Consider the following 68,235-nt stretch of genomic DNA (forward strand, 5'->3'; position numbering starts at 1 on the left):
TAAACTCAAACCGCCAATCACACAATCACACTCCTCATATGGGCAAACACCTATTGCTTTTCAATTAGCAATCATAGCTTTAGCAATAAAAGGGCCAAAGGTGAGCTCTCGTGTTGAAATATATCTGAAGTATGTCAGGGCTGGATTCGTCATGCCAGGCGATACTTTCCCCTCTGCTTGACCAGGGAGAACCTGTGATATCGACGAGGTCTTGTGGCCTTTTTGTAGATTATAAGCAGAAGGCTTATTGTCTTTTTTCTATTGTTTGTTCTGTATGAAGAACACTTTACGAATCCAACTGTCATTGCTGAGACACTGAAAAAGCAAAAGGCCTACTGATAATCTCATCATAGTACTGTTTTCCACTGATCATAGTGTTTTCCATTGTGCACATCAGTGTTCAATTGGTTCTTACAAGTGTCTATTCATTTGATGGTGTGTGTGTCATTTGATGACAAAATTACATTTTGAGAATACATAACATTATTTTGAATGCAGTGTTTGCTTTTGCAAGAGATTTAGTTTATGGTTTTATGTGTACGTTTGGATTTGGAAATGAGCTATGCTTTGAGAAAACGTGTTAAAACGATAAAGCAAAACTGTAAGAAGTATTCCACAGCTATTTATCTGGTAGACACCAATGTGTGAAAGTGTGGAGAGCCCGGTCAGAATTATTACCCATTAGAAAAGGTGTTCCACAAGGGTTGATCCTGGGCCCTGTTTTATTCACTATTTATATGAATGACTGTCAAGTGGCTCATCTATACGCAGATGACACAATTATCTACTGCATTGCGGACTCTGTAGAATCAACTATTGACAATCTACAACTCTCATTTAATGTTCTGCAAGATGAGCTCATTGGCCTTAAGCTTGTACTCAATGTAAGCAAAACTAAATGTATGGTGTTCTCTAGGGCCAGAGATATTGCTCAACATAGTTTGCATATTTTCACTAGAAATGGATCTGTCATAGAATTTAATATTAAATAAATATAAAATTATAGATTATATATTATTATTATATTATTATATTATATATTATATTATTATATTATATATTATAGGTTATAGAATATAAATATCTTGGAATCTGGCTAGATTTAAAAAAAAATCATTTAAATGTCACAATCTTGCTTGTAAATTGAGGCAAAAAAATATTTCTTATACAGAAACAGAACCAGTTTTCCAATGACATGCAGCAAGAGGGTTGTCGAAGCAGTCTTTCTATCGGTCCTAGATTATGGAGATGTGGTTTATAGAGGTGCTGCTTCTACAACTCTTAAACCTTTGGATTCTGTTTATCATTCTGCTCTTAGATTTATCAGTGGTGACAGATATGATACACACCACTGCATCTTATGAGAAAGTGGATTGGTCTTCTCTGGCAGATTAAACATTGGTATCTACCGGAAAAGTACCTCCTTATCTTACATCATTACTAGATTGGAACTATGGACCCCATTTGACACGCTCAAATGACTGGCTTACACTAGAGGTTCCCCGCATACTGACAGAACTTGGAAAGTCAGCATTTCATTATAATGCCCCTGCTGCTTGGAATGATCTTCAGTTCATGCTGAAGATTAAAGCACTTATATCCTATGGGAGATTTAGAAAATTAATTACTGATCTGCCTGCAACAGTTTGCAATTGTTTTTAGTCTTTTCTCCATTATTCTGTACTTTATCTATGTCTTTATATTTTTATTATGTCCCGTGTGAACTGATTCTTTGATTTATTAATGTTTATTATCAACTTTACATTGGACATTGGAAATTAGGGTGACCTCAATTGTCCTTTTGAGAATAAATAAAGGTTTGGATTGAATTGAATTGAACTGAATTGAAAGTGTTACATTTGAACTGGAATCTAACTTCTTCATGTTTTTTTTGTTTTTTTCTTAAAAACTATATTGATTCAAAATCAATGGAGGTATAGACACACATCCACAAACTAGGAGTATAGGAATAGATAGACAGATGACACAGAAGGGCATCGATCAAAGTCAACTTACCTTTTCAATCTCGTGAATGATCGTTTCATTGCTTAGTCTTCCTATAGAGGATATCTTAATTTGTGCATGGGCAAATGTTGTGAGAGCTGTGGATGAGAGTGATATCAGCAATCAGGGAAAGATTCATTGACTCGTCAAGGAAAGATTCAAGACTAGTCTAGCTAAAAGTGGGTTTCTCCACCTGTTAGGTGTGGATACAGGACACTATTCACAAATATCAATTGACTAACAAGGATGAGTCAACTTATGAGGTTGTAAGAAAACGTGCATGTTATTGACATTGGTCAGGTTATCCACATAGTTAAATGAATTGCTTATTAAGTGAGAATTGGCAATATCCAATATTTATAGTATGAACATTATTAAGCTGTTGTGTACTGTAGGATGATCTAGGTACGTTATATAATGCTCAAAGCATAATATACAACATACCTTCATATGGGGTAGTGAATATTGTAGGAGTTGTAGGAGCCTCCGTTATAGTAGTTGGAGCTGCAGTTGTAGTAGTTGGAGCTGCAGTTGTAGTAGTTGGAGCTGCAGGTGTTGTAGTTGTAGTTGTAGCTGCAGTTGTTGTAGTTGTAGTTGTAGTTGTTGGAGCTGCAGTTGTTGTAGTTGGAGTTATAGTAGTTGGAGCTGCAGTTGTTGTAGTTGTAGTAGTTGTAGCTGCAGTTGTTGTAGTTGGAGTTATAGTAGTTGGAGCTGCAGTTGTTGTAGTTGTAGTAGTTGGAGCTGCAGTTGTAGTAGTTGGAGCTGCAGTTGTAGTAGTTGGAGCTGCAGTTGTAGTAGTTGGAGCTGCAGTTGTAGTAGTTGGAGCTGCAGTTGTTGTAGTTGGAGCTGCAGTTGTAGTAGTTGGAGCTGCAGTTGTACTAGTTGGTGCTGCAGTTGTAGTAGTTGGAGCTGCTGTTGTAGTTTGAGCTGCAGTTGTAGTAGTTGGAGCTGCAGTTGTTGTAGTTGGAGCTGCAGTTGTAGTAGTTGGAGCTGCAGGTGTTGTAGTTGGAACTTTAGTTGTAGTAGTTGGAGCTGCAGTTGTAGTAGTTGGAGCTGCAGTTGTAGTTTGAGCTGCAGTTGTAGTAGTTGGAGCTGCAGTTGTAGTAGTTGGAGCTGCATTTGCATTAGTTGGAGCTGCATTTGCATTAGTTGGAGCTGCATTTGCATTAGTTGGAGCTGCATTTGCATTAGTTGGAGCTGCATTTGCATTAGTTGGAGCTACATCTGCATTAGTTGGAGCTGCATTTGCATTAGTTGGAGCTGCATTTGCATTAGTTGGAGCTGCATTTGCATTAGTTAGAGCTGCATTTGCATTAGTTGGAGCTACATTTGCATTAGTTGGAGCTGCATTTGCATTAGTTGGAGCTACATTTGCATTAGTTAGAGCTGCATTTGCATTAGTTGGAGCTCTAGTTGCATTAGTTGGAGCTGCAGTTGTTGTAGTTGGAGCTGCATTTGTAGTAGTTGGAGCTGCAGTTGTAGTAGTTGGAGCTGCAGTTAAAGTAGTTGGAGCTGCAGTTGCATTAGTTGGAGCTGCAGTTAAAGTAGTTGGAGCTGCAGTTGCATTAGTTGGAGCTGCATTTGCATTAGTTGGAGCTGCATTTGCATTAGTTGGAGCTGCATTTGCATTAGTTGGAGCTGCAGTTGCATTAGTTGGAGCTGCAGTTGTTGTAGTTGGAGCTGCAGTTGTAGTAGTTGGAGCTGCATTTGCATTAGTTGGAGCTACATTTGCATTAGTTGGAGCTACATTTGCATTAGTTAGAGCTGCATTTGCATTAGTTGGAGCTACATTTGCATTAGTTGGAGCTGCAGTTGTAGTAGTTGGAGCTGCAGTTGCATTAGTTGGAGCTACATTTGCATTAGTTGGAGCTGCAGTTGCATTTGTTGGAGCTGCAGTTGCATTAGTTGGAGCTGCAGTTGCATTAGTTAGAGCTACATTTGCATTAGTTGGAGCTGCAGTTGCATTTGTTGGAGCTGCAGTTGCATTAGTTGGAGCTGCAGTTGTATTAGTTAGAGCTACATTTGCATTAGTTGGAGCTACATTTGCATTAGTTAGAGCTACATTTGCATTAGTTGGAGCTGCAGTTGTAGTAGTTGGAGCTGCAGTTGTTGTAGTTGGAGCTACATTTGCATTAGTTGGAGCTACATTTGCATTAGTTGGAGCTACATTTGCATTAGTTAGAGCTACATTTGCATTAGTTGGAGCTGCAGTTGCATTAGTTGGAGCTGCAGTTGCATTAGTTGGAGCTGCAGTTGTAGTAGTTGGAGCTGCAGTTGCATTAGTTGGAGCTGCAGTTGCATTAGTTGGAGCTGCAGTCGTAGTAGTTGGAGCTGCAGTTGCATTAATTGGAGCCGCAGTTGTATTTGTTGGAGCTGCAGTTGCATTAGTTGGAGCTGCAGTTGTAGTAGTTGGAGCTGCAGTTGCATTAGTTGGAGCTGCAGTTGCATTAGTTGGAGCTACATTTGCATTAGTTAGAGCTACATTTGCATTAGTTGGAGCTGCAGTTGCATTAGTTGGAGCTGCAGTTGCATTAGTTGGAGCTGCAGTTGTAGTAGTTGGAGCTGCAGTTGCATTAGTTGGAGGTGCAGTTGCATTAGTTGGAGCTGCAGTTGCATTAGTTGGAGCTGCAGTTGTAGTAGTTGGAGCTGCAGTTGTAGTAGTTGGAGCTGCAGTTGCATTAGTTGGAGGTGCAGTTGCATTAGTTGGAGCTGCAGTTGCATTAGTTGGAGCTGCAGTCGTAGTAGTTGGAGCTGCAGTTGCATTAGTTGGAGCTGCAGTTGCATTAGTTGGAGCTGCAGTTGTAGTAGTTGGAGCTGCAGTTGCATTAGTTGGAGCTGCAGTTGCATTAGTTGGAGCTGCAGTTGTAGTAGTTGGAGCTGCAGTTGTAACAGTTGCCATTGTTGTAGTAGTTGGAGCTGCAGTTGTAGTAGTTGGAGCTGCAGTTGTTTTAGTTGGAGCTCTAGTTGCATTAGTTGGAGCTGCAGTTGTAACAGTTGCCATTGTTGTTGTAGTTGGAACTGCAGTTGTAGTAGTTGGAGCTGCAGTTGTACTAGTTGGAACTGCTGTTGGAACTACTGTTGTAGCTGCTGTTGTAAGTGGTGTTGGTTGTACTACTATAGTAGTAAGTGGAGCTGCAGTAGTTGAGGTTCTCGTAGTTGATGTTGCAGTATTTGGCGTTGTAGCAGTAGTAGCTATGGCTGATAAGTAAACAATGGTATTGTGCATTATGTTAGCAAGATATGGTATTATTTATAACATGATCTATGAGTTATTCACATACAGTATATCATATGTGTCCAGCCATGCTGTATTGAAAACAAAAACATATTTTGGTATAAAGCCAGTTTTCCTGACCTTGTGCTTTTCATTAACCATTTAATTGCAATTATTGGCACACCTGGTAAAGATGAGTAAAAATGATTATAATGTCACACTGACAAACATTTGAATAACCACGAATGAATGACCACGTGTGCCACAATTATTGGCAGAAATTAAAAATTAGAAAATCTTATGAACAAAATGTAACTGAAGCATTTTTCCCATTTATGTCTTACTTTTTTAAAGTACATCATAGTGTTTAGGAACTTTCAGGCAGTAATCCATGACTTCCTGTTTCACTGGAATATAAATATGAGGTGACACAGAGGCCATAATCCCTTAGAATTACAGAGGAGAGTAGAATCTTGGGGTCACCAAGTCTCCAAAACTACCATTATACGCCACCTCCATGCCAACACATTATTTGGAAGGCATGCCAGAACAAAGTATTTCCTGTCATTTCACCACCAGAGAGGCGGTAATGTTGACAGGAGGTTATGCCAGAGAGAGCTTTTTGGGGTCCACACCCTAGAAAGTCTACAGCCCCTAGGTTTGAATGAGGATTTCGACATGAGTGTTATGCTATGAATAAATTACTATAGACCATATATGTTCTATGCTATATGATGGCTACTGCCAGATGTCTGCATGTTGTAGCATTTCTCTATAGTTTTTTTGTCCTGTTATGTGTATATTGTGTTGTATGCATAAATATTTGATGTATTTTAGTGTTTCTTGTCTCACTGAACACTTGTGTATGTGGCTTTTCAAGCCTGCAAACTGTGACACTTTAAATAACGTGAAACAATACTATTGTGCAATATGACCATTAGTCTATCTGTACAGTATAGTACAGTGGATTGTGTACATAGCCTTTATTTATGTAAACCAGCTCCTTCCCTTCTTGTGAAGTTTTTTTTTCTTCCCTTTCCTAACACCAGGGGAGCCACCCCTCCTAAATTTCGTTGTTTGGTACCTGTACTGTAGCAATGACAATAAAGTCCATTCATTCATTCATTTTGTAGTAATTCTAGGACTACAATTCCCTTGATGTCTAGCCACTAGGTGAAATATTTGACACAGTGATTTTGTTTGAACACTTTCTACTACTACATTCACTTGTCACTGTTTTATGCCTGAAGAAGGTCTATGACCGAAAGCTTGCAATAAACGAATGATTTGAGTGTGCGGATGCTGCTTTTTGGTCAGATGAAACAACTATTTCGCTTTTTGGCAACAAGCACTCCAAACACCTTTGTAGAGGCTTCTTAATAATCTAAATTGTCTCTACATGGGTGAGTCGTACGTTCCAACAAACAATTCCCAAAAAAGTGACGCGTGTATAAAAATAAACACATTCTTTTATTTCCTCAAAAGTGAATATGTATCCATCAGCATTATCCATACTACCGACTCCTGTTGGCTACAGTCTATCATTGTCATTGAAACTTATTTGCACCCACCAACATTCCCTTTCCTGTTCCCTTATATCCCTAATTAATCCCAACCACAGGGGGGAAATGACCACAAGGAAAAATCTAAAAAACATACAATAGGGAATATAAACTTAGAAGCAAATATTAGCATAATTAAATTAAAGCAATCAATATCATAAGTCAATAATTCAAAATGAATAATAGATAATTAACATAAATAACATGTAGGACTAAATGGCTCCTACAACCTTTTACGCCAACACCACACAAAGGTGGATGTGGCACAAAAAGAAGGATGGCTATACCGAAAAGAACCTGATCCCCACTGTTAAGTATGGTGGAGTTTCTGTGATGTTGTGATGCTGTTTTTCCTCCAAAGGCCCTGGAAACCTTGCTAGGGTGCATGGCATCATGAACTCCATGAAATACCAGGACATTTTAAATCTGAATCTGGCTGCCTCTGCCAGGAAACTGGACCGTCAGATCCTTGCTCTGTATTCTCCAACCGTATTAGATGTTACAGGAGAAGTAACAGTAAAAATATCTACGTCTATTGCAATACTGCATAAAACAAAAGACATACTCAATCCAAATTCATTACACATATTGTACCATTCTCTAATAGTTCCATACATAACTTACTGTGTGGAAGTGTGGGGAAACACATACAAAACAATCACAAATCCAATGTATTTACTACAGAAAAGAGCTATACGAATTATAAACAGAGCTGCCTATCAAGAACCAACAAACAAATTATTCATAAACACCTATGATCTCAAATTTAAAGAATTGGTGGACTTCAAAATGCCACAAGTAATGTATATAGTAAAAAAATAAGATGCTTCCAGACTGTATCCAGAGACTGTTTCAAGTTAGACAGAGTAATTACGAACTCAGAGGAATATGTATGTTTATGAAAACAAAGATTAGAACAAATGCAAAGCAAAGATGTATAACAGTTAAGGGAGTTAACTTATGGAATACCTTTGAAGAGGAAATGAAAATGTGTAGTACACTAAAAGGATTTTAAAAATTACTAAAAAGTAGGATGATTGACAAGTATAGAACAGAGGTATAGATATAGTTTTTGTTTGGTATTTTTGAACTTTTTGTTAACATGCGTAAGTAAAATGTTGTTTATAAATGTCTTGATTATGCACTTATAAGGGGAAAACCACTAATGTAAAAAGGGTAGGCGCATTAATATAGTTTTTTGTTTGGTACTTTTGAGTTTTCTGTTATGATGCGCAAGTGAAATTTTGTTGTTGTTGTTTTTGATTATGCACTCATGGGGAAAGAAAAAAAGAAAAGAAAACATGCATGTAACAAGGGTAGGCGCAATAAGCCACGGCTTCAGCCTACACCTTTTTGGTCCTGGTATGCATTGTGACTGTGTAAATGTTTTTATATACAGTATGTATTGTGAATTGTATAAGGGACCAAAATAAACATTCTCAATCAACCAAGTAAATACATTTACTTCAGTTAAGTCTTTCAGTGTGACATTAAGGGTTAGGGCTAACCCGCTGTAACCCTTTTTACTCATCTTTACCAAAAGCTTTTCCCAATAATTGTGGAGGGCACTGTAATAACACTTTTATTTTCAAAGATTAGGCTACCACATACAATTATCAATAACATAGTGTGTTCTAAGAACATACAACACACTTGCACATTAATTCAAACTATTGTAACAGATCCCTTTACAGTTAACCTTACTTCCCAAAAGAATATAGATTGATTATCAAACCAATAAAGCGATAGTGATATTAAACTTCCTTACTTGTGCTAAATCCTGTAGACATGCTGATAAATCCTGTCAAAAGTATAAGACAAAACATCTTGCTTTTCATGATGATGATGATGATGATGATGGAGTGGCTTAGAACAATGTTTCTTTTCTTTTACCGAAGGAGAGACATGAAATGACAAACCACCAACAGAAATTCTGCTTAACACATTGCAAGTATTTCCTGTAGAGACAAGAATGTCACAAAACTGGTTCCCAAACCATTTTTGAGAATCATAATTCATTCATTCTGAAGTGCAGCAAACCCTTTTAGACCTAATTATATATTCATATTTTCATATTTTCATATTCCGGAATATGACATTCCGATACAAGAACATTTGTGGTGTTTTCATATTACATCACAGAGCCAAAATGATATGACCATTTTAAAGAGAAGACCGAAGGCTTTTAAATGGTATCAATATTTATTTTATTATTTGAGAAAAACTATCCTTTATCCAGCAGATTTCACACAGCAATCTTTACAAAAATCTTCTCCGGCTGCCATACTCCATCAGAAAACAGCATTTTAAACCATTTTACTTACAAGCTTGAAGGAAAGTTAGAGGGTATGAGACATGCACAATTCTGTTGGCAATTCAGAATAGAAGACAAGTTAGAAATATCTTATATTGTTCAAGAGTTATGACCATTCTCACTGGCGGACTCAAGGAGGGGGCAGGGGGGGCGATCGCCCCTCCTGGTGCCCCCACGGTTGAAAAACGTCTCTCTTAAGTGCCCTTTTGAGTGGCAAAAATGCCCTTTTGAGTGGCGAAAATGAGAGGACGTACCCTATTGGTGCCCCTCCAATGGTCTAAACTTGACCATGTGCCCCCACAGTTGAAAAACGTCGCACTAAAGTGCCCTTTTGAGTGTCAAAATTAGAGGATGTGCCCTATTGGCTGCCCTTCCAATGGTCTAAACCTGACCATGTGCACTGATGGGGTCCCATGTTGTGCAGTAGGTGCCCTTTTTTTCTTTTCGCCCCGGCCCTTCAAACAGCCTGAGTCCGCCACTGACCATTCTAGTGATTAGTGACATGGAGGAAAAAGAAAATCGGAATTGGGTTTTATAGGTTTTTGTCAAGAATAAAGTATTTTGTAATGTTTTGGCTGTAAAAATGTCAGATAATGTCCTGTGAGTAAATGCCTTTGCTCCTTTTGTCAGGATTACTTCAGCTTTCAATATCTGACATCACTGAAATGTTTTGAGGGAAGAAAAACACAAAAACGGAATTGATTTTAGAGGGTTTTTAGTGAAATATTAAATTGACTATATACAAATAGTTTAGAACAGACTATATACAAATGATTTAGAACAGACTATATACAAATGATTTAGAACAGACTATATACAAATGATTTAGAACAGACTATATACAAATGATTTAGAACAGACTATATACAAATGATTTAGAACAGACTATATACAAATGATTTAGAACAGACTATATACAAATGATTTAGAACAGACTATATACAAATGATTTAGAACAGACTATATTCAAATAATAACCAACTTACAGTATATCAGACCGGTTGAATTGTCTTGCTTTAATCGAACGAATGCAATAAGTAATTTGTAAATGGAACGTCGCCATAAGTTCGTTGATGAATACAATTTCTGTGGTCGAACAGACAAAGACAATCTTTCTCATTAAATCTGTTGTTTCCCACGGTGGCGAGCATGATCTCCCAGTTCACGGAGGGTCTGAACAGCTGTGGGGGCTTGTGGGACTTGATGAAGGCCCACTCTGCTGCCTTCCTGCCTGTCATGACAGACTCTCAGCCGCCCCTATCCCTGGACCAGTTCAGAGGCCTGCTAGAGGTGGCCTGGAGCCCACAGGAGTCACGCCTCAGACCAGCCGAGGAGATCACCGTCCACTCCTGGGAGAGTGTTCTCGTCATGGTCAATGGTAGGTCGAGGCTGGCTAGCTTCTGCTCCAGATCACGTGTATATTTCGAACTAATTCTTATCTTCTTCACATGCGACTGTAATGAGCGTTGGTGTGTCATGTTTCTGCCTCAAGTCTCAGATCTGTTGTTGAAAATAGATCAAATATAAACTAGACATAGTTTGAATTATAGTTTGAAGAAATATATGAATGAATGAATGAATGAATGAATGAATGAATGAATGAATGAATGAATGAATGAATGAATGAATGGTCTTTATTGTCATTGCTATAGTACAGGTACCAAACAACGAAATTTAGGAGGGGTGGCTCCCCTGGTGTTAGGAAAGAAAAAAAACGTTTAAAAAAAACACAAGAAGGGAAGGAGCTGGTTTACATAAATAAAGGCTATGTACACTATCCACTATACTATACTGTACAGATAGACGACTAGGGTTGTCATATTGCACATAGTGTTATTGCACATTCATTTAAAGTGTCGCAGTTTGCAGGCTTGAAATGTACATATTTGTGCCTCAGCACTACACCTGATTTTTTTTCATATGCGTTTGAAGAGAAGTATGAATGACAATTATGCTTGTACTATTCTCATTGAAACCTATGTTTTTATCAAATTTCAGAGAACCAAACTGCCTTGTCATTTGAGGACCTGTTGGCCTTCATCACAGGAGCAGAACATCTTCCACCTCTGGGGTTTCCCCGTCATCTCTGCATGCGCTTCTACAGCCAGGACCCGGGCACAGCCAGTGTCCGTCTGCCACATGCCTCCACGTGTGCTCTGGAACTCCTCCTCCCCCGAGACGTGGCCAGTCCTGTGGCACTCAGAGATATGCTTGCTAGAGCAGTACAGGAATCACTCGGGTTCGGACTAGACCTTCATACAGACTGCTATTCTCTCAACCAGTGAACAGTCAAGCCATAACTATTGTTTTGCTGCATCCCATTTGTCCATCCTCATCCTGGAGTGTGTACTTGTGAAGCGCCCACCACCACCACCGCCACCACCACCAATCATATGCCTTTACTGTCAGTGAAGGTAGAAATTGGAGGACGGTCTCATTGTAATACAATGAATGGAATGAGTAAAGGTATCAAACACTATTCCATTCAATGCATTACAATGAGGCCGTCGTCCGATTTCGAACTCCACCAATCACCCCTGCTGAAGACCTTTCTGGCGAAACGTAGGTGCATACTTAGTGAAAAAGGTGGAGAGTTGGCACACAGTATTTGATGGAATTCAGGCATGAATAGTTTTCTAATGGTAGCTCATTGGCGTTTTGTTTTACAAATTACTTTCTTCTACTAACATTGTCAACCATAACAATTGATGGAAACAGACTGCATTTAATTTGTGCTCAGTGTACTGTAATGTGATATTGCTGTTCAAATGTGATGATATACCAGTAGATCCATTGTATATTAACATACTTATCCATCTAAACCATGCAGAAGATAGAAAGGTTATTTTAACATTCAATCTATGTATTTAGAATTATAATACTCAATAAATATGTTTTTTTTATTAATTCAAGAATGTTAAACATTGTGATTATAGTAAAAATCAATAATACTGTGAAAATAAAGAACAAAATACCTACAGCATTTAGGCATTTACGTACGATAAGGTGATATAATGCTTAATTTCAATTAGACAAAACACATAAAATAGTAGTTGGAGTTCATAATAATAATCCATGCCATTTAGCTGAGGCCTTGAGCCAAAGGGAAAGTGATCCATGGGGGTGGAGTTGTAGTAGTAGTAGATGTAGTAGTAGATTTAGGACTTGTTGAGGTTGTAGTTGTGCTTTCTTGTATTCTTCTCACCGTGACCCTAATGGTTCCATTCAATTGAATGTTCCTGAAATACTGAAACAAAATAAGTATTACAGTTTTTCTTTATCGCTTTAACACTAACATCGGAACCTCAAACACAATGACCAAAACCTGAAACTGGTGTATTTTATCTCACACTAATTCTTCACAATGACGAACACATTTCTTGCTTATCATTCATTTTGCAGCTCTAAACCACACAGTTAACAAAACACAAAATACAATTCTCTACGTTTGGCACAATCTTCCGTGATAAAATCTCTTGTGTTCACATAGAAAACACTACCATTCAGAATGCTAAACTCAAACCGCCAATCACACAATCACACTCCTCATATGGGCAAACACCTATGGCTTTTCAATTAGCAATCATAGTTTTAGCAATAAAAGGGCCAAAGGTGAGCTCTCATGTGTTGAAATATATCTGAAGTATATCAGGGCTGGATTCGTCATGCCAGGCGATACTTTCCCCTCTGCTTGACCAGGGAGAACCTGTGATATCGACGAGGTCTTGTGGCCTTTTTGTAGATTATAAGCAGAAGGCTTATTGTCTTTTTTCTATTGTTTGTTCTGTATGAAGAACACTTTACAAATCCAACTGTCATTGCTGAGATGTGTACAGTATTTCAGAATTTAAAAAAAAGTTATATTCTTGTATTTGTGTGTTGAGTATGAAAACATAACAGTTTATAACAGGCTACTGTATGTATGTAGTGTAACACTGAAAATGCAAAAGGTCTACTGATAATCTTATCATGTTTTCCGCTGATCATAGTGTTTTCCATTGTGCACATCAGTGTTCAATTGGTTCTTACAAGTGTCTATTCATTTGATGGTGTGTGTGTCATTTGATGACAAAATTACATTTTGAGAATACATAACATTATTTTGAATGCAGTGTTTGCTTATGCAAGAGATTTAGTTTATGGTTTTGTGTGTGAGTTTTTGGATTTGGAAATGAGCTATGCTTTGAGAAAACGTGTTAAAACGATAAAGCAAAACTGTAAGAAGTATTCCACAGCTATTTATCTGGTAGACACCAATGTAAGAAAGTGGGGAGAGCCCGGTCGGAATTATTACCCATTAGAAAAGGTGTTCCACAAGGGTTGATCCTGGGCCCTGTTTTATTCACTATTTATATGAATGACCTTATTTTATGAGTGGCTGTCAAGCTCATCTATACGCAGATGACACAATTATCTACTGCATTGCGGACTCTGTAGAATCAGCTATTGACAATCTACAACTCTCATTTAATGTTCTGCAAGATGAGCTCATTGGCCTTAAGCTTGTACTCAATGTAAGCAAAACTAAATGTATGGTGTTCTCTAGGGCCAGAGATATTGCTCAACATAGTTTGCATATTTTCACTAGAAATGGATCTGTCATAGAGAAGGTTATAGAATATAAATATCTTGGAATCTGGCTAGATTTTTAAAAAATCATTTAAATGTCACAATCTTGCTTGTAAATTGAGGCAAAAAAATATTTCTTATACAGAAACAGAACCAGTTTTCCAATGACATGCAGCAAGAGGGTTGTCGAAGCAGTCTTTCTATCGGTCCTAGATTATGGCGATGTGGTTTATAGAGGTGCTGCTTCTTCAACTCTTAAACCTTTGGATTCTGTTCATCATTCTGCTCTTAGATTTATCACTGGTGACAGATATGATACACACCACTGCATCTTATATGAGAAAGTGGATTGGTCTTCTCTGGCAGATTAAACATTGGTATCTACCGGAAAATTACCTCCTTATCTTACATCATTACTAGATTGGAACTATGGACCCCATTTGACACGCTCAAATGACTGGCTTACACTAGAGGTTCCCCGCATACAGACAGAACTTGGAAAGTCAGCATGTCATTATAATGCCACTGCTGCTTGGAATGATCTTCAGTTCATGCTAAAGATTAAAGCACCTATATCCTATGGGAGATTTAGAAAATTAATTACTGATCTGCCTGCAACAGTTTGCAATTGTTTTTAGTCTTTTCACCATTATTCTGTACTTTATGTCTTTATTATTATTATTATTTTATTTTTTTATGTCTTATATTTACCGTGTGAACTGATTCTTTGATTTATTAATGTTTATTATCAACTTTACATTGGACATTGGAAATTAGGGTGACCTCAATTTGAGAATAAATAAAGGTTTGGATTGAATTTAATTGAACTGAATTGAAAGTGTTACATTTGAACTGGAATCTCACTTCTTCATGTTTTTGTTTTGTTTTGTTTTTTCTTAAAAACTATATTGATTCAAAATCAATGGAGGTATAGACACACATCCACAAACTAGGAGTATAGGAATAGATAGACAGATGACACAGAAGGGCATCGATCAAAGTCAACTTACCTTTTCAATCTCGTGAATGATCGTTTCATTGCTTAGTCTTCCTATAGAGGATATCTTAATTTGTGCATGGGCAAATGTTGTGAGAGCTGTGGATGAGAGTGATATCAGCAATCAGGGAAAGATTCATTGACTCGTCAAGGAAAGATTCAAGACTAGTCTAGCTAAAAGTGGGTTTCTCCACCTGTTAGGCACTATTCACAAATATCAATTGACTAACAAGGATGAGTCAACTTATGAGGTTGTAAGAACACGTGCATGTTATTGACATTGGTCAGGTTATCCACATAGTTAAATAAATTGCTTATTAAGTGAGAATTGGCAATATCCAATATATATAGTATTTTTTTTTTTTTTATGAACATTATTAAGCTGTTGTGTACTGTAGGATGATCTAGGTACGTTATATAATGCTCAAAGCATAATATACAACATACCTTCATATGGGGTAGTGAATATTGTAGGAGTTGTAGGAGCCTCCGTTGTAGTACTTGGAGCTGCTGTTGTAGTCGTTGGAGCTGCAGTTGTAGTAGTTGGATCTGCAGTTGTAGTAGTTGGAGCTGCAGTTGTAGTAGTTGGAGCTGCAGGTGTAGTAGTTGGAACTGCAGTTGTAGTAGTTGGAGCTGCTGTTGTTGTAGTTGGAACTGCACTTGTAGTAGTTGGAGCTGCAGGTGTAGTAGTTGGAGCTGCAGTTGTTGTAGTTGGAGCTGCAGTTGTTGTAGCTGGAACTGCAGTTGTAGTAGTTGGAGCTGCAGTTGTTGTGATGATGGCAGCTGTGGTTGTGGGAGAGGATGTGGTTGTTGTTGTTGGAGATGCTGTTGTGGTTGTTGGAGCTGCTGTTGTTGTAGTTGGAACTGCACTTGTAGTAGTTGGAGCTGCTGGTGTAGTAGTTGGAGCTGCAGTTGTTGTAGTTGGAGCTGCAGTTGTTGTAGTTGGAGCTGCAGTTGTAGTAGTTGGAACTGCAGTTGTAGTAGTTGGAACTGCAGTTGTTGTGGTGATGGCAGCTGTGGTTGTAGGAGAGGATGTGGTTGTTGTTGGAGATGTTGTTGTAGTTGGAGCTACAGTTATAGTAGTTGGAGCTACAGTTGTTGTAGTTGGAGCTGCAGTTGTTGTAGTTGGAGCTGCAGTTGTAGTAGTTGGAGCTGTAGTTGTTGTAGTTGGAGCTGCAGTTGTTGTAGTTGGAACTGCAGTTGTTGTGCTGATGGCAGCTGTGGTTGTTGGAGAAGCTGTTGTTGTTGGAGAAGATGTTGCTGTCGTGGAAGCCACTACTGTTGTTGAGACAGTTGTTGGTCTCTGAGTTGTCACCAATTGACCTTAGCAGAGAATAAAGTGCATTCAATATTTAGCCATGATAAGAGTCCTATTTATTTGGTAAATTATTTTAAATACTGTGCACTGAGGACGAGGATTCTGCAATGATGATAATTCAACAGCTGCAGAAGATATACAAATAGAATAAGAAATAATTTGACTCACTGGCAGTGATGGAGGCTGTGTCAATGCTGAGTGCATTCCCATTTTGCAGAGACTTCACCAGTCCCTGCACTGCAGTCGTTGTATCCGGAACAACAGATTGACCACTGAAGATGAGGGTCATGTCGACGTTCACTGAACCACTCCTGTAGATAAAGATAAAATACATTTCTATCTATTACACACTTAATTTTTATTTTAAATAAAAGTTCTTCCTCAAGTATTTGACTGGGAAATTAGTGAATTAGTAAATTAAGGTTCAGAGAGATCGTGTTGCAAAATACTTAAATGTATATTAATGAATGCTTCCATTATTGTAGCCTTTAATAGTATTTTTTAAGAAAGACATTGATCAAGATCTAGATCGAATGTTAGTTGCCACTTACGAGAATCCGTGGACAATACACCGTAGATAGGTCGAAGGGAATTGTATTCGGTATCCACGATTCACCTGAGAAAGTAAAACAAAGATATTTAACAAGTTAAATTGTTAATAATTCTGATCCATGATTTGAACAATAAAGTCACTGCCACCTCAATATTCACAAGAATTGACAAAAATGTTTGCTCACCTCAGTTATTACAGTTGCTGCCAGTTCCTGATATGCTGTTGTGCTAGCGTCCAAATAGTCATTTATGAAATTCTGCTGTAATTTGAAACTTAATCCCAGTGTCCCTTCGTTTGCTGTCGGTGGTGCTGTTGAGTCTGTTGTTGTGGTCAGTAAAGTAGTTGTTCGGGTAGCACTGGTAGTTGTTGGAGAAGCTGTTGTTGGAGTACTTGGAGCTGTAGTTGTAGTAGTTGGAGCTGCAGTTGTTGTAGTTGGAGCTGCAGTTGTAGTTGTTCGAGCTGCAGTTGTAGCTGGAACTGCAGTTGTAGTAGTTGGAGCTGCAGGTGTAGTAGTTGGAACTGCAGTTGTTGTGATGATGGCAGCTGTGGTTGTTGGAGAGGATGTTGTGGTAGTTGGAGCTGCAGTTGTAGTAGTTGGAGCTGCTGTTTTTGTAGTTGGAGCTGCAGTTGTTGTAGTTGGAACTGCTGTTTTTGTAGTTTGCGCTACAGTTGTCGTAGTTGGAACTGCAGTTGTTGTGGTGGTGATGATAGCTGTGGTTGTTGGAGAGGATGTGGTTGTTGTTGGAGATGCTGTTGTGGTTGTTGGCGCTGCACTTGTTGTAGTTGGAGCTGCAGTTGTAGTAGTTGGAGCTGCTGTTGTTGTAGTTGGAGCTGCAGTTGTAGTAGTTGGAGCTGCAGTTGTAGTAGTTGGAGCTGCAGTTGTAGTAGTTGGAGCTGCAGTTGTAGTAGTTGGTGCTGCAGTTGTAGTAGTTGGTGCTGCAGTTGTAGTAGTTGGAGTTGCAGTTGTAGTAGTTGGAGCTGCAGTTGTAGTAGTTGGAGCTGCAGTTGTAGTAGTTGGAGCTGCAGTTGTAGTAGTTGGAGCTGCAGTTGTAGTAGTTGGTGCTGCAGTTGTAGTAGTTGGAGCTGCAGTTGTTGTAGTTGGAGCTGCAGTTGTAGTAGTTGGAGCTGCAGTTGTAGTAGTTGGAGCTGCAGTTGTTGTAGTTGGAGCTGCAGTTGTACTAGTTGGAGCTGCAGTTGTTGTAGTTGGAGCTGCAGTTGTAGTAGTTGGAGCTGCAGTTGTAGTAGTTGGAGCTGCAGTTGTAGTAGTTGGAGCTGCAGTTGTTGTAGTTGGAGCTGCAGTTGTACTAGTTGGAGCTGCAGTTGTACTAGTTGGTGCTGCAGTTGTAGTAGTTGGAGCTGCAGTTGTAGTTTGAGCTGCAGTTGTAGTAGTTGGTGCTGCAGTTGTAGTTTGAGCTGCAGTTGTAGTTTGAGCTGCAGTTGTAGTAGTTGGAGCTGCAGTTGTTGTAGTTGGAGCTGCAGTTGTACTAGTTGGAGCTGCAGTTGTACTAGTTGGTGCTGCAGTTGTAGTAGTTGGAGCTGCAGTTGTAGTTTGAGCTGCAGTTGTAGTAGTTGGTGCTGCAGTTGTAGTTTGAGCTGCAGTTGTAGTTTGAGCTGCAGTTGTAGTAGTTGGAGCTGCAGTTGTTGTAGTTGGAGCTGCAGTTGTAGTAGTTGGAGCTGCAGTTGTACTAGTTGGAGCTGCAGTTGTAGTTTGAGCTGCAATTGTAGTAGTTGGAGCTGCAGTTGTAGTTGGAGCTGCAGTTGTAGTAGTTGGAGCTGCAGTTGTACTAGTTGGAGCTGCAGTTGTAGTTTGAGCTGCAGTTGTAGTAGTTTGAGCTGCAGTTGTTGTAGTTGGAGCTGCAATTGTAGTAGTTGGAGCTGCAGTTGTAGTTTGAGCTGCAGTTGTAGTAGTTGGAGCTGCAGTTGTTGTAGTTGGAGCTGCAGTTGTAGTTTGAGCTGCAGTTGTAGTAGTTGGAGCTGCAGTTGTAGTAGTTGGAGCTGCAGTTGTTGTAGTTGGAGCTGCAGTTGTAGTAGTTGGAGCTGCAGTTGTACTAGTTGGAGCTGCAGTTGTAGTTTGAGCTGCAGTTGTAGTAGTTGGAGCTGCAGTTGTAGTAGTTGGAGCTGCAATTGTAGTAGTTGGAGCTGCAGTTGTACTAGTTGGAGCTGCAGTTGTAGTTTGAGCTGCAATTGTAGTAGTTGGAGCTGCAGTTGTAGTTTGAGCTGCAGTTGTAGTAGTTGGAGCTGCATTTGTTGTAGTTGGAGCTGCAATTGTAGTAGTTGGAGCTGCAGTTGTAGTTTGAGCTGCAGTTGTAGTAGTTGGAGCTGCAGTTGTTGTAGTTGGAGCTGCAGTTGTAGTTTGAGCTGCAGTTGTAGTAGTTTGAGCTGCAGTTGTAGTTTGAGCTGCAGTTGTAGTTGGAGCTGCAGTTGTAGTAGTTGGAGCTGCAGTTGTAGTAGTTGGAGCTGCAGTTGTAGTAGTTGGAGCTGCAGTTGTAGTAGTTGGAGCTGCAGTTGTAGTTTGAGCTGCAGTTGTAGTAGTTGGAGCTGCAGTTGTAGTAGTTGGAGCTGCAGTTGTTGTAGTTGGAGCTGTTGTAGTAGTTGGAGCTGCAGGTGTTGTAGTTGGAGTTATTGTAGTTGAAGCTGCAGTTGTAGTAGTTGGAGCTGCAGTTGTAGTAGTTGGAGCTGTTGTAGTTGAAGTTGCAGTTGTCGTAGTTGGAGCTGCAGTTGTAGTAGTTGGAGCTGCAGGTGTTGTAGTTGTAGTTGTTGTAGTTGAAGCTGCAGTTATAGTAGTTGGAGCTGCAGTTGTTGTAGTTGGAGCTGCAGTTGTTGTAGTTGAAGCTGCAGTTGTAGTAGTTGGAGCTGCAGGTGTACTAGTTGGAGTTGTTGGAGTTGAAGCTGCAGTTGTTGTAGTAGTTGGAGTTGTTGTAGTTGGAGCTGCAGTTGTAATAGTTGGAGCTGCAATTGTAGTAGTTGGAGCTGCAGTTGTTGTAGTTGTAGTTGTAGTAGTTTGAGCTGCAGTTGTGGTAGTTGGAGCTGCAGTTGTAGTAGTTGGAGCTGCAGTTGTTGTAGTTGGAGCTGCAGTTGTAACAGTTGCCGTTGTTGTAGTAGTTGGAGCTGCAGTTGTATTAGTTGGAACTGCTGTTGTAACTACTGTTGTTGCTGCAGTTGTTATAACTGCTGTTGTAGCTGCCATTGTAGCTGCTGTTGTAAGTGGTGTTGGTTGTACTACTATAGTAGTAAGTGGAGCTGCAGTAGTTGAGGTTCTCGTAGTTGATGTTGCAGTATTTGGCGTTGTAGCAGTAGTAGCTATGGCTGATAAGTAAACAATGGTATTGTGCATTATGTAAGCAAGATATGGTATTATTTATAACGTGATCTATGAGTTATTCACATACAGTATGTGTCCAGCCATGCTGTATTGAAAATGAACTCCACCAACCTTGGTTGTGTAGCAAGTTTTCACAACAAAAACATATTATGGTATAAAGACAGTTTTCCTGACCTTGTGCATTAACCATTTAATTGCAATTATTGGCACACCTGGTAAAGATGAGTAAAAAGGTTTATATTGTCACACTGACAAAAATGAGAATAACCACGAATGAATGACCACGTGTGCCACAATTATTGGCAGAAATTTAAAATTAGAAAATGTTATGAACAAAATGTAACTGAAGCATTTTTCCCATGTATGTCTTACTTTTTTAAGTAGATCAGAGTGTTTAGGAACTTTCAGGCAGTAATCCATGACTTCCTGTTTCACTGGAATATAAATATGAGGTGACACAGAGGCCATAATCCCTTAGAATTACAGAGGAGTAGCATCTTGGGGTCACCAAGTCTCCAAAACTACCATTATACGCCACCTCCATGCCAACAAATTATTTGGAAGGCATGCCAGAACAAAGTATTTCCTGTCATTTCACCACCAGAGAGGGGGTAATGTTGACAGGAGGTTATGCCAGAGAGAGCTTTTTTGGGTCCACACCCTAGAAAGTCTAGGTTTGAATGAGGATTTCGACATGAGTGTTATGCTATGAATAAATTACTATAGACTACTATGTTCTATGCTATATGATGGCTACTGCCAGATGTCTGCATGTTGTAGCATTTCTCTATAGTTTTTTTGTTCTGTTATGTGTATATATTATATTATATGCGCAAATATGATCACATCACCCCCATCCTCAAATCACTTCACTGGCTCCCCGTCTCCCTCAGAATTGAATTCAAGGTCTCCCTCCTCACCCACCAGTGCATCCATGGAACTGCCCCCCCCTACCTCAAGGAACTCCTCCATACCCCTCAGACCTCCTCACGCACCCTCCGTTCTACTGCCACCAACCTCCTCAAGACCCCCAGGACCAAGCTCCGCACGATGGGAGATTGGGCCTTCTGCTCGGCTGCTCCCAGGCTGTGGAATGCTCTCCCTGACCACCTAAGGGGCCTTAAAACCCAGCCTTTTTTTTAGCCTTTTAATTGAATGTTTTTTGCTTTATCTTACTGTGTTGTAGCACTCTGAGATTTTATATGTAAAGTGCTTTTATAAATAAAATGCATTATTATTATTATTATTATATATTGTGTTGTATATGCATAAATATTTGATGTATTTTAGTGTTTCTTGTGTATGTGGCTTTTGTTATCCACTAATTCTAGGACTACAATTCCCTTGATGTCTAGCCACTAGGTTTTTTTTTTTTTTTGTTTTTTTTTTTTTTTTCCTGGCTACATAGTATACAGGTTTTTACTTTTGCCTGCTCGCGGCTCTGTCAGTATTGATTGATTGACTGATTGACTGAACATTTTCATTGTGTGAAGCGCATTGAGTTGCATCTTGTAAGAAATGCGCTATACAAATAAAATTTGATTTGATTTTGATTTAGGTGAAATATTTGACACAGTGATTTTGTTTGAACACTTTATACTACTGCATTCACTTGTCACTGTTTTATGCCTGAAGAAGGTCTATGACCGAAAGCTTGCAATAAACTAATGATTTGAGTGTGCGGATGCTGCTTTTTGGTCAGATGAAACAACTATTTCGCTTTTTGGCAACAAACACTCCAAACACCTTTGTAGAGGCTTCTTAACAATCTAAATAGTCTCTACATGGGTGAGTCGTACGTTCCACAAACAATTCCCAAAAAGTGACGCGTGTATAAAAATAAACACATTCTTTTATTTCCTCAAAAGTGAATGTCTCCATCAGCATTATCCATACTACCGACTCCTGTTGGCTACAGTCTATCACTGTCATTGAACCTTATTTGCACCCACCAACATTCCCTTTCCTGTTCCCTTATATCCCAAATATTCATTCATCCCAACCACAAGGGGGAAATGACCACAAGGAAAAATCTAAATAACATACAATAGGGAATATCACCAGTACTGGCCTCCCTTCATTGGCTCCCTGTCCATGTTAGAGCAGACTTCAAGATGCTGCTACTAATACAATATATAAAGCTATAAATGGCACTGCGCCTTCTTATTTAAAGGACCTTCTCGACCCATATGTGCCCTCAAGGGCCCTGCGCTCACAAGGCTCTGCCCTGCTCATTGTTCCTCGAGTCAGAAAAAATACAATCGGTGAGCGTTCGTTTTCCTTCCGTGCACCAACTCTCTGGAACCGTCTTACATTGAACATCAGACAGGCAGAATAAAGTTAAAGACCCACCTGTTTTCTGTTGTCTACATGTCATAGGCTGTGTATTTGTTTGTTTTTAATTGAAATAGTTGTTTTTAAATTGTTTAAAATTGTTGTTTTTACCTATTGTATTTGTGCTGCGAAATTGTGTGTTTTTAAATTGAAATAGTTGTTTTAAATTGTTTTAAACTGCTGCTTACCTATTGTAAAGCACTTTGATGTAAAGTGCTATACAAATAAAGTTATTATTATTATTAATATACATTTAGATGCAAATATTAGCATAATTAAATTAAAGCAATCAATATCATAAGTCAATAGTTCAAAATGAATATTAGATAATTAACATAAATAACATGTAGGACTAAATGGCTCCTACAACCTTTTACACCAACACCACACAAAGGTGGATGTGGCAAAAAAAGAAGGATGGCTATACCGAAAAGAACCTGATCCCCACTGTTAAGTATGGTTGTTTGGCTAATCCATGGGAGGGTTCATTTGGGGGTTATTTTATTTGTTGATTGAGGAGTTTCTGTGATGTTGTGATGCTGTTTTTCCTCCAAAGGCCCCGGAAACCTTGCTAGGGTGCATGGCATCATGAACTCCATGACATACCAGGACATTTTAAATCTGAATATGGCTGCCTCTGCCAGGAAACTGGACCGTCAGATCCTTGCTCTGTATTCTCCAACCTTATTAGATGTTACAGTTAAAGGTAAGTATGTTTCACATTTTTTCAGTGTGACATTAAGCTAATTAAGCTTTTTTGTAACCCTTTTTACTCATCTTTACCAAAAGCTTTTCCCAATAATTGTGGAGGGCACTGTAATAACACTTTTATTTTCAAAGATTAGGCTACCACATACAATTATCAATAACATATTGTGTTCTAAGAACATACAACACACTTGCACATTAATTCAAACTATTGTAACAGATCCCTTTACAGTTAACCTTACTTCCCAAAAGAATATAGATTGATTATCAAACCAATAAAGCGATAGTGATATTAAACTTCCTTACTTGTGCTAAATCCTGTAGACATGCTGATAAATCCTGTCAAAAGTATAAGACAAAACATCTTGCTTTTCATGATGATGATGATGATGATGATGATGGAGTGGCTTAGAACAATGTTTCTTTTCAACAGGGTACAGGTTAATATAGATATTGATCACAGGCTTTCTCTTTTTCTGAAGGAGGGACATGAAATGACGAACCACCAACAGAAATTCTGCTTAACACATTGTAAGTATTTCCTGGTACTGTAGAGACAAGAATGTCACAAAACTGGTTCCCAAACCATTTTTGAGAATCATAATTCATACACTGCAAATTGGACTGTATGACTTTCACCACTGAAGTGCAGCTTAACAATGTATTTCTCATTATAATAGATCCCAACGTTATTGTTGGGCCAAACTCAACATGACAATGAAAAATAAAGTAGTAGTCGTAGTTCAACCATCAACTTCAGGGTGATCATTAGATCAGCATTATTGTCATTATTGTCATTTCATATATTATCTACAATAACCTAATAATCACATTTATATTGACAATATTGAGTCTGTTTCAGGATATTGTCTGAGCTTGATGGTTGGGGTCAGGAAAACTGTTAAGGAAGGACAATGATAGGGTGTAAATGATGAATTATTATAATTATAACCTTATTATTACAATGACACATACACAAGTGTTTTAATTATTTCAGATTTTTAGGACATGTTTAATAATGTAACAAGTGTTTAATGAATTATTGTTGCACAGGCTGTATTACTCAGATTTGTGTCAAGAATTTTGCCATAGGTTCCCAATTGTAACAGTACCTTGTTTCTCATGGGACAATAATAATTGTAACACACTACAATTGAAGTTCCGTTTCCAGACTTGTTAGCATGCTTGCAGAGCTACGTCAAACAAAATCATATTTCTGAAAATATTGCTCGGGTTATGAATTACGGAGCAGATGGAGTTGAATCATCGGGGTTGAGCGGTGAGTATTGTACTGTAACCCCTGTCTGCGGTGCCGACTTTGTGCAGCAGCAGTTTAGCTATGGTTGCTGGCTAGCTAACATTGGCTAGGTAGCTAACGTTTCCAGCATCGTGAAACCCTCAAAGCAACAAGGGTTCAAGCGTCTTCAAAGTCTAGCCAAATAGCTCCTATTTTTTTACTTACTGGACAATTGGTTAAATACATAACGTATTTCCAAGCTTAGCTAGTTAGTTGTCTTCCAACTGGTGCGTTTGCTCGTTTTCTTTCTAGCTGTGTGTCATGTGAGAGGTGTGGTGACTCTGTTGTTCTATCAGAATCTGAATTGTTTTTATTGCATCCAATGTACAAGTACACGAGTACAATTCTTTGGCTTAGGTTCTTCAACATTGTTCAATTCAATTCAATTCAATTCAATTATACTTTATTTATCGCCGTGGGGAAATTCATTTTGCCACGCCACTCTCTAAAAACAACACATGACAACACAACATAAAGGACAGACAATAATACTGGGCCAGCCATGTATAGTATATAAAAAACTGTGAGATCATGATAGAAAAGTGGATAAAAAGATGGCTATAGTTATTATATTAAAATACTAAAAAGTGATGATGATGATTAAAATAAATAATAAATACAAATTCAGGAGCCTTGACTGTCATTGCAGCAAGATACAAAATCACAAGAGACTTATTAATTCATAATAACTATAGAATAATAAAGTGATAAACTGATGGTTGTCGTACTACAGTGGAATCAATAGTGCAAAGTAAAGATGAACTCCAATATGATACAGTACAAGTAGTGAAGTGGTCATATCATCTATAGTATTTTAGTCGCGTGAGTGTAGCTGGCTTGGGGGAGACAGTCTTTTGTTTTCTTCCAGTGCGTTTCTCCAGGAGCCTGATTGCATGAGGGAAATAGGCTGTTTGCCATCCTCTGGGTTTTAGCTTCGAAGCTTCGGTACCGTTTCCCACGTCGACAGTAGCTTGAACAGTTTCTGATTGGGGTGGCTCGGGTCCCTAATAATCCTGAGGGCCTTTCTGAGACACCGGTCACCGTGTAGGTGTCCTGGATGGAGGGAACCTCACATCCACTGATCCTCTCAGCTGTCCGCACTACACTTTGCATTTCACTTTGCTAACTTTGTTTTCCTCTCTTTACAGATTGCTGTGTTCATTAGAATTCAACTTTAAGGGTCGAGACTTGAACATGGATAGAGATTTACTGAGGCAGTGTCTGTCATACCACGGACAGTCTCTGTTGTCCCGTCTGAAATGTGAACAGAGTGAAAATCCAGATTTCAAGGATATTGTTTTTGATTTGTCCAAAGCCAACTTTGAAAGGTAAAATACATTGAGAATAGTAACAATAAAAAAGGGGTGGGGGAGCTCATACTTGCTTGTAATGAATGTTTTCTTGATCAGCTAACATAGTGTAATTGAAATCTATCACCACTATAAACACATGAACATGTCATGTATATAGTTTGAGTCTCTTTGAGTCAGTGTGCTGTGCTCATCATCTACAGGAGAGTTGGAGGGGACAATGCCTTAGTAGAGCAGTTCATCGCAAGGAAAGCGGACATCCTCTTTGCACCTTCATGGAAGTCCAATACACCGGTGGAGGAGGTGTTGGAGGAAGAGGAAAGAGGTAGAAATAAAAAAATGTGTTTGTGTGTGAGCCTGCCTGTGTGGCGTTTCAAGTATAAGTCTAGGTAAATTAAGTGACAATAGTTACAAGACATAAGTGAGACAATTGGACAAGTGACAAGTTGTTGGAGACAAATCAGACAGGACACAATTTAGCAGTACCAATAGTGAAAAAGAAAAAAGTTCAATGTGTGTGTGTGTGTGTGTGTGTGCAGTCACACATCCGTGTGTATGGCCTAATGCCCGTATCCCCTCTTGCTAGAGCCCTATGCCATCATGCCCCCTCTGGAGCTGTTCATGGAGGTCTCCTATGAGGAGCGCAGGAACCTGTTTTTCATGGACGTGGAAAGAGGAGACGTGGTCATCGGCAGGATCAACTCCATCAGAGACTTTGGCTTCTTCCTCACACTCCTCTGCATGGGGGGAGGACTGGAGAGAGACATAGAGGACCTGGAGCTCACGGTATGACTGCTGGCCTTGAAGGGTGACTGTTGACTTGGCTGACAGATTCTTCAGATCATTTTTAGATGTACATCAAAATGATTTTGTGTTGAAATTGAGGTGTGTGAAATGGGTGGGAGCACCTGAACAATCAATTGCTGCTCTCCCCCCCCAGGCTCTGTGTCCCATACGAGATGTTCCCTCCAATGGCCACCATGATGATCCACTGTCTTACTACCAGATTGGAGATTTAATAAGAGGTGAATGAAGGCTAATTATGTCGACAATGTGTATGTGTGGACATGAGTGTTGAGCAGAAATGTGACAGGGTCTGGTGACACAACATGCTGATGGAACATCAACATTAAAAAATAAATAACGCTTAAAAACACATAACTACACATAATTAGATGATAACACACTCCTTGCTTTTGAACACGTCTTGAAACCTATGTTTGTTTACAAGCCATGTATCACTAACCCAGTAGCCACGAAGCAGGCAGCAATTATAAGTATTTAGTGATCCTAAAACGAGTCTTTGTTATATTGTGTGGGGTCTTCAACACTTAAACTTGTGTAATATGAAAAAAAACGGAAACCACTTTTTATTTTTATTGAAGCTTTTCGGTCATTTGTGCGACTTCAGAATTGCCGGCATGCAGACGTTTTCACCAGACCGTGTCACAAACGGTCTAATACTGTTGTTCCTATTCCCATTCTGTTCTGCTGTTGTATTCCAGCTGGAGTAAAGGACATTGACCGGTACCATGAGAAGATCACCATCTCCCTCCAGCCTTCCTCCGTCTCCCCCAACCTGACCATTCTGAAGCTTGGTGTTCTCAGCAAAGAGGAACTTCCACTTCACTACACGTAAGGGAGACTGTCGGCCCCTACTAGCCATTCCTGTAGATCTGAGAGGAAATTAATAAGAATGAACAATATGGTCATTTCTCCACCTTGCCTTTTGATAAACAAGACAATATTTCCGTCATCTTCCTTATGCCCATCAACTATTTTCAGATCTACAGGAGTGGTGATGTGGCCTACTTGGGATTCAGCAATAGTCTCGAGTGAAATGGTTGTTTTTACTGACTGTGTTTTAATTGTGTTTCCCAGTCGCAGTGGGAGGGTAGCCAATGACAGCAATGAGACCTACCAGAGGGTGATGAAGAGTTCTCTTGGCTACTCCAACCCATCCATAGTGCAGTATCTTTTGGGCAAGATGGGGGTCAGTGACACACAACCTCCATCTGTCATGAGAGGCCTACAGAGGTAAGGAGCCCTGGGGTGCATCCCAATAGTCTACAGTAGCTTCCTCTCCTCATCTTCTTGACTCTGGCCCTTTGGCCCTTTCTCAGCTGTTAGCCCTCTCTTCCGTCCTCCACTCACTTCCTTCTCAAAAATCACTGGAGGAGAATGTCTAAGGGGAGGAATGTAGATATTTTCCTCCAATGCATTTTTAGTAGAAGGCGAATAGAGGATGGGGGAGAGGATTCAAAGAATCAAGTTTCTAACCATTGAGACATTGTAATGAACAACGCTTTTCCCCATCTGCTTTGTCAAGTTGGATCGCATATAATATGGTGTTTTAATGTTGCACAACCACAACAAAGGCTCCAAGCATTGGTGCAATACTGCTAGTCTTTAACCCACTGTAATCAGTAGTTCCGTCCGTATGTTGACTATCTTATCTAAATCATTTAGACTATGTTGTCTCTTTTAAAGCAAACACTTCCTGGAGGAGGACTTTGCCACAACGATCCGAAAGAAGCAGTCTGCATCCTGGGCTCTGAAATGGTAGGGACACGGGACATTCTTCACACGTTGACATTTGGAGATTGTTTAACATTTGATACAATAACAGCTGCTTGTACTATGTCGACCAATGTCAAATGCAAAGCTCATCTCAAATAGTTTAAAGTATTTGTCGTCGGATGTTAGTATGACATGCCGATTCCGCACTAAAATATATATATTTGTAGAATTCTGCTTTAAAAAAATCTATCCTGTATTTGTGTGTTTCAGTGTGAGGGCTGGTGTGGACCACTTCAAGGGTGGCCGGCATGTCCAGGCGATGAATGAATACAACAAGGCCTTGGAGATAGACACTAACAATGTGGAGGCCCTCGTAGCCCGTGGTGCACTGTGAGTATCCCCCAGGGGAGGCTGGTGGAGGTAGACAAATCGAAGGATGGGCTCGTTGTAATGCATAGAACGGAATGAGACTGTCCTGTGATTTTTTTCCTCCCCTGGTACCCACACACAACTATGTTAGTGTGGTACCCACACACAACTATGTTAGTGCTCCAGTCCATCCATTATGGACATTTCACTAATCAACAAGATTCCTCGAATTACACTCTATTAGAAAATACTATTAGAACAATTGAAATTGATTTATTTAGTGTTTTTGCAGGTGCACTAATCGTGTTACACTGTATAGAGAGGAAGTCATCTTCTACCCATGGTATGTCTAGCCAGTAGCCACCCACCTATGGCTGTCTGAAGCCTGAACTTGTTGAGCTGCCGCTGTAGAAATGTGGTCGATGTACAATTCAACTAATTGAGAGAATATGAGAGAAACACCTGTCATTCATCACTGGGGCGGCTGTGGCGCAGGAGGTAGAGTCGCCGCCTAATGATCACAAGGTTGGCAGATCGGCGGTTCGTGTCCCGGCTGGCCACATGTCGAAGTGTCCTTGGGCAAGACACTGAACCCCAAATTGCTCCCAGTGAGCGGGCCGGCGCCTTGCATGGTAGCTTGCCGCTATTGGTGTGTGAATGTGTGTGTGAATGGGTGAATGAGAGGCCGTTGTAAAGCGCTTTGGATAAAGGCGCTATATAAGTCAGACCATTTACCATTTACTTCCCAGCTATGGCAACAAAGGGAGTGTGGTGAAAGCAATAGGAGACTTTGAGCTGGCGTTGGAGACCTGTCCTACACACAGGAATGCTAAGAAGTATCTCTGCCAGACACTGGTGGAGAGAGGTGGCCAGTAAGTATTTGCTACTATGTCCTACTTCCTTGTTCACCTGTCAATCATCACGGTGTCAATATTTTGGATTTGACAGACTGAAGGTTATGCACCATAGAAGCCAACTAGGATGCAACCAGTTTGTGCAGTCTAGTGATAATCCTAACCCTAAGGCAGGGGTTCACACGCACACACACACACACACACACACACACACACACACACACACACACACACACACACACACCACAGTGAAGTTATTTATACTTTTTTTATTGCACAGGAAAAAACAAATAAAGTATTAGACGATGATGCAAGCAGCAGTGCCTTCTCAACAATAGCTGTAGTCACCTCTCCAACTTCTGCGGTTCATGCATATGTTATTTGTGTCAATCTTGCTGCGCAACTTTGTTCCCTTTGTAAGTGTGGTTTGGACAGGGAGTGCTAGTCATACAAGAACCACTTCACTCTACATATTCCACGGTGTCGGCCTACATAATTGGGGTTAGGGGCTGGTGTGGTATTGCTGAGCATTCCCTCTGTGTTGGGTCCCAGGCTGGAGGAGGTGGAGAAGCTGGTGACAGCGGAAGGTCTGTACAGGAGAGCCCTGACCCTGGACGACTCCTACCAAGAGGCCCAGGAAGCCCTGAAGAAGATCGAGCTGCTAATCCAGGTGAGCGGGCCCTGAACCCGGGAGTCTGAGCGCCCCCATGACGAACAGAACCGTTTGTTGTTGATCTTAGGATTTTAGGATCCATCATAGCTTTAGTCTGAGTGCTGTATTGTGTATTGAGTGACACTGGTAGTTTGTAAAAAAAAAAACTGAGTAGCCCTGTTTTTTGTAATTCTGATGAAGTGTTGTGTCTGTGCGTGTCTCTGTGATCTGGGACTCCGCCCCTTGACCTTCCGGCTGCCCTGATTGTTGCCTGTCTATCCTGGGGGGAAAACAACAACAACAACAACAACAACAACAACAACCACCACCTTCCAACCGGAATGGACACGGTTTGTACTCTGGACCTGGTCTCCACGGAAACCTATTTCTCACCTTTTTGGGGGAAATTCTGGGGAATAATAAAAAAACTAAAATGCTTTTTTTTTGTTGTCTGCCTGCTACTGTGATTTCCTGATCATGGTAAACCTGTGTGAATGTGCAATCTATATCCCTTTCTCTTTGTGCCACTAACCTTCAAATGAATGGGAATGAATGAATGCACTCCTGGGTTCCTCCTCCTCCTCTGTGCTGCATTGTCTCTTGGTGTTTGTCTTGGGATCGGGTATGGTCTGTGGTTTGTACTGTGCTGATAAACGGCCTTAAAGAGAGCGGTCCAACTGAGGGAAGAGGCGGCAGCTAAGGCGGAGCTGGAGAAAGCTAAGACTGACGAGACGAGCGCGGAAAAATTGCGTAAGATCTTAAAAGAAGAGAAAAGGTAAAAACCCACACGCCAATCCAAGGTCGGTATGGTAACCATGGTAACGACCACTCTCCCGTGGGCACGACGGCTTTTGTGTGGGGGAAAAAAGCCCAAAATACATACACATAACACATCAACAGTGTTTGGACAGACACACGTTTCTTGATTGGTGAGACCGATGTGCTCGTAGCCCTGCCCCGACTCAGTGTTTGTCGTATCCCCCCCTCTAGGATGAAAAGAAAACAGAGGAGATCGTCGTCCTCTTCCTCTTCTTCCTCTTCCTCTTCTTCCTCTTCTTCCTCTTCGTCCGACCGCACCTCCTCCACCTCCGGCCGGAGGAAGAGCAAGAAAAAGAAGGGAAAGCACCGCCGCTCGTCCAGGGGAGCGAAGCGCCGGCGCAGGGTCTCCTCCCGGGACACCATCGTCATAGATGATGATGATGATGATGGAGAGAAGGAGAAAGACGAGGAGGAGGACGAGTGGTACCCAGCCCCGCCCAACACCTCCGCCTCCTTCCTCAACCGTAGGCTCAGCTTGGAAAGGGAGTTTGAGGGGCCCGAGGAGCCGAGTCTGCCTCAGAGCAAGGCTGGCGGCAGCAGCAGCAGCAGACGCTCCCAGTCCCGCCGCTCTCCGTCGTCGGACTCCACCGATGCCCCGGACGACGGCAGAGGGAGGACGGAGGACGAGGAGCGCTCTGACGACTCACCTCAGCCGGGGGAGGGCAGCCGCGGGGGAGGAGGAGGCCAGGGCGGCAGGCGGGACAGCAGGGGCCCCGGGCCTGGGGACAGGGAGGAGAACGGGAGAGGGCGGGACACCTCCCGGAGTCGGAGGTCAACCCGGGAGGACCAACAGGAGGAGGAGAAACACGACCGGTCCAGGAAACTCTCCACCTCCTCGGCCGGGTCCGAGCGCTCCTGCAAATTTGACCGCTACTCCTCTGTCAGCGAGCTCCCTTCCCAGGCCCAGGCTCAGACCTCCACTTCCAGACGATCAGATAGCAGCAGCAGGAACAACAGTGCCGCCCGTAGAAAGTCCGACAGCTCCGCTTCACGGCAATCAGATAGCGGCAGATATGGGAGTGCCACTTCCCGTCGCTCATCTGACAGCGGGAAGTATGAGGGCACAGGGAGGGGAGATAAGGGAGAGGAGAGCAGGGCCGCACGGAGGTCCGACGGGGGAGATTACAGGTTCCCCAGGAACGGTCAGGGAAGTCGGGATGCTGCGGGGAGTCCGAAAAAGGAGCTCCCGTCCAATCTGTTGGATATCTTTAGCCAGATCGCTCAGTTTCAGAAGGAGAAATGTGTTAAGTCGAAAAAGTGAATTCAGATTGATTGCTTTAACCGTTGTTTTTCGTCATGAACATCCTTAGTTGCCTAATGGTATTGTAATGGCAGAGAATATCCAAAGCAAGACGAATATGAGCCTAGCGTTATTCTCTGAAATGTATTATTTTTGTGGTAGATAAATGGCCTTAATAACATATCCTTAGTTCAGCTGATTTGTATACACATAAAAAGTTCGTTTTCCTTAATTGCAAATTTCGATGTCAGATGAGTATCAATGGAAACTGCCTTTAGTCTGACAGAAGTCTGTGTTGGGAAGTCAATGGACTTGTTAATAAGATATGGTTAAACAATGTCAACCTTTTAGATCCCTCAAAAGCTGAGTAATGCTAACTGTCAGAGCTTGGATATGAATTGTTTGCATTATGGGTAATGTAGTAAGTTAGATGCATCGTACTTCAGCCTCCTTTTTTAATGTTTCTTTCCCTTTAGAACAGTAGATATCAGTGAAGCATCAGCAAGAAATAGATTCATCAGATATATTATGAAGTAAAAATGTGCCATTCCTGAGTGATAGTGTGAAGATGTCACACAATTACTTAAGCATTACATTGCAATGTCTGCATATTTTTCAATAAACTCGGTGATCAACCTCTCATGACTCTTTCTGGTTGTAATTTCATGTCACGGTGGTTTGTATACGTGTGCAGGAATTTCACTTCCCTTACATACTCCCATCTCTCACCAAGATTCATTTTCACACAACAGATAATTGCTTTACCTGTTCATCTGGAAATATGCACACTTGAGTAGGCTAGAGTATCTGCACCACTTACTTGCAAGACATGCCAAAACGTTTACTGGAAGGATTGGATTTTTTCACTGATAAGAGGGTCAGAGAGTTTTCTCAACTAAGTTGACAGGTAACCACAGAACTAATCACAGTCTCTTGGAGGCACAGGAATTTCACTTCTGTGAGCCATGGCCCAATTCTCCATGCTTTCACCTGACGTGTGCACTTTAGAAGTGTCTGCTTTTCCTCAGGGACCTGAGGAAATACGCCATGTACCACCCAGTGGCGGACTCAAGCTGTTTTGAAGGGCAGGGGCGAAAAGAAAAAAAGGGCACCTACTGCACAACATGGGACCCCATCAGTGCACATGGTCAAGTTTAGACCATTGGAAGGGCAGCCAATAGGGCACATCCACTAATTTTGCCACTCAAAAGGGCACTTTAGTGTGACGTTTTTCAACTGTGGGGGGGGCACATGGTCAAGTTTAGACCATTGGAGGGGCACCAATAGGGCACGTCCTCTCATTTTCACCACTCAAAAGGGCATTTCTGCCACTCAAAAAGGCACTTAAGAGAGACGTTTTGCCCCCCCCCCCTGAGTCCGCCAGTGGTACCACCTGATGCTCACAGACTTTTGCCCTTTCCCCCCTCTCCTCTCCCATGGACTATACCCACAACACCCCTCTGCTCAGTGACAGTGCGCTGTACACTTTACTACACTTCACTTCCTACCAACAAAAATAGTTATGTGGTGGGAATCTGTAAACGAATGAAGAATGACCCCGAAAACATGGCAACACAATGTCTTATACTAAAGGTGGTTTCGCTGACGTATGCCACAGTTTAGCATGTCTGCTCTCGATCACGTGCAAGGGTATCGTTGCCCTAAGAGGAAGCATCTACTAAATCACAAGATCATGTAAGGTTACAGAAAGTTCAGGTCAACAATAATCAGTATACAGTTCAACAGTATTAGTAATAGCATTTTTCCAAAACAGTTATTTATTTATATTCTGTATATTTTTTCTTTACTGTATTACTGTTATTTATTGGCATTACTTTTAGTGCTTAAACTTATGTTTGTCTCAAGCATTTCATTGCATTGTATAGTTTATACATTGTAATGACAAATAAACTTGAAACTTTGTGTAAGAGTCCCTGGTCACACCAATCCTATGCTTGAAATCTATGTGGGGAAAAAAGCAAATGTAGACTTTGGAAAAAAGATTGGAATAGTGATTTTGCAGACAGACTGATGGGCTACAAGCCAAACCTCTCCGTCCCCTCTACCCTCCAGTAGAGTGTCTCTAATGTAAAAAAACTCTAATGTAAAAAAACTTCCTTCTTCTAGCATTTTGACTGCCAATGGCCTCGGGCCCGAGCATAGATCACTTTTTCTTGCGATGACTGATGGATAGATGACTCACTTACTTAGACACCTTTGGATAAAGGTGTCTGCTAAATGCCAACATTTCCTCCTCCTGTATTCGCTCACCTTGACATACAGTTGGGGGAGGCTGGTGGAGGTAGGAATCGAAAGGTGGACCCATTGTAGTGGAATGAGGAATGTTATCAAACTGCCTCCACCAGCCTACACTGCATACAGTCAATCTGCAAGATTATTTAGAATGATAGGAATGATAGGCTCAGGAAAGAATATCTAGAAAGATTCAAATCAATTTCCTATGGATGGTTCCTGGTTCGCTTATGTAGCTTTTGTGACTTGATCTGCTACTTGACTGCATTCCATTTCTTGTCTCTCACGCTTACACACACACACACACTTAAACCCTATGGCTTATTGGTAAGCTATTTCATGTCAAATATCCTGATTTAATAACTGGACACAGAAAGCTATGCTAGCAGAGGGAGGGAGAGAGATAGAGAGAGCCCTGTAACTTTGGAGCCCAAGTGGCTTATTTACAGCTTAACTTCAGCTTGTCAGTCCATCATTACTCCCCACATCACAGATACGTTTCTGCAGTTCATCTTATTACAGGAGATTATTACTCACTAATTTACAGGCACGGCTATTTACCCTGCCTAAGGATGTCTCTCTGACATGTCTTGATGGGTCCTAATAAACGGATTCCTCTGGCTATATTAGCATCAGGGGAGGCTGGTGGAGGCAGAAATCAGAGGACAGGGCTCATTGTAATGCATGGAATGGAATGAGGAATGGTATCAAACACACATGTTCTTTATACAGACATTAAAACAGACCAAACTTCTGGACTTTGGACTCCTTCAAGCCAGGAGAGCCATAGCACTATGCTGGAAGAGTATGGACGCTCCATCATTGAGAATGTGGAAGAGGGGGCTCTTGGAATGTATTGGTCTGGAAAGATTAACCTACATTATTAAAGGCAAGCGGAAAGACTTTGACAAGCTGTGGGAACCATACATGAAGAACATTTAGGATAGAATGCTTTATACAAAGTGGAGGAAAGTTTAGTTTTTGTATAGTTTTTTTATTCAATACAAAATTAATGCAAGTTGTGTGTGTCTATGTTTGTGAACTGTGTTATTGTATGTCTCTCTTTCTTTGTCTTTTGTTGTTTTGTCTTTGATGTTGGTATATAAAAATGATAATAAAAATATTGTGAAAAAAAACCCACACATGTTCTCATTCCGCTCCATGGATGCCGGCCTCCACCAGCCTCCCCTGCTGAGCATGTGAGGCACCTCCGGCTCTGATGATAAGCTGGTGGTGATGGCTGAGTGTCTCTCAGGGCCTGAGTGTGCTGTGGGGTTTCTCTGTCCTAGTGGGTGTTTTAATAAAGAAGGCACCCATGGCATAAGAATTACATTCTATACCTAGCACTAGAGTATATACTGTATTGTATAACGCCCCCACACACATTTTGTCCCATAACCTTTCATTAACGCACATTTTTTTTGTTATTCATGATTGCAACAATTACAAGATAGACAAAAATATAGAGGGACAGTTATAGAGGTTCCAGTTGTTCTGGAATGGAAATGAAAGAAATGACCACTGGTAGTGAAAGATTAATAACCAAATGTTAATCTCAACTGACATCCGCCACTACTGATACTGTCCACTGGATGGCAGTGCAACACCAGCTCTACATCGTGATCTGTCAAATACGGCTAACAATTACATGGATATTTGGTGAAACTGAATTGCTTGCCCAAACATGTTGGCAGTCTCTACCATAGTTATATCACATCAATATGTATTACATGTTCATGGTCCACGCTTCCTTGCATCCTAAAAAAAAACTAAAAACTGATTATGTCAATGTGACGTCTTGAATGTTTCACCATTGTGAAATCAAATCACTATGTCAGTCAGACTAGACAATAAATATGTTTCAAACACATTGGATCAAATGGTTTTTGGTTAATTCATAATAGTCATGAACCTTTATCCTTGGTTGTACACAGTACTAACACATATCTACCTTAGCACTAGTACTGTAGCATGAACTCTTTCACCAAACAAAAAGAAATAAAGGGACAAATAAAACATTGACAAGTGGGTATTGTACTAGCATGAGTGTTCACAGTCAAATACAATTCCATACATGCCGTGTAGGTACAGGATGTCTTATTCCGATTCTGTTCGGATTTCAGTCCAGTGGTTCCATTGTTCAAGATTCCACAGAAGGACGGTAAAAACATTTCTCTCCAGAGACACTTCAGATGTGGAGATGAACACCTGGCATTGACCTCTGGTTCATCCTCCTCTCCTCGCAAAGGCCTATTCATGACACATCACATCTGAGTGAACAACACTGTCTGGCTTTGGGCAAATATAACAGAGTTGGTTCACGCTGAGATCATTCCTACAGCTTCTGCCTTTGGCCCCAGCGTGCATCAGCACACACAGTATTACTGCCATACTAGGGCTGTACAATGGAGGACAACATGTACCGGATCCATGCTGATGATGGCCTAATAGTCCGGGATGAAGTCCACACTCTGCCTCACAACAAAGTTACAGAGAGGAGGTGACAATCATCATTTTGCATAAGTTTATATTCAATACCTTCATCCCAGGTCATTCAATCAAAGACACAGTCCATTCTTAAACAGACCAGGAACCTCGGGTGTGTGTGTGTGTGCGTGCGTACGTGCGTGTGTGTGTGTGTGTGTGTGTGTGTGTGTGTGCGTGCGTGTGCGTGCGTGTGTGTATGTGCGTGTGTGTGAGTGTGTGAAGGACCTTGAGTCCTTGGAGGGAGCCCGCACCATAGGTTATGACTGAGGACGCAAAGGCCTGACTGCCTTTGATGAAGCTGCAGATTTAGGCATTTGGGAATCGTTCATTCCCCTTCCCCGTCTTCCTAGATGAGAAACCCAGGAGAAAAGGAAGTGCTTCCGTCCGTAAGAAGTCCTTCTTCAGTGGGGCAATCAGACAGTTGAACGTGAGACATTTTGAATTAATGTTAGGGTGAAAAAAAGACGTCTTTCATTTTTACAATAAAGGTACTACATTGAATTCACAGAGCATGACAATGTGGTGGGTTGAGAATGAAAAGAAAATGAAAGTGGTGCCTTTACACTCCTGGATAATTACGAAGCTAAAGCCTTATACATCCAGGCTACTGTTCAATCAAACCTGCAGTGCAACTGGCCAGTACTGAGATAACATTGTCCTAGAGGCTTAACATTAAGTTGCTCTGAACTGTACCTATGTAATGCTGTAATTACTATTGAACTGTACTAACATGTTGTTACATAGTAATAATTGATTTGTGAAAACGGTTCCAATCTCAGCTGTGTAATGAATTTACTGATATACTCCATGGCCTTGTAAATGTGTGTGTGTGTGTGTGTGTGTGTGTGTGTGTGTGTGTGTGTGTGTGTGTGTGTGTGTGTGTGTGTGTGTGTGTGTGTGTGTGTGTGTGTGTGTGTGTGTGTGTGTACAACATCACAACGTAACATGTTCTTATTATCATTTCAGCCTTACACAAGTGCATTTTTTTTTTTTTAAAGTGTGACCCAATTGATTTGACAATTAGTTAGACCAAACTATTTTGACCTGAAAGTGTTTTGAGATATGTGGCAGTGCCACACTGTTTGAAGTGATTAAGTCTGTTTTGACAACACTGCAGTTTTTGCTCTGTCAAAATGTCTCCTTATGTGTTTGATTGAATTCCAATTAGTGTTTCATCCGTTGAATGAAGAATTCAAGAGGCAGATAGTGAACTCGCAGAATGTCCTTCAACAATACACATATCAAAAGAAGATGTACAGTTGAACTGCCCAAGGCTAACCTGAGTTCAGAGGAATTTGTTCATTTATTCTAATAGAGGGAGATTACAATGAATGCATTGCATGTGAAAGCACTTTGAATTTGCCCTCCTTTCCTAACCCTTTCCTATTTCCCTACATAGTGTTTGTCTTGTATGTCCACACAGCTGTAATAAGCATTTCTGGGTCCCACATTTGATTGATATCTCTCAACCATTGAGCCTTTTGCATGTGTTTCCTAATCAGTCCCACAGCCGTGGCTGGGGACAGGCTGTAGCCTTCAGCAAAAAGGGACATTAGAATCAGGCAACAAAATACGTTCTGATACAACAAACACGTTGAAAAAGTCGGCAAATTCCATTACGCTTCAGAAAAAAAAATATTTGGGTTAATTTGGTAAACACAGGGTCAGGCGGGAGAGGACACACAGACAGGGAGTAGGAGGGGGGGGTTGGGGGGACACATCACAGAGATGGGGAGGGAGGGGGGGGGGGACATCTTCAGGAGAGCAGGCTGTTCAGAGAGAAATGCTGAGTATGTTAACTCCGACCCTGCCATGCCTAAACCCAGCACAGAGAGAGAGATAGGAGCACTTTCTCATTTGCTTCCACTCCTATTTTAATAATAGCTGTGCATAAGTAATTTATGAAGGGCCAACCAGGCACCGGGCAAGGGGAAATTAAACTCATTTTATCTGAAAGCAGGTGGATTTCCTATTTATCATTAACATGCATAGAATTTGCACAATGTTATTTCTCCTACTGATGGAACGTAACCAAATAATGTCTGGATGAGGTTTTTTTTCTTCTTTTTTTCTTTTTTTTGCTTATGCTCGAGTGAAATTCATAGATAAAAGTACCAGCTTTTTTTGTGCAATTTTCTGTGAACGGAAACTAATTCTGGGAAGCTTCTTATTACAGCACAGACTCATTTGGTTTGCATTAAAGACAGACATATAAGTGACATTAGGATTTTCTGCCCGATTTTATGAGATGCGCTGCTTTCTGTTAAATCATTAGTCTTGCTCCTCCCCCTGCTTAACAATCCCCCGTTCTCCTGTTAAAGACAGAACACAATCTCTATTCATTTTGTCCAATAACGTTTCAGCTTAAATTTTTCTGATGGTCTGATTTGGATCATATCAAAATTGAATGAAAAACCTTCCCAAGCATTACATGTTATATGTATTTCATTTTCAAAACAGTCCAGTTCTTGAATGACTTTGTAACTGTCTTTTGTTCATATACAGAAGAACAAAGTCTATACTAGTGCTCCACACTATAAGAATATTTTCTTTATTTTGTTGGTAAACAATTCATAATGACAGCTTGCACTGAGAATACTGCTTCTCACGTAAGATAAAATGCAACCCTAAGTCATTGTATCATCCATGTCCTCTGTGATTCAGTCTGTACACCCAGGAGAGGCTGGTGGAGGTAGAAATCGGAGGACGGGCTCATTGTAATGCATGGAACGGAGCGAGGAACTGGATCAAACACCATTCCTCATTCAATTCCATGCATTACAATGAGCCCGTCCTCCGACGTCTACATCCATCAGCCTCCTCTCCCGTAGGGGTTAGAGAAGATCATACAATGTGATCTGTCTGCTCCTCACACCAGCCGTGTCCTTATTCTGATGCTGTGGGATGATGTTTTCCTGCTCGGGCTCCTGAAAACAGCACAGACCAACACAGAGACGCCTTGCAGGCATTGTTTTGTACTGTGTGTTTGGGCTGTCTGCACTGATCCTTGCTAAGGTACTTACCAGCCCATTGTTGTGTCTAAGTATGCTATTTTCTGGCTGGGCACCTCCAGTATAGATTCTGAGGTTTCAAAGGGACGTTTGTTATAGCATATGGAGTGCTAATCCCAGAGTGTGATATGTACGTGTCAACACTGGAGTCTTTTTAAAGCCGGTAACCTTCGCCAGAATTATCCTTATTGGTCTTTTGTGATGAGTATGATTTAAAGACCTTATTCATTCCCGTCCTGTCTTATAAAGTTGTCCTGAGTGACATCCTGTGAGACTTTTTCAAAACAAAAAATACTTTCATGTGTGTGATATACACTGCTTGGCTGTATCTGAGAGGCAAAGAACACACACACAATGGTGTGATAACTTGGTTAATTGGTGCAATTACTAATGAATGAATTATTGAGTTTTCTCAATTCACTGTGTGACAAATTATGATATAATATACCTATATCCCCTCCTAGCTTAATGTGCATGTTGCACTTGGTCATCAGGACTGTTAAACACTTTTCTTGAATCTGAGAAAAAGCATTAATATAGAATATATTTGAACCGGGGTCCTAAGTAGATTATAAACACTTATTATGGCCATGTTATCATAATATTTTGTGCAGCATATTTCTAAACTTCTGTGGGACAGTTTTTTTAAACATGCAGTTGGAAGATCATAGTTAATTCTGCTGATTTATGGTAATGCTGCGGCCATATCACCCTCAGCATCAGAAATACTAACAAGCTTAGTATAAGCTTGGGCTGAAATGTTATGAGGTTTGAATTTCTGGAACGACCATAGTCTGTGGAGCAGAATCTCAGTTCAGCAGAAATAGAACGATTCCTGTGCTTAAAAATTAGTGCTACTGCATAATATTTTTTTCTGCAAGGAAAGGAGGTTTGGTGGCTGGGGCCTTGTGGGAAATGCACTGCGTGTAGAAAATGTTCGGAGGAAAACCCTTCCTCACAGGGGTAGGCTCATACTAATCATGTGAGAGCTTGCCAAATGTATTGTGCATTACAAGATTTATGCTGTCATAAAGTTAGAGCTGAAATCATCATTAACTCATTGACGATGACAAGATTGTGTTGCTTCTTAACAAACGCCTCCATGTTAAGTTACCCTGTACGGCCCCTCTAGTCTCTTCACCGAATCGGCCCCATCTGACGTAAGCATGTTATGGTTACAAGCCTCATCATTTTTCTATGATCCACCTCTGGCACAGGGGATGTGGCCTCTCTTGAACATGATAAATCCTGTTTGTGTCTGTCAGCTGCTCCGAGGTCTTACGTTAATCTGGCCATCCTGGCCCCTAGGGCCTATTTGTCATCTAGGGGAGAAAGCCATGGGACCACGTACTGTAGGACCACAGGGGCAGAGAGAGGGAGAGAGAGAGAGAGAGAGAGAGAGAGAGAGAGAGAGAGAGAGAGAGAGAGAGAGAGAGAGAGAGAGAGAGAGAGAGTCTGAGTTAGAGATGTAAGGTGTGTGTTAGCTTTACGTGTTGCTGACATGCCGTGTATACCTAAGAGCAGGGCATTGAGGCAGCCGGGGAGCTGTCTAATTACCCAGGTCCAAACGGATAGGCACAATTAAAACCCAATAGAATGAATAGAATAAAATGGAATAGAAGGGCACAACAGATACAAGTTTAACTGCATCATTCTGATATTGAATAGTAAGATATAACAATAAGTTTGCAGCACGCTCACATAAATCATACTGTTTTAAGTTCCCTTTTCAACCACCCAAACCACTGCCCTCTACATCTATCCATCCTGCTCTCTCTCTGTCTCTCTCACTCTCTCTTTCTTTCTCACTCTTTTTCTCTCTTGCTCTCTCTCTCACTCCTCTCTGTCAATAATAATTCAATCTCTACCTCACAGATGTGGCACTTGTAGCAGGTAGCAGATACTTCAAACACCATCTATTTGTAACTCTGAAAAACCCATCAATGTAAAATCCTCAGTGTTATCAAAATTATACATTTGGAGCTGTTAGCATGGCCTACAAAAAAAATACACACAAAAAGGAGAGGACATTCTCATCTCATTAAAGAAGCAGAAATAGTGGAATTAGCCTGAATCTAATTACAGAGCAGACTATCTCATGTAAAAACATGCCTGTTTTTTTCCATTCTCATTCATTTGGACTAGTAATTAGTTTTGGCCTCAAAAATGCCACCCTTTAATCCTGGAATGGGCTGATGTGATTCGAGGTGCAATTTAATCTTGCTTTAATGAAGAACTAATGGACGCATTGCAAATTACTTTTTTGCGGTTTGAACAGGAGGAATAGAAGAAAAAAAATCTATTTCCTGCTTTTGAAAAGATCAAGAGTATCTTTGATAATGGCGAGAGCGTCCGCAGCAGCCTCTCTGCATCGAGCCAACAAGCTCTTTTACTCGAACTCACAATTCAATAGAAGAGGAGGCTACAATTAGCAACAAAGCAGGCAGAATGCATCACTACAGCAGAATTGCTCTCAACGGCTCCAGCCCTCAGGCGCCCAACGCCTTGTTAGAGCCAGGGCCGCAGTGTCAGCCCGGGAACAATGAACCATGATAAATTACCCTCCCAAAAAAAGATGTACTACTAATTTTCAATTATACCTATAATGCATCATAGATTGGAGGAAAATTGGACGCGTATTGAGAACAAATAGTAATAGATTTTCAGCACCCTTCTCTCTCTCTCTCTCTCTCTCTCTCTCTCTCTCTCTCTCTCTCTCTCTCTCTCTCTCTCTCTCTCTCTCTCTCTCTCTCTCTCTCTCTCTTTCTCTCACCTGTTAGTGTTTGAAACAGGGGAGGAACATCCTAAGAGGGAAAAATATACCCCCAAATAGGCATGTTGATCGATAAATGAGATGGTGTTTTATGGTCTTCTGATTATGTTATTTTGTTACATAGCCTTGGAAATGAAGATGGGAGCATAACATGTTTATTTACTGGGTTTATTTCAGAATGATTTACAAATTACCAAAGGTAATATTACCAGACACATTTGTATTCATCTCTAATTTCAAACAATCTGTAATATATTATCCAGACAACTGGAATGTCTCACAACTTTGGCATTCCTCTGCATTTAGACTTCTGCAAACTACGTTTTGCAGTGTGTGGTTTGAAGTTTGGGCAAAAAGCTTGCAGCATGCATCTATGTAAACCATTTATTATTGGACACACTGTTTCAAACAACCATTACTAGTAGAGGATGTTTTTTTTTTTTTTAATATCGAGAGTAAATGAGAGTTCTCTGAGGCAAAATGGATGTGAAAACTATGAAAGGTTAGACATGGTGAACATGTGTATCTCTGTGGGCATGCCTTTGGCTAAATGTGAGAGAGGGTGAAAGCCTAATGGAAGTTGGCTTAACTCTGGGAGACAGCCCCACTGTATATCTGATTACTGGGGGACAGTCATTTTCTTTCTTAAATAAGGAAGAAATTGGATAGGATGAATGATATTTGGCTGTCGTATTGCAATGATGGTACCACAAGAGATTATGTATTTCATAATCATTCATCATTTCCAGTAGTGTTCGGGCTTAGCATAATGGAATTGGTAAACTGGTTTAAATCAGAAAGTGAGGACGGACTATCAGCCGGAGACCTAAATGGTTATATGGTAATAGCTCTTGAGCCCAGTGAAATATTTTCACAAGCATACGTTGTATTGATTTGATTTAAGTTGTTCTCTTTTTTTTTTTCCTATCACATGGGCAGACATGCATGCATTAACATATATTCCCATGATCATTAATGTCTAGAATATATATTTTGTATGTGCTAGGTTAAAGGACGCATTTCACACTACAGTACATTTTCATTTGAAAATATAAATCAGTACAATCTTCAGGATTAAATATTGTTATCAAATATGACATTAGGCCTGCATTATCATAGAAGGCACAAAGGAGGAGTACCCATTAAGCATATGACCATTCACAGTCCTGCATTGATTGCTTTCATAACACTCCATTAGAACATGAAAATGATATCTATCATCATGATTAATTAGGGCGGGTGTGTGTGTGTGTGTGTGTGTGTGTGTGTGTGTGTGTGTGTGTGTGTGTGTGTGTGTGTGTGTGTGTGTGTGGAGTCAGTGTTGTGTCTAGTACTGTACCTAGCAGTGCCGTTGGCAAGTAAATTGGTAGCTTCAACATCAACCACTAGATGTCACAAAAGACTTCTTATAAATACCACGATGATTTAACATGAAACTGTTACTGGATCCAATCAAATGCAGTGGTGAAACATGGACTATCTTAAGGTAAATTAAGGTTCACTGCAATCATGCCCCCTGTTGTTTCACCAAGTCAACATAGTAAAATCATAACGGCTTATTATAACGGCTTAATCACGGCACAAGTACAGTTTAAAAAAAAATCTCCATAGTGCTTTTTAATTCCAGGCTGAAGACTTCAACATTTACAGTTTGAATTGGTAGACTAGCCTATATGACAAATCAGAAATTATCAAGATCATCCAATATTACATTATTAAGATATTCGATAGATTCGATTATTTCAAGGTCCATCCATTTATTTTGGATACTTTGTCATGTGTTTTTTTATGTTTTCAGGTTTTGACCTTTCACATTAGGCCTACATTACAAGCTGTCAATCATGACTCCTGACAACTGTCAAGGCAATTACTTTCGGGTGTGGTCTTCGTTCTTCTTCTCTAAGAGTTTGTAACTACATTTTTATTGCATTGATCTGGTCATTATACTACCACATAAGGATACAACTGGCTTCTCTCATGGATCTCAGTAAATGTGATCTGACATTTAAGGCTACATATCATCAGTTATTTAAAAAAGCCTGTAGTCGTCATCTACAGCTAACTATGTCATGTTATGCCATTCATAATTATGCAACACCTACACATAACCTAATGTCAAAGGTCACAATTAGACTTTTCCGATGTTATGGACAGTCATAGGCCTACAACCCTAATCGTGAGCTTAGAATGATAAGGTTCTATCTCCGTTTAGGGCAGTTCAGAGATATTGAGCGTCAACGTTTTTACAATCCATTATGTTTTGTGAGATGGAACCTTTGTATTTTATGAATTACTAACTCAAAAATGTCAACATTTTAAAAATAACACCACACAGGCATTAATAAACACCTAATGGATCAGATTATGTAAAAAACTCAATTTTGACAAAAATGGAGATAGAACCGTATAATTCTAACGTCACGTAATGTCAAAGATCACAATTAGACTTTTCCGATGTTATGGACAGTCATACAACCCTAATGTCTCTGTTAAACTTAGCATTTTTCTGAAATATGAAATATGAGCATAATAACTTCCAACTTTTTTGTGAGTGGCAGCTTTGTGCTTCACACTTCAACTCCTCAGCCCCCAGCATGCATTGCGTGTCCACCAACATGGAGGAACTGACGGTGGAGGTCCGGGGCTCCAACGGAGCTTACTACAAGGTACAAACAGCTATAGCTTTATTAATTATATGTCAATCAAATATACGTATATAATATACGTTTCCCCCGTTATATCCAATGCATGTTAATACATTGATCTGAACTGGTCAGCTTTGCTGTCATGTCATGGGATCATCTGATGACGTTAGCTCGCTTAGCTAAAGGCTAGCTAGCCACCTAGCTAAGGTGGCTAACTTCATAGGAGTCTAAAAACGGTCAGTTTTATGATCAGAAAGTGTTCATTCGAGATCATTCACTTCCAGTGTTATGATATTGGCGGTTTCAGCCAACTAATGCTAAGCTGTTGTTCTTCCTGAATGGAAAAACCTTAGAAATGGCAGTTGGCAAAAGACTGGCAAGCTTAGTTTACTTGAAAGTCAGTTGCTAACGTTAGCTAGCCCGAGTGTCATAACGTGACGTTAGAATTATAAGGTTCTATCTCCATTTTTGTCAAAATGTCGTTTTTTACATAATCTGATCCATTAGGTGTTTATTAATGCCTGTGTGGTGTTTTTTTATTTTTAATGTTGACATTTTTGAGTTAGTAATTCATAAAAATACAAAGGTTCCATCTCACAAAACATAATGGAATGTACAAACTTTGACGCTCAATATCTCTGAACTGCCCTAAACGGAGATAGAACCTTATCATTCTAAGCTCACGATGTGTTGTTGTTGTGTGTAGCTAACCAACCAGGGTATTATGGCCTTCTTTGCATTGTCATTGTTACTTTTTAATTCTCACTTTTAGTTTCATTTCCTCTGTAAGCTAGCAAACTAGGCCCGATAGTGGTAACTCCCGGTGGGAAAAGCCATCGTGAAGTTATTATTTGTGCTATATATAGTATAGCAACACCATGGAGTTATTCTGTGAATGCCACCCCAGGCTTAGTGGTATCAGGACAGCTGCTCTCCGTCAATCTTCAGCTGTCGTCGGAATGGGTCATACATACTTACAGGTGATTGGTCAGAATGGGTCATACTTACAGGTGATTGGTCAGAAATTGGGTCATACTTACAGGTGATTGGTCCGATGGTTAAAGGCTTCAGGGGGAGTCGGGTTCAGCAGATACTTTACACACTAGGGTCTATTTGTGGAGCCACAGAGCGAATGGATACCGCAGGGCCCCCTCCCTGCCCCCGTCTTCTGAGTGTCTGACTTGGAAAGTGTTATTGTGGTATTTGTTCGATATAGTGGACTATATTCGTCAATTAGGTATACTTGAGGCTATACTGTATGATGGCAGTATACATTCTTCTCACGTTAACACGTGTTCTAACCTGTCCCCCTCTCAACAGGGATCTGTCAAAGATGTCCACGACGATTCACTCACCATTGCCTTTGAGAACAAGTGAGTGGCACGCACAGTTGTCACACACTCTATGTACTGAATGACAGTACTGCTGCACCTGATTGGACCGGTCCGTACAGTGCTCTTATTTCAAATCAGTCTAAATGTGTTTTGTTGTTGTTGTTATGATTCTAGTTGGCAGCCCGAGAGACAAGTTCCCTTCCATGATGTGCGGATGCCCCCTCCAGCCAACGGGAAGAAGGACATTGGTGAGGGTGAAGAGGTGGAGGTTAGTACCACTGGCTCTCAGTATGTTAAACACTTGGTTTTCTTTCCTCACAATTCCACAGCACACTAACTTAAACAGCCCAGTATAAAACGCCAGATTTAACATCATTTATCATCAGGGGCTTGATTAGTTGTATCAAGCAAGAGGAGGTTGGTGGAGGAAGAAATCGGAGGTTGGGCTCAGATACCATTCCTCATGAAGCTGTCACTCTGTGTCTGTCTTGGCAGATCTTCTCCAGGGCTAATGACCAGGAGCCGTGCGGTTGGTGGCTGGCCAAAGTCCGCATGATGAAGGGAGACGTGAGTAGGAAGCCGTGGTTAGGCCTGTCTGCGTTCATCACACAATCTTACTTCAGAGTTCTATCTCCCTTTGTGGTTATTTTCTTGCTTATTTGTAGCTGCTGTTTCTTGGATATTTCACCTGTGATTTCCCTATTCTTATGTGAGGCTGATTAGGCTAATGTCTACTGTGTGTGTGTGTGTGCTTTTGTTGTACAGTTCTACGTGATTGAGTACGCTGCCTGTGACGCCACATACAACGAGATCGTCACCTTCGAGCGCCTCCGACCGGTGAACACAAACAAGGCCATTACCAAGAGCTCCTTCTTCAAGTGCACGGTCCCCGTCCCTGACGATCTTAAGGCAGCGTATGTGAATTCATTAACATGTCATATTCCTGTAGGTTGACTTGACTTGTTATTAACGTGTCATAGACACTAGGGTCCTAATACATGTTTATGTTTAACTGTAGGTGTGAAGCCGAACAAGCGCACAAAGACTTCAAGAAGGCGGTGGGAGCCTGTCGGATCGTCTACTGCCCGGAGACCAGTGAGTTGGTTGTTATGGTGTGTACCTTTACTCCTTCCCTCTACAGTTCATTTACAGTTTCAATGGTTTGACTAGCACTTAAAATAGTTAACTTAACTAGCACTTGACTAGCACTTAAATAGTTAACTTAAATTAGCATTTAAATTTCGTTGTACCTCGTAGACAATAAAGATCATTCATTCATTCATTCACAATGCGTCGTAAACAGTTATACACACGAATATATCATGATGCACAATTCCTTTTTAAAAAAAAATATTATCCAGAAGAGAAGAATATTGAGTGGGACATTGTGTCGAGACTGCTTGTGTGTAATTGTAGTCCTTTTCACGCTGTTGTTTCTGTAGTCCATAAACGAGGCCACAGTGAAGCGCGTGTCTTTGCTGAGTGACATGCACCTGAGGAGCATTCGCACCAAACTCATGCTCACGTCTCGGAACGAGGAGGCCACTAAACATCTGGAGGTGAGCGGACCTGATCTTGACCAAGCTCTCTCTCTCTCTAGCTCTCTCTCTAGCTCTCTCTCTCTCTCTCTCTCTCTCTCTCTCTCTCTCTCTCTCTCCAGCTCTCTGCATGGGTGGAAAAACAGGTTTCACTAAAACTATTCGTATTTTTCATCTCTCTCTCTCTCTCAGAATCAGAATCAGAATCAGAAGACTTTTATTGCCATGACATGTCAACATGTTAGGAATTTGGTTTGGTACCATGGAGCACGGTTTACAGAAGGACAGGTGCAAGACAGGACAAGACAGTGCAAACCAACATCAAAGTGCAAGAGTCATAATTAATATAAATATAAAGTGCAGAGATCAAGTGTTCAAGTGTTCATATGCAGACAGTGCAAAGCTCTCTGGGTGGGGGTGGAGGGAGGGTAGATAGATAGGGGTCAGGTCAGGGGGGGGGGGGGGGGACCGCACCCTCCTGCCTGAGGGGAGCGGGGCGAAGAGACCGTGTCCTGGGTGTGCGGGGTCAGCCATGATCTTCCTGGCCCTCTCCCCCTCCCCCTCCTCTTTTCCACAGAGTACAAAGCAGTTGGCGTCAGCCTTCCAGGAGGAGTTCACAGTGAGAGTGGACCTGATGGGCCTGGCTATCGGGAGCCACGGCAACAACATCCAGCAGGCCAGGAAGGTCCCCGGGGTCACCGCCATCGAACTGGACGAGGATACCGGCACCTTCAGGATCTATGGAGATGTGACCACATTATTGACTTTATTTCATTTAACATTGAAGTCATTTAGCAGACGTTTTGATCCAAAGCGACTTACAATAAGTACATTTGTCTTAAGTAAGTGAATCAGCTATACGTAAAAAGTAAGTGAAAAGCTTCGATAAGAGCATGTGCTATCTGGGCAGCAGTCCCAGTGCTAGAGAAAGGAAAGAAAACAAGTTGTTAGGGTTTTTAGGTTCTTCTGCTTCAGGACCTTGGTATAAGTACTGTGGACATGTAGTTTGTGTACAGGTACAGTACATATCTTTGCGTCGCCTTACATTGAATTGTCTTTCCTTCTAGTCTGCTGAAGCGGTGCAGAAGGCAAGGGTTTTCCTTGAGTTTCTAGAAGATTCTGTTCAGATCCCCAGGAACTTGGTCGGTATGTATGAAGTTGGATGTTTTATATTCACAACAGACAAGCTTTGTGCTGGACATAGACACACAACCTGTATGTATCAGGGGAGGTTGGTGGAGGTATCGGGGCTCATTGTAATGCAAAGAACACAATGAGGAATGGTATCAAACACATTGTGTGTACAGCATTATTGTGGCTGGTGATATTCTAATTGCTATGACTAGTATGGGCTTGAACATAGAAATACTTCTTGTCTTTTCCAGGCAAGGTGATTGGGAAGAATGGCAAAGTGATCCAGGAGATAGTGGACAAGTCTGGTGTGGTGAGAGTGAGGATAGAGGGAGACAAGGACAAGGACAAGGACAAAGAACAACCCCGCCAAGAAGTAAGCCCGTACCTTCCTGCAGGTCCCACATCACTGGTTAGACTCACACATGAATGAGTCAATGAAAATGAATGAATTAATATATATAAAAGCATAAACATCAATGAAACATGGAAAACCACTAAGGACAAAGCTGGAGATTCATAGAGGAGTCTTCACTGTAGAATAGTGAAAGCCTTACTATAGACATTGGTGGCTATGACTTTTTTTACTCCCATAATAACAGCGTTTGTTTGTTTGTGTTGGCGACACAGGGAATGGTCCCGTTTACGTTTGTCGGGACGAAGGAGAGCATCGGCAATGTCCAGGTCCTTTTGGAGTACCACGTCTCCTACCTGAATGTAAGTACAGAAGTGTGTGAGAGAGAGAGAGAGAGAGAGAGAGAGAGAGAGAGAGAGAGAGAGAGAGAGAGAGTGTGATGTGTCTATCTCAGGCCTGTGTGATGTATTTGAGCGTGTGGTATGTTTGTCAGATGTGGTAATGATCTCCCCCCACCCCGTAGGAGGTGGAGCAGCTGCGCCTGGATCGTCTGCAGATTGACGAGCAGCTGAGGCAGATAGGGATAGGCCACCGGCCCTCATCTGGCCGTGGCGGGGCTGGGCCTGGTCTTGGGTCTGGGTCTGGACCTGGACCTGGCCCAGCAGGAGACAGGGACAGAGGCTACACCACCGACGACAGCGTCCCTGGTACCTCCCTCCACACTAGCCGCTCCTACACTGGCAGAGGGCGGGGCCGCCGGGGACCCAACTACACCTCGGGATATGGTACGTATGGCTTCTCCCCAGGATTTATTTTTAACGAGCTGGATTGTATTGCTCTATTCATGTCAAAATGCGATTAAAAAAAAAAGAAAAACCTGAAGGAACATAACGCTTTCCCTTTTAACAGCGCTGTCATTGGCGATCAGAGAGATTAACTATCGTTATTAAATATCTGTTAATTTCGCTTAGAAATGTTAACATAGTGGCAGGGCTAAGGTCTTTGGGGAGAGCCCTTGTATGTATGGGTTCTAGGGATGCTCCGATTTATCGGCCACCGATTTAAATCGGCCGATTTCACTCCAAATGACTCGATCGGTGATCGGCAAAAATGGCCGATAAAAAAAATGGCCTTTTTTCTTTTTTTTTCTCCTGGGGAAGACAGATAACTGAACAGAAAACATAGGAGGACGTAACAGTATGTAAACCATGAAGGCCACGTTTATGATGTCTTTTATACAGCCATATCGACTGACTTGGGCTTCAGGCCCTAACTGGGTGATAGGCCAGACTTTTACTATGCCATAAAAATGGGTCTGCGTTTGCTTGGTGCCTAATGGATCAAAACTTTTGTCTAAAAAGCAAAAAATATGTAGGCTATCCAGTCAGTAGGCCTACAGTTATGTATTTAAAAAAAAATCGGTATCGGTATCGGTTGATCTTGAGGAAAAAAAATCGGTGATCGGTATCGGCCCCAAAAATCCAGATCGGAGCATCCCTAATGGGTTCCACAATTGCATAAGAAAAGACCGTAGATTCTCCTAACCCTGTCTCACAGCACTTGGTGACGGATGAGATGGTCAATAAATTCTGGTGATGTGTGCTATCTGAGAAAAAGTTTATCTATCTAAGCGACTTTGATCTCAAAACCAGGTGGTGAATATACACTTAGTCATAAGTGACAATATACTGTGATAGACATTGGGACAGGCGTTTTATCCCAAGTAAATATCTGTGTGTTTTGACCTTCAGGCACCAACTCTGAGCAGTCCAACGCGTCTGAGACGGACTCTGAGCGTAAGGATGAGCTGAGTGACTGGTCTCTGTGTGGAGAGGACCAGGACAGAGACCGGGAGAGGGGTCCCCGGCCCACCAGGGACAGCAGGAGGAGAGCAGGGGCAGGGAGGGGGAGAGGAGGGCCCGGGAGAGGACGCGGAGCTGGCAGAGGAGCGCCCAACGCCAACAACACTGGTACAGCACGTTTACACACGCACTACATGTGACCTACTTCTTTTTATCTTGGATTTTATATTTTGCATATCATATTGAAAAGATACAATTACCTAGCATGATTGACTACTACAACAGCAACTCATTCTTAATTTTTTGTTTTTTTACATTTATAGAAACATACAACGTTCTGAATATTTCATCGGTAATGACTGTGAGAATAAGTGTGTATTGTTGACTGCCTGTTGACTGTCTCTTCAATACATGAAGTCCATGTATTGAGTATGTAACCCTTTGTGTGCTGCTCAGCTGTGAGGGACCCTGAGGGAAACCCCTACAGCGTCTTGGACAACAACAACACAGAGACCGACCAGACCGCCGACACGGACGCCAGTGACTCCGCCCTCAACACCAACCGCCGCCGTCGATCCCGCCGCCGCCGCACTGACGAGGAAACCACCGTCATCGATGGGATGAGCGAATCAGACAACGCCTCCCTCAGCGAGAATGGCCTTGGTAAGACCCACCCCCACCCGCCTCCCTCAACACATCTAATTAATTAATTTTAATTAATTAATTAATTTTTACAACTCTTTACATCTTTACAGTCATTCACAATAAGGATCGAATTTGTGTTGTGCATTTTCTTTTTCTTAAGAATGCTTTAGATAATGAATTATTTATTTTACAAGGTTGGTCTCATGTGGTGTTCAAAAGCCCTGTCCCCAAATCTCTCCATGTTACATAAGACAGTCAGGGGGCAGTCAGCTCTTCTGAGGAGAGTCACACTAGAATACCCTGCAATAGAGGGACATCAGTACAGGACTAACTCATGGCCCAGGTTGACACTAGCTGCTTTCCGACAGAGGTGCCAGTGTGTACCAAGGCTTACTAGCAGCCAGCTAGTGTTCAAAGCTCAGTGCTTCGAGCCTAGTGAACAAGCCCATTTAGAATGTTCACAGTCAGACTTTCTAGTCCCGCCCTGTTATGATATGAGGTTTGTTTACATTCTGCAGTTTAAGATGCCAAACTATGGCAACACGTCAAATTCTTTCCCAACAACTTCTGGTAACTTAAGCACTTGATGTCCATTGTATTGGTAACAAAGCGTTATTCAAATTCATGTGAATGTGTAGTTACAGGGAGCTAACATGGATTATACTTGCCACCCAACCAAGTTCACTCAACTAAAGCACTTACTGTAGATGGTAAGAATATCCCGCCCTGTCTCTAAACCGTGCCCCTAGCCCCGTTCGACCTCATAAGGACTGAGAGTTTTAACAACAGAATAGGTCAGGAGTAAGCCCTGCTGAAGCCCGGGAGTAACTGTGGAAAAGCAATTGGTCTTGGCACGCCCTGCGTAAGCCCTGCTGTGGGAAACCGGCTATTGAGGGCCACCACCTCAACTCCACTCTTAATGAGAGTTCTCCCACCCCCCCCCCCCCCATCCCCTACTTAGATAACCCTGAAGCTAAGTCACAGCGGCGTAATCGTAGCCGCAGACGCCGCCTCCGTGAGCCTGAGGAGCCGCAGCCAGGTAACTAGTAGTAACCAGCGATGGTGGACTGGCCTGCCGTGTGTTTGCTTACCAAACCCAGCATGACTGACCGATTGACTGTGTGCGTGCGTGCGCGTGCGTGTGCGCGTTAAAACACCAGACTGGAAACCTGCGTGGGCAATTTATCAAGACTCATGACAGATGGGTTCGTCCACAACAATCCTAACCTAACCCTGTTAGAGGCCAGGCTGGCTCCGATAAATGTCCTGCTGTTGTGAAGCTACATTTACCTCACTTCTCATTCTAAAGCTGAGACACCCAGAGAAAGCATGGACTCACACAATTAGTCACTCCATCAAACCTTCCCATCAAACCCCCAATGATCTAATGTGACTGGTGATTTACTACTACTAGTAGTGTTTTGAAACCACTAACCTGTCACAAAGAGGTAGACTACAAGTCAAGTATATGTTTTCCTAACTGTATTGCTACAGGCCTGGATTTATGACCTATACACTGTGGAATGGCTTGTAGTGAAATTCAAACTGCATTATGTAATTAATTATGAATAAACATTACTGTATGTTTCAGCTATATTGACAACGGCTTCACCTCTAGCTCTGTTGGTTTACTAATACATGTTGGTGTGGACCATTGTTTCTCCAGTCACGGTGGCAGATTACATATCCCGTGCCGAGTCCCAGAGCAGGCAGGAACCAAGGAACCCCAGCAAGGACCTGAAGAAGAACATTAAGAAGGAACTGGTGAGTTGGTTAATGGTGTCATCATCAGAGAAGGAATGTGAAGAGAAGGTATTTGGTAACATTCCAGTAAGTTACCCTTCTGTAACTCCTCCCTCTGTTCTGTGTCGCCGTCTCCCTTTCCCCCCACCACCACCACCCAGGGGCAGGGTGACTTCATCGCGGAACACCCCTACAGCCCCGCCACATCAACGGCCAATGGCCCCAGTAACCCCCCCACTAAGGGCCAAGGTGACGAGGCAGGCAGGGCACCCAGGTCTTCCACAGAGAGGCCTGCCAAAGCCACCCACCTAGGCCAGGGAGAGGGGGACGAGAAACCACCACAGCCTGTCCTCAACGGGGTCTCCTAATCTAGACCTGCTGTCAGTCATCAGTTGTACCACATTTTTACAATAGTTCTTGTACAAGCTTGCCAAAGATAGACATACTACGGACATCCAGATACTCTTCTGCACTTTTTCAGTTCCCTCGCTGTGGGAGCAATGTTGGGGAAGATTTAGTACTGAACACAAGACCTACACAGGATAGCCCTGTTCAGAAATAACCACTAGACCATTGGGTAGATCTGGAAGGATTGGATAGCTCTAAGTAACAATAGGTATAAACAAGATGGCTGATAATTCCAGCTAGCCTCTCAGAAGGCACAACGGAGCTACTGCCTTCTTGCTTAGACCTATCCAATCCTTTCAGATCGATACAAGTGTCTAGGGCAAAATGGGCTGAGGGGTTGTTTCAGGACAGAGTCATGGTTTCAAGTACATGATCAGATGTTGTGCCTTGAGAGAGTAGTTTCAACTGAAGTTGCCTGGCTGTCGATAAAAGTTTTGTCAAAAAATGGCAGTGATGGGGGAAGAAGAATCCAGTTATCCTAAAACTATCTGTTGAGGAGCATTTAGCTGCTTTTTGTTACGTTTTAATATGCAACCACTTCTTCATACGAGGAAAACTTAGGAAAATGCAGTCTGTCTGGAAGAGAAAAAAACCCGTTTTGCACTGAATTGTAATTTCTTTTCCATAAGAATAATATAATGTTAGTCTGGAAACTGGTCTGTTAATGTTCTTGTCCATTTTTATATGCTGATTGAATGACACTCTTGAGTGTCCCTATTATCCATCCTTCTCCTGAGGTATACACTTGTGCACCCCCCCCCCCCCCCCCCCCTATTGGAGTTGAATGGCTCTCCAATTAGGATAAGAGCATGTGGGGAATCGTGCAGGTGTGTATTTCGGGAGAGGGGTGGAGAAATAGGAGGCAGAAAATGTCCCTGTCAGATATACTTGTTGTTTCTCATGGATGTTCCCGAGTCTAGAGTGATGATAGGATGATGGTGGTAGTGACTGTTTCACCACGGAACTTTTATTTGGTTTATTTATTTTTAAATATGTACAGTATTTAAATACAAGAAAAAAAAGTTGACAAAAAAAACGTAACACTAAAACTGGCAGAACGTATTTTCATGCAGGTGACAATTTGGACTACTGAGATCAATTTCCAGATTTTATTTGTTTGGGTATTAAACTACGTTTGTCTTTTTTTTTTTTTTTTAAATGATCATTCTGGTTGTTTGATGTGCAATATGTTTTGTATGCAGGTAGTTCTTTAAATAAAACCTGATCTTATATCTAGATCCAAAACTGTCTTTGTGTCTTGCCTCTTGTTTCTCTAAGAAACTATAGACACGAGAGGGGTATATGAACGCACACAGAGCAGGATCAGTGATGTAGGGCTTGATTGGCTCATTAATTCGAGCTGAATGTGATACTCTAAGTCAGGTAAGTTATACATGCCCGTTGGGAAATATACACCATTTTCATGTGTATTCCTGGTCAATTCATAATGCATACCGTCTCGAACTATCTGATCATTTCGCTTGAAGCTGTATCATAGATATACAATTCGAGTTCTGTGTTTAACTTCCTCTAAAAATGTCATAACGCCTTAAAATACATCAGAGGAGTTTTTGCCCTGCTGTATCTGATTCTGAGCAGCAGGCACTGTTCAACAGAAGGACCTCAGGGAAATGTTAGGAGTTGTAGGAAATGGGGAATTGGAACATCAGGACAGAATAGGGCATTCAAAGCTTGATACCTTGACACATGCCTCCTTTCCACCAATGCAAACCTAGTTTTACGGTAGTTCTGGGCTGGGTGCCGGTTCAACGTGCGAACCTTCTAACCAGTTTGCTTTTCCATGGGTAGTCACCTCACTACAACAATAATAATAAAGAAATAACAATTTGTGCTGCTAGTAACGGACGACGATTATATTTACCTAACACGTTTTGATTATTATTATTAACACTAAACATCAGATGTTAATGTGTAGCCTTGCTTAGACGATATAGCTAGCTACCTAGCATCCACTACAATGGTATCATGACATTGCAGTTAAACAAATCTAATACATGAATGATACACCCATCTTTACTGGTCATGATCATCCTGCCCCAGCCCCTGACATAAGCGGTTCTTGGTTGAACAGCCACGTGTTAATACCACTCTGGAACCACTTTCCCTGGCCGAGGGCACCAGCTCCAAACCCTCAAACTGCCTTGGTGATAAGGGGTATCAGAGATCTTTTAAAAACAAGATTTCTTGTGAATGTGTCTACTACTGACTAATACAAACAACAAATCCACTGGATTACAGGGTAAAACTCAGCTTTAACTTGAAAACGTAAATATGCAATGAAATACATAGGCCTACGAACATGACAGTGAACCAAGAGGCCGTTGAATATTCTTTTTTTATACATGATTTATTTGGGCACAATGAATTACAAAAGGCCCAACCACCGAGTGCAACAATGTGATATACAAGTCATCTATTTCTTCAGCTGTCCATCAAGTAAATCCTTGGCTTCGTTTATCTTCGCCGCCAGGTAGGGCGATCCCCCTGCAAAACAACACACAGAGCATCTTCAGAAGACAGGACAACATACACATACAGAGATATATTTGGGCAAATGGGGAGGGGTGGGGGCCCTGAAATATTTGTGTTATTTTCAAAGCCAGACTTCAGCACACACGACTGCGTTTGACCTGCTTATGGTCATGGTCTATTTACAGCTACTCCACCCACAGGCGAGACAGTGCTACAGCATTGTGGTATTTTCACCTGTTACCACCGACACACATTGCTAATATGCCTGCTGTTGGACTTTGAACGGTTTTGTGCAGGCTGAAAATAGAGCTCATACTGTAGTAGTAGTCTAGTATGTACACATACAGTTCAGACAGCAAGAGGTCAGAGTGACAGAGGTCAAACAAGCTAAAGGGCTCTGCATTTGTTTGGAAAGAATTGCATGAAAGTGTTCAAGCAGTAAAAGTTAACTGAAAGATGGACGATGAAGACATGGTTCCACAACCTCTGTCTGGGTGGTTTAGAATCATCAGTTTTCTGTGCGCTTCCCTGATCTTGAGCTTGTTAGCCGTGGGACTAGGGAAAAGAACAGGATTTCATTAAACAATTAAACTTGAATTCACTGATGTGCGCACATGCACACACATATACACACACACACACACACACATATTCTCTCTCTCTCTCTCTCTCTCTCTCTCTCTCTCTCTCTCTCTCTCTCTCTCTCTCACACACACTTTATAATACATACCTGACACCTAAAACAAGAGTGGCCTCTCTCTTGTTCATTTTGGGATCAAATCCACCTCTGTAATAGCCGCCTCCAAAAGCCTGCAACAACAAGGCCAATGTCGAGAATATCATGATATTGTTCTTACAGAAAATAGTCTGTAAAAGTGCAGAATCCTAATTTTCTCAAAACATCCAGAGGTGAAAACACATCTATATTATTATTGTTTACAACACCAGCCATAGCACTGCAGTTCAGGCATTTCTGTTCACACTGGCATGTCTCCACCATACCAGCAATGAACAAGACTATATTGTGTATATTTCCTAAAGTAATTGTAAAGTATTGTGAAAAACTACATTTGGATATCACTGTATGTGCTAGTGTAGTGAACATGTGTTGAGAAACACAAGTCAACATTAATCACACAGGCACACTACAGAGTGGACAATGGACAAGACATCTTACTGTTTTGGGGAAACCCTGGAGAGCTTGCTTCACTTGGGGTTCCATGAGTTTCATGGCCTGCATGGCATAGCGACCTGAACAAGTAATGCAACAGTATTCAGTCTCTCTCTCTCTCTCTCTCTCTCTCTCTCTCTCTCTCTCTCTCTCTCTCTCTCTCTCTCTCTCTCTCTCTCTCACACACACACACACACACACACACACACACACACACACACACACACACACACTCTCTCACACACACTCACACACACACACACACACACTCACACACACACACACACACACACACTCTCTCTCTCTCTCTCTCTCTCTCTCTCTCTCTCACACACACACACACACACACACACACACACACACACACACACACACACACACACACACACTCTCTCTCTCTCTCTCTCTCACACTCACACTCACACACACACACACACACACACACACACACACACACACACCCACACACACACACACACACACACACACACACACACACACACACACACACACACACACACACACACATAATTGTACTGACCTGCAAACCCTGCTGCGGCCAAGCCCAGCCCCACGACCACCATGGTACTGGCCTGGAGAGAGAAGACACAAACACTGACTTTCACACAGAGATCATCAGGCTAATAAAACCTTATGCAATATTGTTGCCCATTGTTAATTAGCCAGATCATATTTTTGGGTGGAGGAAGAATGGCTGTGCAAGGTGCATTAGTTAAAACAGTTATCAGACATAGCAATCAATCATCATTGAGCTAGCTACATAGCTAGTTAGAGTGTCAACCGTGCTAGCTCACTGATAAGAACATGCTAGGCTAGTCAAAAGCCTTTCATGGGAAGGTCCTTCGATACCACTAATGGATGTAATCTTACCATGTTGTTATGCTAAGATCCGCCCCTGTCAAAGACCTGAAACATAACGTTAAGGTCCACTTATTATAATGGTCTAGAATGATCAATGTCACAACTCGAACTGACCCCTCATGTTTTGATTCGCGAGTGAAACTTGTGTTCGAAGATGGGACTGCCGTAAAGTGAGGTGAAGTGTCGGAAAGAATAACATCGGGACGCACAGCGTTGACGCAACCACAGGGGCAAATCACAAATCACAAGCACATAACAGTCAACTTTTCAGTTTACTCTCATCTAATCCTACCTTTGAGCCATTGTAAAGAAAAACTCAAAACTGGAACCAGTGTCAAGGTCAGTGCCATGAAGAAAATAACCACCAATGATCATCCTTAATAAACCAGTCATTTTGTCTTGATGATTGTGAGGAAAGATAGACCAAAAAAGATAGGCCTAAGCCCTAAGGCTAGACATAATTAGTCTCATCAAAGATGTTTGGCAGACTTTTCTCACATCCAATTTTAGGGCTATTACGGTTCTCCAAGGATGATCAAAGACAGTGAACTGCGGCAATGCCAAATGCATTCTGAAACAACATAACCTATTGCATAACAATATCAAAATCAGTCACATATTGAGAAAACAGTAAAGCAGTCATCCATAACTTAAGTGAATAATGAGTGTTTAGCCTACCTGACATGCATGGTCAGTCCATACTTCTCACTGCAGGATGCTGTAGCTTCGCCTCAGAGGAATGAACACAACTTTAGACTGAACATCTGCTCAGAGCAATTTAGAATAGAATAGAACATCTCTCTCTCCCTCTCTCTCTCTCCTCTCTCTCTCTCTCTCTCTCTCTCTCTCTCTCTCTCTCTCTCTCTCTCTCTCTCTCTCTCTCTCTCTCTCCCTTTCTTTCTTTCCCCCCATTGGAATCGGGCACACTCCAGCAACACAATAGGATGTTGAAGGTCCCAATTATTGCCCCTATCATTTGCATAATTACAATGTTTTTCCAAAGGCAGGGGCAGTATAGAAATTGTAAATTGTAGTGGACCTGCAGCAGCTCGTCAGAGACTCATGCTTTAATGACCTTGTCCTCCACCAGGCTGGCTCGCTGGCTGGGGTTTCAATTGGGATTTCAAAAAGCCAACTGTGTGGAGAAATTAGAGTTTTTGCCCCTAAAATCATATGGAATTACAGTGCCTGCTGCATGTGGGGAGCCTACACACATAAAAGCCCAGAGGAAGCAGCTATTTCTGTTGGTTTTATTAAACCAACCAAGCAATTTAATTCTTTTGTTCAGGGGAGTTCTACTTCATTGATTAACAAAAGCAGGGATATAATTTTTTCAGCCCCTTTTGAAAAGACTGAAATGTCAAGCCTTTTAAAGCAGATTATTCTGCCTGTGTGCGGTGAATGCAGCCAGAGTAACCTTTTGTCTACAATTAAATATTCCGGCATAAATATAAAAGAAAATCAGAGATGGAGAAGATTGACTCAGGAGAGATTGGAGAGGTAGATCCCTCACACTGATAGTGCAAACAGCTTGCTTCTAATTAAATATGCCACAGAGTCTCCAAGCATTTGCTTTCAGCCGCAGAGAGAGGAAGCTGCCTAAGAATGAAGGGAAGAAATATATCACCTCATCTGTCTGTCCACAGCCTTCCTCTGGGCATCTAAAAAGGTATTTCAGGTTTTTTTGTTTTTGTAATTATTTGTTTTTTCCTTTTTTCTTCTCCTTGGGAGGTATCTAAAGGCAATACCTCGTGGGATATGCATAAATAGAGGAGCACAATAAAAGTTGAAGTTGTTTATGATTGAGTCAGTTGATTAGGCACAGGACAATAAGACCCTTTAGGGACATAGGGGGGTCTTTATTTTACATTGAAGGGATACTCAGTGCTCTCTTGACATGCTTGGGATAGGGGGGGGGCATATTTAGAGGCATTTACTCAGTGCAACTTTACATTTAGGAGTGTTATGGTTTAAGTTGTGTTGACATCATGGAGAGTAATGTTATCAGTATGTGATATAACCTACAGGGAAAGAGAAGCTCTGTACTCTATATAGTACTGTTGTATAGTTTCTCATATATCATATATTATAATTGATTACCGGTAGCTTTATTCATTTACATCTTACAAGAGTAGACATATTAGATATACATTGGTTGATGAGGCACTCTGGGTGAGTGACTTGTTTATTGTCAACCTGACATGGATTACACTATGTGACCTCTATGAGAGCAATGTGATTGGGATTATCATATGCATGGACTTACTGAAACTATTCACTAACTCCTGTCAGAATTCAAGGAGAACATTGAAATACAGCAGTGTTAATGATGTTTACCATGTTTCGTTTACTCCTGTTCTTGAGCAGTATGACAGACAGGCAGTGCGGAGTTAGAGGACGTTGTTTTATTTGAGATAAGCACTCTGCAAATGTGTTGTCTTAGTTACGGACATTTTGTCTGGTTGAAGAAACAGTGTTTTGTGAATTAGTTTAATCTTCCCATTTATGTGGACAAACGATAAGTCAAACTCATTTTGTGTCAGGATTATTATGTACTTGAAGTAAATCTAAACATATTTTGTATATTTTATATATTTAACACATCAAATATAAAGAACACTTATAAAGAATTAAAATACTTGTTGTGCTCGTCAGACTTCATTGATCTGTTTTGATAAGTTCAGTTGGTGAATAAAACTTAGTCAGTTTATCAATTGTCAGACTAAACTGTTACTAAGTAACCAGTTTCCAAGACACAGATTAAGTCCTGGACTAAATAGCATTGTTAATAGAAATTGAATGAATGAATGAATGAATGAATGAATGAATGAATGAATGAATGAATGAATGAATGGACTTTATTGTCATTGCTACAGTACAGGTACCAAACAACGAAATTTAGGAGGGGTGGCATTCAGAAAAATTAATTCTGATGAAGATGCATTTTCTTCTAGGATTAAAACTAATCTGTGTCCCGGAAACTTGCCTCCAAATCATTGTAGCTCAAATTGTGATAATGAACAGGCAAATATGCCTATTTGCTCTCAAACTCAAACTAATATGAAATATAACTATGTTTGGGAAATGTTGTCTCTTACAGTGGATTTATTCCTTATGCTAGAGAATGACTTGAGAGGCCATTAGTGGAAGTACATGACTGATGATATTTTGCTTGGTGCGAAAAGGGGGTCTGTCCTAGGAGGACACGAGCGTTATATCAGCATGCATTTGAATCTGTCTGAAATGAACTGCAGGCAAACCAGAGCCTCCAGAAGATCACCCGTAGCATACCCTCTGTTCTTATACCCGCCTGCCTCCTCACCCCTACCATACTACGATACCTCGCCTCCTAAACCGCTCCTTCACCCCTATCTTACTCCTATCCCCCCCTAACCTCACTCCTACCCTATCTCTATACTTGGTACCTCACCTTTCCCATATTCCTATGACTTCCCCCCCATCCCCCCTCCTCACCTTAACCTAACCTCTACCCTATCTCTTTACCTGGCCCCTCACCCCAACCGTACTCCCATACCTGGCCTCCACCAATACCCATAGCCAAACCCGCATCACCTCTAATTCCATACCTGCCCCCTCACCCCACACACATCCCTACCCTGCCCCCTGCCTCCACCCCAACCCCACACTAAACAAACCTGCCATACGGGCCTTATCAGAAAATTGGCCATGTCAAGAGTCTTGATTAAGCCTGACAGCTATAATGATTGTGGGTCTGGGTTTCAGGTGGAGAGATATATAATATAAACACTAGGGTCAACCAGGTTGTGCTCTGTCGTTTATGTTTCATAGTGATAATGGCTTCTGTGCTGACCAGCTGGAGATAATAACAGCATGGGCTGTACTCTCTTTGCCCTGGTCTGTGGGGACAGGGGACAGGGGAGGGATATGGAAGGATTCTGGGAAACCTCATTGCTTTCTCCCATACCACATAAATCTTGCATTATGCTGAATTTTAGTTTCCAAAAGGGGACTGCAAGGTTTGCAGAAAGGAAACATAGAATTATTCAATCAAATAGGCCCCTCTCCCCACATCCAGATTTGACTAGAGCTGCATAATGTAGAAGTCTAATCCCTTTATCAAATGCACAGATGAAGTCGTCTTATTGGAAAAAGGAAGCAAAATATAGAGAGAAATATATTTAAGGTCATTCTATCGCTAGTTTATTTAAAACATTTTTACCCCACTCTCACTCTTTTTTTTTTTTATCTTCAGAGACAATAATTACTTCTGGTTAACACAGGCATATTGCTGATTCATCTTCTGAGGACCCAATGGAAGGAATCTTTGCAATAATCAGCAATAATAATAATAATAATAATAAAATACCTTTTTAAAATATTTTGACATTTGTACATAGGCCTTCTTCTTAGGCTGTCTAGGAATATGTAATGTTCATTTTCAAGTGATGATCAGTTCATATCGTCATGAAATATGCTACTTGAACTGTATAATTCTTTCGCTGTCAGCATTTCAAACATATTACAGAGTCACATGATGTGTAAGCTGTGATGCAATGTTTTCTTCATGGACTGTTCAAACATGTTTTCTCTTTCATACAGTATCCCTTAAATTCGTCAACGATCTTGCAGATTCTACCTTCTGACTAAAACATGATTTGGACACTGTAGTCTATCTAAAGAGAGCTTGCATATCGGCGGACAGGCTCATTGTAATGCATGGAACGATAAGAAATATCTCAGCACTTCTTTATAGCCTCTACACATTGATAGAGTGTGGAAAGAGAACATACCACACAACAGTCTAAACTGGCAATTAATCTGGCAAAACATGTCGCTCTCCTCGAGGAATCCCAACCACCAGGTCATCCATTTCAATTGTATACATAGGACATTCTTTACTCCATATTTGTTACATAAAATAAAAACCATACCCTCACCTAACTGTACTATGTGCACACAAAATACAGTTGGCAACTTTTTCCATACGGTATGGGAGTGCCCTGGAGTTGCTGAGTTCTGCAGGACGGTTTGTGATATAGTGTCCCTCATTCTGTCCTTACTCAACGATAGTTCAGTCTTAGATTTAGATACTAAACAAAGACGCCTCTGGCTGGCCGGCCTTTCAGCGGCCAAAAGGCTTACAGCTTGCAGGTGGAAGTCTCCCCATTCTCTGACTACACAGAGGTGGATCTTAGACTTCATAGACATAGCCAGCATGGAACACTGGGCAGCTAACTAATTCTGACAATGTTTCATGCTGTGATCCAACCATTATTACTCTCAAGTCCTTACTATAGGCTAATCCATTTTCTCCTTCCATGGGGTCCTGTGGGGTGGAGGGGGGGGCTGTGATGGGGAGGGTGGGTTGAGGTACGTGGGGGGGGGGGGGGGGGTTTGTGTGAATTTTGTCATTGTACTTCTCTCCTGTGCTTAATTGTTTGTTACCACAAAAAGAAACATGATATAAAAACATGACAATGATAGTGATAGGTACAGTATGGCATGTACAGTAGTTTAGAGGTATATATAGTTATGAGCTATATACAGTTAAGGTAGCTTATGAAAAGTATTTAATGTACAGTATATAAGAGGCTATATCAAAGAGGTATCTGCAATGTGCAATAATATATTATGTGCAAAGGTGTTATTGTAAACACGGTAGTACGGTATGTGCTAAGGTGTTATTGGAAACATCAGTAGTGCAAAGGGTAAAGAGGGATCAGATGATACCATTCCTCTTTCCATTCCATTTATTGTTTGATACCATTCCTCATTCTGTTTCATGCATTCTAATGAGCTTCAGGTTTAACACCTTATTCAAACAGCACTTCCTCTGTCTCTGGAAATAAATGACACTTCTAAGTTCTCATTGTTGCTCCTACTCCTTGGCTTTCTGTGTTTGTGTGTTTGTGTGTGTGTGTGTGTGTGTGTGTGTGTGTGTGTGTGTGTGTCTGTCTGCGACTATGTGTGTGCTGGATACCTCAGCCCTATAATTATCCCTTGATGAAAAACAAGTCCATGGTGAAATGCCCATTGTGGCCATAGAAAACAGATTATAGACCCTGTCTCTGTCTCTTTCTCTCATGAAAGAATGCATCTCTGTGTGTTTTGTTTAGTTTGAGTTGTTTTGTTGTGTGTGTGTGTGTGTGTGTGTGTGTGTGTGTGTGTGAGTATGTGTGTGTGTCTTGATGATGGTAAATTGATCAGGCTTGAATCCGAGGTTCAATACAGCCCCCATCTTCTACCCCCTCCCTTACCCTCTCTCTATTGTCTAGGTGAGTAGAACACACTGAGGACCATGGGCAGGTTACTATTAATAGTAAATACTAAATAAGTAAGACAGCCTACTCCGTATCCAGCTATAATTTCCAGTGAAATACCTAATCTTCATTATTTTGATCCAGGCAGGCGAAAGAGAGATAGAGGGAGAGAGAGAGAGGAGAGAAAAGCTCTTTCCTTTGATTTCCTGGTGTCAGTTGTGTAAGAAACAGCAAACCAATAATTTTGTCAAGTTCTTTTTTTAGCCAACTGAAAAACGTGGTGGATTGCCACAGTTTATAAAGGAACACACAGATAAAGGCATTCACAGCTCTGAATGAGGATGCCATCTGTTTTTTTTCTTCCATTTCCACCCTCTTTTTCTTCCCCCTTTTCAATCCTTGTAATCAAATTTGAGCAAAATCAAATGGGGGGTTTTCAATGAAAGTACCTTTTGTTGGTCTGAAACGAGCAAGTAATTTACAAAATGCCCTTCCTTTGTGCGGCGGGCTAAAGGAAAAAAGAAATCAGTAGCTTTTAAAGCTAGGCCTTGCTGCGACGGCGAAGATAATGAAAGGCGTCTTGTGTTGTGGGGTAGAAAGCTTTTCAAAGGCAGGCCCCGACTCAGGGTTACACGGCTGAAAACCCTGTGTTGTGTTTGTTTTGTGTGGAGTGGCAAGCCGGGCAGACCCAGACTACCATCCTGCTGGGGTGAAACGGTGAAACATGAAGAAGAAGAAGAAGGAGAGATCCAGGTAACGGATGAGAAGAAGAAAGAGAGAGCTCCAGGCACTCATGTTTACCTGCTGCTGCTGTGTGTGTGTGTCTCTCTCTCTCTCTGGGGCTAGGAGAGGAGAGAAGAGGAGAGGAGAGAAGAGGAGAGGAGAGGAGAGGAGAGGAGAGGCGGCCCAGGTCTCAGGCTGAACCCTCCACAGCAGAAACGGGAGAGGAAGAGAGAGAAGAAGAGGAGGAGAGGAGAGAAGAGAAGAGAGATCTGGAGGACTTCAGCCTGGCTCTCTCTTCTCCTGTACAGGAGCTGGAACTGAGGGCTGTCTGGAGTTCCTTGATAGTTGGCAGGCTAATGGAATACCTACCTCTTGCAGGGTGAGTTGTCCTGTTAGCATAATCCCTGTATCTGTCTGTCTGCATGCAAGGGATGTATCTACACCGACAGACAGGCAGATAACGTTGTTCAACTGCTGGAGTGCTCTAGCTGTCTGTCAGTCATTCAGTCAGTCAGTCAGTCAGTCAGTCAGTCAGTCAGATAAAGTGTCTGTCGGTCTGTCTCTGTCTGTCTATCTGTCCGTCTGCTATGCAGCTGTTGCAATGAGCAGAGCGAGAGAATGTAACACAAGATACTGAGTTGTATACAGTACCTTGTATACAGGCTACTTCACTTTGTACTACTTCAGCACTGCACTGTGTGACTGTGATAGGAATGGGAATGGAGGGGAGTGGAGTGTGAGTCTGAGTGCGTAGCCAAGGCAGTCTCCAGGGCGTGTAATGTAGCCAAGCCAAGGCAGCCTCCAGGGTGTATAGCTAGCGCAAGGCAGCCTCCAGGGTGTATAGCTAACGCAAGGCAGCCTCCAGGGTGTGTAGCTAACGCAAGGCAGCCTCCAGGGTGTATAGCTAACGCAAGGCAGCCTCCAGGGTGTGTAGCTAACGCAAGGCAGTATCCAGGGTGTATAGCTAGCGCAAGGCAGCCTCCAGGGTGTGTAGCTAACACAAGGCAGCCTCCAGGGTGTGTAGCTAACACAAGGCAGCCTCCAGGGTGTGTAGCTAACACAAGGCAGCCTCCAGGGTGTATAGCTAACGCAAGGCAGTATCCAGGGTGTATAGCTAACGCAAGGCAGCCTCCTGGCTGTATATCTAACACAAGGCAGCCTCCAGGGTGTATATCTAACGCAAGGCAGCCTCCAGGGTGTGTAGCTAACGCAAGGCAGCCTCCTGGCTGTATATCTAGCGCAAGGCAGCCTCCAGGGTGTGTAGCTAACGCAAGGCAGCCTCCAGGGTGTATAGCTAACACAAGGCAGCCTCCAGGGTGTATAGCTAACACAAGGCAGCCTCCAGGGTGTGTAGCTAACACAAGGCAGCCTCCAGGGTGTGTAGCTAACGCAAGGCAGTATCCAGGGTGTATATCTAACACAAGGCAGCCTCCAGGGTGTATAGCTAACGCAAGGCAGCCTCCAGGGTGTGTAGCTAACGCAAGGCAGCCTCCAGGGTGTGTAGCTAACGCAAGGCAGCCTCCAGGGTGTATATCTAACACAAGGCAGCCTCCAGGGTGTATAGCTAACACAAGGCAGCCTCCAGGGTGTATAGCTAACACAAGGCAGCCTCCAGGGTGTATAGCTAACGCAAGGCAGCCTCCAGGGTGTGTAGCTAACACAAGGCAGCCTCCAGGGTGTATAGCTAACACAAGGCAGCCTCCAGGGTGTGTAGCCAAGGCAAGGCAGCCTCCAGGGTGTATATCTAACGCAAGACAGCCTCCAGGGTGTATAGCTATGGCAAGGCAGCCTCCAGGGTGTATAGCTAACGCAAGGCAGCCTCCTGGCTGTATATCTAACACAAGGCAGCCTCCAGGGTGTATAGCTAACGCAAGGCAGCCTCCAGGGTGTGTAGCTAACACAAGGCAGCCTCCAGGGTGTATAGCTAACATAAGGCAGCCTCCAGGGTGTGTAGCTAACACAAGGCAGCCTCCAGGGTGTATAGCTAACGCAAGGCAGCCTCCAGGGTGTATATCTAACGCAAGGCAGCCTCCAGGGTGTATAGCTAACACAAGGCAGCCTCCAGGGTGTGTAGCTAACGCAAGGCAGCCTCCAGGGTGTGTAGCTAACGCAAGGCAGCCTCCAGGGTGTATAGCTAACACAAGGCAGCCTCCAGGGTGTGTATGGTAGCCAAGGCAGCCTCCAGGGTGTGTATTGTAGCCAAGGCAGCTTCCAGGGTGTGTAGCCAAGGCAAGGCAGCCTCCAGGGTGTATATCTAACGCAAGGCAGCCTCCAGGGTGTGTAGCTAACACAAGGCAGCCTCCAGGGTGTATAGCTAACACAAGGCAGCCTCCAGGGTGTATATCTAACACAAGGCAGCCTCCAGGGTGTGTAGCTAACACAAGGCAGCCTCCAGGGTGTGTATGGTAGCCAAGGCAGCCTCCAGGGTGTGTATTTTAGCCAAGGCAGCTTCCAGGGTGTTTATCTAAAGCAAGGCAGCCTCCAGGGTGTATATCTAACACAAGGCAGCCTCCAGGGTGTATATCTAACACAAGGCAGCCTCCAGGGTGTGTATCTAACACAAGGCAGCCTCCAGGGTGTATATCTAACGCAAGGCAGCCTCCAGGGTGTGTAGCTAACGCAAGGCAGCCTCCAGGGTGTGTA

The 68,235-nt window shown here is 41.9% G+C and overlaps 3 protein-coding genes across 5 annotated transcripts; 2 read left to right on the forward strand and 1 right to left on the reverse strand.

Moving 5' to 3' along the window:
* The first annotated feature begins 24,049 nt into the window (after positions 1-24,049).
* ttc14 (tetratricopeptide repeat domain 14) lies at positions 24,050-32,589 on the forward strand. The gene is made up of 13 exons (XM_080536631.1): positions 24,050-24,174; positions 25,341-25,520; positions 25,706-25,827; positions 26,089-26,288; positions 26,443-26,527; positions 27,008-27,137; positions 27,384-27,539; positions 27,993-28,064; positions 28,293-28,412; positions 29,141-29,263; positions 29,798-29,915; positions 30,563-30,672; positions 30,864-32,589. The coding sequence occupies exons 2-13, from the start codon at positions 25,387-25,389 to the stop codon at positions 31,975-31,977; spliced, it is 2,484 nt and encodes an 827-aa protein (XP_080392757.1). The 5' UTR covers positions 24,050-24,174; positions 25,341-25,386; the 3' UTR covers positions 31,978-32,589.
* A 13,868-nt stretch (positions 32,590-46,457) lies between these two features.
* On the forward strand, positions 46,458-55,329 carry fxr1 (FMR1 autosomal homolog 1). Of its 3 annotated transcripts, XM_080538877.1 has the most exons (16): positions 46,458-46,498; positions 46,634-46,727; positions 46,955-47,026; positions 47,225-47,373; positions 47,478-47,571; positions 47,902-48,018; positions 48,575-48,745; positions 49,065-49,143; positions 49,383-49,504; positions 49,750-49,845; positions 50,007-50,268; positions 51,235-51,453; positions 51,742-51,948; positions 52,892-52,969; positions 53,597-53,694; positions 53,835-55,329. In XM_080538877.1, exons 2-16 carry the CDS (start codon positions 46,674-46,676, stop codon positions 54,039-54,041), a joined length of 2,025 nt encoding a protein of 674 aa, XP_080395003.1. In that variant the 5' UTR covers positions 46,458-46,498; positions 46,634-46,673; the 3' UTR covers positions 54,042-55,329. The 3 variants fall into 3 exon arrangements, with proteins under 3 accessions (XP_080395003.1, XP_080395001.1, XP_080395002.1); XM_080538875.1 differs by lacking the exon at positions 52,892-52,969; XM_080538876.1 differs by lacking the exon at positions 52,892-52,969 and having other exon boundaries at positions 53,841-55,329.
* Positions 55,330-56,452: 1,123 nt separating this feature from the next.
* Positions 56,453-58,781, reverse strand: dnajc19 (DnaJ (Hsp40) homolog, subfamily C, member 19). Its single transcript, XM_080536985.1, has 6 exons — positions 58,637-58,781; positions 58,287-58,338; positions 57,752-57,825; positions 57,305-57,384; positions 57,059-57,129; positions 56,453-56,586 (listed from the first exon to the last, which is right to left on the reverse strand). Exons 1-6 carry the CDS (start codon positions 58,637-58,639, stop codon positions 56,516-56,518), a joined length of 351 nt encoding a protein of 116 aa, XP_080393111.1. The 5' UTR covers positions 58,640-58,781; the 3' UTR covers positions 56,453-56,515.
* Between the last annotated feature and the right edge of the window lie 9,454 nt (positions 58,782-68,235).

This window comes from Nansenia antarctica, assembly GCF_963989245.1.
Source record: "Nansenia antarctica genome assembly, chromosome: 1".
NCBI lineage: Eukaryota > Metazoa > Chordata > Actinopteri > Argentiniformes > Microstomatidae > Nansenia > Nansenia antarctica.

What these genes read in the sequence shown, in the direction of transcription:
- dnajc19 (XM_080536985.1), bottom strand. An exon ending in ACTCTTGTTTTAGGTGTCAG is followed by an intron (nt 57,130 to 57,304) that starts GTATGTATTATA and finishes TCTTTTCCCTAG; the next exon opens with TCCCACGGCTAACAAGCTCA. An exon ending in TCTAAACCACCCAGACAGAG is followed by an intron (nt 56,587 to 57,058) that starts GTTGTGGAACCA and finishes GTTGTTTTGCAG; the next exon opens with GGGGATCGCCCTACCTGGCG.
- fxr1 (XM_080538877.1), top strand. Translation starts at nt 46,674, where the DNA reads ATGCCCCCTCCAGCCAACGGGAAGAAGGACATTGGTGAGGGTGAAGAG. An exon ending in GTGAGGGTGAAGAGGTGGAG is followed by an intron (nt 46,728 to 46,954) that starts GTTAGTACCACT and finishes CTGTCTTGGCAG; the next exon opens with ATCTTCTCCAGGGCTAATGA. An exon ending in CCTTCAGGATCTATGGAGAT is followed by an intron (nt 48,746 to 49,064) that starts GTGACCACATTA and finishes CTTTCCTTCTAG; the next exon opens with TCTGCTGAAGCGGTGCAGAA.
- ttc14 (XM_080536631.1), top strand. Translation starts at nt 25,387, where the DNA reads ATGGATAGAGATTTACTGAGGCAGTGTCTGTCATACCACGGACAGTCT. An exon ending in CTCGTAGCCCGTGGTGCACT is followed by an intron (nt 28,413 to 29,140) that starts GTGAGTATCCCC and finishes TTTACTTCCCAG; the next exon opens with CTATGGCAACAAAGGGAGTG. An exon ending in AGATCGAGCTGCTAATCCAG is followed by an intron (nt 29,916 to 30,562) that starts GTGAGCGGGCCC and finishes ACGGCCTTAAAG; the next exon opens with AGAGCGGTCCAACTGAGGGA.